The 72,089-nt window shown below is 47.2% G+C and overlaps 1 long non-coding RNA gene across 1 annotated transcript; it reads right to left on the reverse strand.

The window, feature by feature from the left end:
* Nucleotides 1–8,113: 8,113 nt before the first annotated feature.
* On the reverse strand, nucleotides 8,114–53,371 carry LOC143831144 (uncharacterized). The gene is made up of 4 exons (XR_013228750.1): nucleotides 53,259–53,371; nucleotides 8,592–8,678; nucleotides 8,353–8,472; nucleotides 8,114–8,221 (listed from the first exon to the last, which is right to left on the reverse strand). It is a non-coding gene; the product is annotated as an uncharacterized LOC143831144 (long non-coding RNA).
* Nucleotides 53,372–72,089: the final 18,718 nt, after the last annotated feature.

Genomic DNA, 72,089 nt, shown 5'->3' on the forward strand with positions numbered 1-72,089 from the left:
AGACCTGATTCTTGCCTAGCCAACTGTCCTTTTGTATCATAGTAGTCAAGAATTTGGCCACCAATTCCGTTATTTCTGGGGACCTATCAGCTAACAAATGTCTGGTTATTCTGTCCATAGGGCCAGAAAGGTCCATCGTGATAGGGACAACAAGTCGTTGTCTAAGCATAGAATGTGATGGGCAATAGAGTAGAATATGTGGCACTGAGTCAGGCTCTAATTGGCAAAATTTACAAAGTCTATTCCCAATTGGTACATTGCTGTATCTGCCTGCTAGGACAGCTGATGGGAAGATGTTTAATCCAGCAAGCATAAAAGCATGACGATGGAGTGGGTTAATAAGACTTTGCATATAAGTAGCTCCCTGACCTGTATTGGAAGCAAGGCCGAAGAAGCGGGGGGAACAAGTCCGATTGATTCCTGCTTCGATGGTCTGTCTTTCAATATCACAGATTCTCTGTCTAATAATACTGTATATTTGAAACTCCTCATAATTAGCCAGAGGCTCCAAGTTGATACCCAGAGTGTGAATTTTATGTTGGATCTGCCAGTACCATTTAGAAACAAAAGGATCACTTAGCAGATCGTACAAGAGACTATTAGGAGTGGAGCGATAATGTAATTTTATCCAGAATTTGATAGTGGATAACCATGCTCTAGATGACAACAGACCAAGACCCAACTCATTACAAAGGGTGGCAAGACTAATCATATTTGGAAGACCCAAAATACGATGAAAGAAAATGGTGGCTATACGATCCACTTCATCATTCAAAGACTCAATCCAGATTGGTATCCCATATAAGAGTTGATTAACAGCCTTCGCCTGAAAAATCTGGATCGCTGCTGGCACAAACTGGTTCCCACTACGAAAGTGAAAACATGAGACTGCACTTAACTGGTTCTTTGCCGCAGCAAGTGCTGCTTTCCGATGCAAGGACCAATTCATTTGGTGGTGAAAACTAACACCCAAGTATCTGAAACATTTTACTTGCTCCACAGGATTTCCATCTGCTTTCCATTGGCTGCATTTCCAGGTCTTAGAGAAGATCATTATCTTAGTTTTATCAAAATTGATAAACAGGCTGTTTTGGGAACAGAAGAATGAGAATGCTGAGAGTAAACTCATGAGCCCAATTTTAGAGATGGAAAGAAGAACTGCATCGTCCGCATACAACAAGAGAGGAATAGGGTGGGAATTTAACCTAGGTCCGTGACCTTCAGATTCAGCCAATTGATTAGGAAGATCTACTAAAAATAAGGTGAATAATGATGGAGCCAGAAGGCATCCTTGTTTCACTCCTTTAGTGACTGGGATCTTTTCAGTTACGGAACCGTTACTGTCAAACCTCACTTGACAGCTGTTTGAAGTGTGTAATTTACGAATTAGGAAAAGCAATCGCTTGTCCATTCCCAGAGCAGCTAATTTATTCCATAATAGGGATCTATTGATGGAATCAAATGCTCACCGTAAATCAATGAAAGCTGCATATAATTTGCCTTTTAGATGTAAGGAGTACTTTTCTGCTAGAAAGGATAATACAAGACAATGGTCAAGTGAGGTACATCCAGAGCGGAATCCTGCTTGTTCTTTGCCTGATAGATTATTAATAGTCATCCAGTCTAATAAACGTCCCAATAAGTGTTTTGAATATAGTTTCCCCAGTACAGATAATAGACTTATGGGGCGATAGTTGCTAGGAATGTTAGTGCTACCTTTTTTGAAAATTGGGAGTATAATGGAATTCAGCTATTCTAGACAGCAATTGTGAAGAAGTCTAGCATTGATCTAGCCTTGAATACGAAGAGTGCCTGTTGGAAAAAAATGTATATTCATGCTGTTTGGATGTCGCACTCTCCAGACATCCACCAGCAAGAGTTCTTGGAAGTTCTTCAGTGCAACTTTTGGGAAGTTTGAACCAGTTTTTTTCTCTGATTTATCTAAGTTAGGATTATGGGTTGCATTAAAATCTCCGATTATGACCAAATTATTATCTGTCACTTCTAAGTGTTGATCAAAAAATTCTTTGTAGAATTTGTCTTTTTTATTGTTAGGGGCGTATATGTTTACAAGAATCAGCTTTTGTCCATCTGGAAGAGAGAAAACGTCCTTCCGGATCTTGGCGAAAAATTTCGGCTTTTATATTTGGATTTACCAAGTATGTTGCAACACCTCTTTTCTTTACACGTGCTGAAGCAACAAAAGCTTGTCCTAGTTTCTTTGGCTTTAACAAATTCTGATGTTTGTTGTTGACATGCGTTTCTTGTAGACATATTATATCCAGTCTCAACTTGTAACGTTGATTTTAAAAATGTGTTTTTTATTAGGTATGTTCAGAACATTAACATTTACTGATATGATTTTTAGTGTTTTCATATCTATAAAAGAGAAATCCCTGAATCTAACCAAGTGCCCCTGAGAGCTCATGTTGCGATCTTGACTTTTGTTTCACCGGCGATTGTTGTGTTTGCTGTGGGTCTTTATCTTGTCTAAGGAGGTCTGCTAGTTCTTGTGCTTGTTGAAAAAAAAACTCTATAGTTTTTCTGCCTGATGGTAATAACACCTCCAGTGCAAACGGTATTTTACAAAAATATTTTTGTAAACTTCCTCTTCTGGCAGGTATTGTTGCAGTTCTTTTGTTAATTCCAGCCTCAGATTATGTTCGCCAAAAGATTCTTTGATTCCTTTGAATCTCAGATTTCTTGATCTGTTCTCCACCTCTAGTACCTCCAACTTGCCCTCTACTGATTTTTTCCAAGTCTGTAATTTCTCAATCTCTTTTTCCTGATCTTCTAGCTTTTTTGTATTACCTTCTACTACCACCTTCAACCCGTCAATCCTTCCTGAAAGCTCCAACTTACAATATTGTATTTCTTGAAGAATTTCTTTAGATTGCTGTTTTAGCAGATCTTCCATTGAAGCTTTTATATCCCTACTTTGTTTTTTCAGTAGTCTAATTAATTGTACCATACCCAGTGGTCTCTCTTCTTCAAAATCTTCCTCCTCTATATTGACTCCTATGTCTGTGTTCCTTTTTGTCTTTTCCTTTATTTTCTTAGTTTTAGCTGCTCCAGCTAAAACCCTCTTAAGTTTCCAAAAGGTTATTATGTCTGTTGTAAATTTTTTAACAGGAGATCTAATAGTTTTGGGAGTCTTCCTTTCCTTTCTATGCATAAACAAATCACTGTTGTAATAAAGCAATATAATCAACAATATAATTAACAAAGATTAAACAAAATAATAACTCAGCCGCAATAGAGCAATTAGCCTTGCAATCTGATATTTCAATATAGCCTTTACTATTTGTCACTTCTCTTATTTGTTGCTACTTGTTTACCTTAATACATATTTTACTATATTCTACTAACAATTGACTAACAATTATCTAAAGAAAATAATACAGAACAAAAAGTATCTATTAACCTTCTCCTCCAAATGATTTGGCCTTAGTATCTGGCCAAAGAGTTTATATACTATGATACTATACTATATTATAACCTCTTGAAAGGTATAGGGTATAAGGTATAAAGTAAAGGCAGAAAAATGCTCAAACAGTTGGGGGTAAAAGAGAGTAGAAGGGAAGGGGCTGGAAGAACAGAACAGAAAAGGATAAGGAGTACAGCTAGGAAAATAAAAAGTAGGGAGCAGAAATGATATAAAAGGAGAGATAAGAAAGAAGGAACGTGAGAAGCAAAAAGGAAAGAGAGCCTTCAATTCAAATGCCCTTATCCACCCAAGATTCACAGCATCCAGGTGTCTGGGTTCTTTGAGGGCCATTTCGCACGGCTTCAAAGTAGCAGAATGGTTGCCAATTGGAAACGCTACTAATTTGCCATAACCCACGACGTCGTAGACAATCTGCAACAGTCCTGCAACCGACCCGCAAAAAGCGCTTCGTTGTAGCGCTTTCAGGGGAATCCAGAAAAGTGGATTCACCCTCCGGATAGCGATACACTCCTGCAACCAATCTGCGACAATAGCGCCAAAGACTTGTGCATTACCATTGTTGCGGGTTCTTCGAAGTCCCTCCTCCCGAGACTTTCCCCCAAACTTCCGGCGAACTGTCCGCCATTTTTTTTCTCCGAGCGAGCGGGGATCTACGAGGCAACGGGACAGCGACTGGCTTTCAAGCACAATCACTTTCGGAAATTCTGCCCGGACACCACAAGAGTATTTCAAAAGCACAGTAGCACACACCGTCACGTTACAAACATTTGCCCAAAGCTTAAAACCCCGTCTACCTTCGGCCAGTACTAGCGGAGTCAACGTACAGGGAGCATTTTTAAAAACTTTCCTCTGAGCGTGCCAACGAACGTTCGCCGCTCGCGGTCTCCTGTTTAGATTAGTGGGGTTCAATAGATATGATTCGAGGTGATACCGTGAGGGGCGGTTTATGTGCAGTGGGTCTGTGTGGTTCCTGGTGCGTGGTTGTGCTTGGGTGCGGACAACCCCTTCCATCGGCGGCTAGACCTCCGGCAAGCGGAGTCGCCGTCCGCCGTTCATTTTAAAAAACTTTCCGCTGAGCGTGCCAACGAACGTTCGCCGCTCGCAGTCTCCTGTTTAGATTAGAGGGGTTCAATAGAAATGATTCGAGGTGATATCATGAGGGGCGGTTTATGTGTAGTGGGTCTTTGTGTGGTTCCGGGTGCGTGGTTGTGCTTGGGTGCGGACAACCCCTTCCATCAGCGGCTAGACCTCCGGCAAGCGGAGTCGCCGTCCGCCGTTCATTTTAAAAAACTTTCCGCTGAGCGTGCCAACGAACGTTCGCCGCTCGCAGTCTCCTGTTTAGATTAGAGGGGTTCAATAGAAATGATTCGAGGTGATATCATGAGGGGCGGTTTATGTGTAGTGGGTCTTTGTGTGGTTCCGGGTGCGTGGTTGTGCTTGGGTGCGGACAACCCCTTCCATCGGCGGCTAGACCTCCGGCAAGCGGAGTCGCCGTCCACCGTTCATTTTAAAAAACTTTCCGCTGAGCGTGCCAACGAACGTTCGCCAGTAACATGTCATTGATTTATGCTTTGGTTGGTGAATATTATTGGGGAACTGTCGCGTACCGCTGCACTTGCTCTCGGTTTTAGACCGGCATGCGTTTTTGTAATGGCGGACATTTCAGTAAAATGGCTCCCGCTGCATGTTCAAACTGCTCTTCTCGCGTGTGGATGAATCAGCGCATGCGAGAAGTCAAACAACAAGGGCGCTAATCTGGCCATTAGGAGCAGATCCTGTTCCCGCGCGAGGAGTTTTGAACGTGACATGTGACCTCATGTGGCCAATGTGCGTGTCCCCTACTGCCCTCCACCAATCAGGAGCCGGCTAGTCCCTTTGTCTTTGTGTGCGGGAAGGTATATGATCCGTTGCACCCTGCACCTCGCACCCCCATTTTGCTCAGCTACTCGCGAAGGCACCATGGAATCTTCTTCGCAAGCGTCGTCCGTCCCTGCGACCGGCCGTGGGCCAACATGGAGGGACGCGGAGATCAGGGACCTGATCGCGATTTTCTCGGAAGAGAAAATCCAGGACGCCTTCCAGTCCTCGCACAGGAATCGGGAGGTCTTTGAACAAGTGGCCATCAAGATGCGTGCCCTGGGCCACAACAGGACCGGCCTTGAATGCCGGTCAAAAACTAAAACAATGCGGGCGGAGTATATGCGTGCCGTGAACCATAATAAGGGTTCCGGCAACGAGAAGGTGACCTGCCCCTACTTTGAGGAGCAGCGCCTGCTGTACGGCGACGGGGAAGGAGCCGGCAGGCCGAAGCGCGTCGGGAGGAGCCTTAAGGTGGTTCGGAAGCCGGCTGCCCCGGTCGAGGAACCACCCGCTGAGGAGGATCCCGGCGAGGGCACCTCGTCCACCGTCCGGCCTCCACCCCCCGTCCAGCAACGAGCCGCGGACATGGTCACGCTGGACCTAATGGCCATCGCTCCTGGGGAGCCAGAGGAGGTTCCTCAGCAAACGCCCCTTGCCTCCGGTAAGCACTTTTATTTTAATTTTATATTTCATTTTTAGCAACTGTGTGTTCTGACGTTTGGGAACCGTTTTCTCGTGTGTTCGTTGCAACGCATAATATGCTAGGATGTTTGTGGATTGCTTTTGGTGGATTTTTAAAACGGTTGTGTTTAACCAACAACCCAAACAGTTTTGCAGCATGCCTCAGCCATAGGCCTTCTGCAGTGATTTAGCCACTACTTTGGGAGCATGCTGTGTGGTTCAGGTTGTATGCTTGCTCCTTTTTCACTATTGTATGCCTTGTGTTCGTTGCAAAGCATAATATGCCAGCCTGTTTGTGGCTTGCTTGCTATGGTGGCTTTTTAAAACGGTACTGTTTAACCAACAACCAAAAAAGTTTTGCAGCATGCCTCAGCCATAGGCCTTCTGCAGTGCTTTAGCCACTACTTTGGGAGCTTGCTGTGTGGTTCAGGTTGTATGCTTGCTCCTTTTTCACTATTTTCTGCTCTTGTCCACAGAGACACAGATGCCTGGAACGGTGGTCCTCGAGTCCCCAGCAGCGGTGGCCGAGGACAGTGATTCTGGGGCGTCAACAAATGTTGGTAAGTATCAGTTGCAATAAGGGGGGGGGGGGTTAACTGCTTTGTGCTTTTCTGTTTGTGCAGGGCAGCAGCACTGCTAGGAGAAAGAAGAGAGTCCATCAACGCTGCTGCTTTAGGGTTTGAAGCTTGCTTTGCCACACTTTGGTCAGAAATCATGTTTTTTTTTCCTTTTTGCAGATTTCATACCCGGGACGCAGGAGGAGGAGGAGCGTGGGGTGGCTGGACCTCCTGCCCTGCGCAGACGGATACAGATCCAAGATGGTGAGCGTGCATGAACTGTTCCTTTCGAGCCATGGCTGCAGGACAATGTCGCAAGCCACTAACCGTGTGCTTCCTTTTCATTTTTGTGCTCCCCTGGCATTGTTTTGAGTCTTGGTTTAACAATATGTAACCAAGAAAGGCCACCATGGGCAAACAAACAATAACTATGTGCTCCCCTGGCATTGTTTTGAGTCTTGGTTTAACAATATGTAACCAAGAAAGGCCACCATGGGCAAACAAACAATAACTATGTGCTCCCCTGGCATTGTTTTGAGTCTTGGTTTAACAATATGTAACCAAGAAAGGCCACCATGGGCAAACAAACAATAACTATGTGCTCCCCTGGCATTGTTTTGAGTCTTGGTTTAACAATATGTAACCAAGAAAGGCCACCATGTGCACCAGAGTGGGTTTTGACTGTCTCGATGGTACTAACAGTTCTGTTTCTCATTTTTTGCCAACAGCGGTCCTTTCAGAAGACGATGAGCCAGCCGGCTCACCACCTAGAGGTGCTCTCCAAGCAGAGGAGAGGCTGGCGAGGGAACGCGGCAGGCTGCGGCGCGTCTCCGTCTTAACTGGTGTGGGAGAAAGGATCCTCGAGCACTGCCAGGAGGAGTCCAGGCGTGCCGCTGCTGCAGACCAGGCGATGCTCTCCCTCGTGGCCCAGGAGGGAAAAAAATTGCGGGCAATCCTTAGGGAGTCGAACCAATCCCTACGCGAAGGCGTGGAGGAGGTGAGACTGATAAGGAGGCTGATGGAGAGGGCGGTCGCGGTTATGGAGACGGCCAACCCTCCTCAGATTACCGTGCACGTCCCCCCCCACCCACACCTACCCCACCACCTCCAGCACCCACCCCACCCACCCCGTCTCAGAATGCCTCGACCCAAACGAGAAGGAGGACTGTTCTTGGGAAGAGAATAGTTAAACCTGCGGACAAGTTCTCCCCCTCCTAGTTCGGGCCACTTTGTCTATTTAACGTTATCTGTGTTTGCTGTTGTCTGTTAAATAAAGTTTATATTTTTGACTCTGTCTCTGTGTACCCTCTCTAGTGATTGTGTCTATTCTGGTACCGTTGTGTGGGTTGGAGGTTGGAGGGTGTTTTAAAGGTTAAAGGTGTTTTAGGAGTTTGGGGTGAAAGGTGTGCGAGTCTAAGGAGTCACACTGGAGTCTTTTTCAGGAAATTTACAACAACATTTTATTTTAACAAACAGTTTAACAGGGATAGAAAAATGGGCAATGCAACTAGGAACCCCCCCAACACCCCCCACCCCACAACACAAACAGAAAACAAAACTCAGGTCCCACTGCTCCCCTCCCCAGCCCCTTCCATCTCCCTCACTCTCCTGCACAACCGTCCCATGGTCCCCCTGACTTTGCGGCGGAAGAGGTCTTCGTCCTCCTTCTTCTTAACTGTGTGGGGAGGGAGAAAAAGTACACATTAGTGCCAAACATATTTCCCAACCTGGAGTTTACATGGATACACTATTTAGTGGCCTTAGCCACAGTGTGAGAAGAGTTGGGCAGTGGGGAACATAACCTACGTTCTTCCGCCTCCCTCTGCTGCCTTTGCCGCTCCATCTCCTCTTTTAGGTCTGCCACTTCAGCCTCTAAGGAAGTCACCCTGGCCTCCATGGCACGCAGCCTTGCCTCCATAGTTTCTGCTATAGAAATCAAATAAAGAATTTAATCACAATTCAAATGGAAGCATCACAGCGGGCTCCCATATGGCTCCATGGGGGCACACACACATGGGTCTCCCTCAAAGACATAAAACTCTAACCTGCAGCCTGTCCTGAGGTGGAAGGTCCCTCTTCCTCCCCTTCCTCACGCTCAGGTGCTTTTGCCAGCTTGGATGGTGATTGTGTAGCTGGGCAAAGAAAAAGAGAAATCATAAGTAAAAGCAAACAAACCAGAGATGAAACACAGCTGATGGCCACACCACAATCAGACTCAAAGTGCATAACCAAAGTGGTTCTACAGTACTGGCGGGCTAAGTCAGAGGGGGTTGACAGCATCTTAATACTTTCTCGAATTTCATTGGGGACAGTAGGGGAAAGAGGCAGCTAGTCATTCCATGCATGTTTAAGGGTAAAACACAACGCAGCACTCACCCATATGCCTCCTCATTTCCAGGGGGGGCTTCCCGGCCTTCTCCCATATCTTGACCATCTGGTCGTGGAAGACCGTTCTCCCACTTGGCTGCGGGACCCCCCCCCCACTGTTCTAGACTGTTGAGGAAGTCCAGCTTCACCCTCTTAAATTTTGTCCGGACCTGCTCCCAGGTCCGGACGTAGCCCCTCTCCCTCAGCTTTGATGCCAACACCAGGTAAGCACCCTTGGTGTGGCAGTGGGTGCTGGCCATAAGGCGGCCAACACTTTTTGATTGGAGAACAAGCTCCAGAAGTGCCTCAGCCTCGGCGCGCTGCCAGAAGGAGCCCTTCCGTGGCTTCGGCATCTTCGGAATGACGGTTAGGGAATGAACATGCGTTGCTCCGATCGACCACCCCTATTTTAAATGTATCAAAGCTGCCCACCAATAAAATTATTCCTTGGAAAATAAGTGGATTGATCCTCCGGTTTGACAGGGGTCGCCAATACTTCCTGGCTACCCGCCTCCCCAAACTTTCCCCGTTCAGCGCTTCCGTATTGTGTTTGTAAATTTCAGCGTGGAGTTAGCATTTAGGGCTGTCAAAGTCCTTTTGGACCAGAGAATCCCCGTTTTTTTGCTGGCTAAGTAGACAAACCGCACAAGACAAGGTTAAACAAAGAACAGAAAACTTTATTCAACACCAGAGTAGAAAAAACAATCAAACACGCCTCCTGTTTCTGTAGATGTGGGTGGCTATAGCGTCCCGAACCTTGCACCCCTCCGCATAGATCCTTTTTTTCCTTGCTTCAGGGATGTCTTGTGTGTCCTCAAGGACTACAGGATCAGGTTCATCCACAGGGAAGGGGATGTTATGTCCCTTGTCCTCACAGATGTTGTGCAAAATGACACACGCGATGATCAGCGGAGTCACATTGTCTATATGCACATGGAGTCGTGACATCAAGCAACGGAACCGGGACTTCAAACGTCCAAAGGCACGCTCCACCACATTCCTTGCCCGGGAGTGACTGAGGTTGTAGTGGCTCTGCACGTCTGTCCTTGGCCGCTTATAGGGAGTCATGAGCCAGCGGCGTAATGGGTAGGCTCCGTCCCCGAGCACCAACGCCGGCACACGCACGCCCTCAATGGTGGCGGTGGGGTTTCCTGGAACAAAGACCCCTTCGTCCATGGCTTTCCTGAGGTTCGATTCCCTGAAAACAAGGGCATCATGCCTCCTGCCACTCCACCCCACCTCAGCATCGATAAACCGTCCGGAGAAGTCCACAGTTCCTTGCAGGAGAACAGAACAAAAGTCCTTCCTGTTCCCGTACTCCTTTATGCTTCCCCCGGGTGCACGGATAGGGATGTGGCTTCCATCGACGGCCGCAAAACAATGCGGGAATCCAAGCCTGGCAAACCCGTCCATACTCTGGAATAAGGGAAAGAAAAGAATATAAGCCATGGCATGTCAGCGTGGGGTGCCTCGCGTCTTCGTTGCTGACCTGTCAAACAAGAAAAAAAATTTAAAGGGCAAAGGGGATAGAATGACACTCACCGCTCCAAGCCGGTCTCCGAGGCACACGACTTTGCTGAACAATTCCGCCTCCATGGCGAGGCAGAACTCCTTAAGGATATCGCCAACCATTGTGACTCCGAGTCCGAATTGCTGGGCTACTGTCCGGAAGTACTGAGGGGTGGCCAAGTACCACAATGCGGCTGCCACCCTTTTCTCCACTGGCACGGGGCGCCGCATGCCAGTGACTTGCCTCTCCATGCGTCCACGTAGAGCCTCCACGAGTTCAAAAAATGTTCCCCTAGACATTCTAAAGTTGGCAATCCAGTGGTCATCATCCCAGCGAGCCCACACAAAATTTTCTCACTAGTCAGAGGATCTTTCGTCCACCCAGAACCGGGTGGGGAACCGGACCTCTGCCAGAGCTTGCCAGTGCTTCTTTGCCGCCATGGTTGCCCGTTGAGAACGTCTTGTACTGGTGTTCATCGCTGCGGCAATATGTTCTTGGTAGTCCTCGATAGCAGCCCTCCTATGCCGCACGGTGGTATGGACACGCTGGACCACCGCAAGCATCTGAGCCAACAATCGAAAAATAATCCTCTCCATTGCAACGTTAACCTGTGCTGCGGGCAGTAGGCTACGCAAACAAAGAGTGAGGCCGACCGCGTGTCTGCCCAGGTGCATATAAGCAGGTAACCTGTGGGCGTGTACTGTGGGCGGGGATTAACCAATCAAACATATCAATGCATCAACCTCTGGTTCATAGAAAACAATAGAAAACACGTTCCAAGGGCGCCAATGATCGGACGATAACGCGTTGCTACGGGGTTTCCTGGGTTTTTTTTAAAAAAAGGGAACCCCGACAAGTCCGGCTTTAGGGTCGAGGTCAAAGGTGTGCCTGCAGTTTGATTGACGGGCACGGGAGGCCAGAAGCGCTAAAAAGGGACCTCCTTTGTAGCGAAAAGACGGAGAACCGGAAGCCTGTGGGTTACGAAAGTGACGAGAAGTGAAAGTGCTAAATTCCGCAAAAACCGCAGCTGTGCGTTACGGGCACAGCTAGTTACATTTCGCTAGTTGAAGTAGCGATTTCGCTAACAGCAACCAAATAGCAACTTTGAGCTCTGTGCGAAATGGCCCTGAATCTTCCTCTCAATTAAAGTTGATACTTGAAGCTGTCGCCTAGGGCTGTCAGCTGTTCTGCTAGTTCTTCAAATCCACCAGAGCGAGAAAGTCACTTAGAGCAGCCAAATCCTGTAGCACATTTCAGCCATTCAACTCCTCTCCCTCACCCCCCCCCTGGACAAACGTTGATTAGAGCAGCTCTTCAATCTGCATACAAACTCTTGTCCCCTGTCTCACCAACTGAAGCAGGAACCAAGATGTGGAAAAGAAATAGCCCACTCCTCCGGTCCTCCTACCCAAGCGATTTTGTAGAGGAATAGAAAAATAAGGAAAAGAAACAGGAGGTCACAACCCGGACAATAAATTCCCAGAATTGTCCGCTTGCTGTCCACTACTGAATTCCAGCTGTTGAAAAATAATAAGACAGGAGAAAAAAGAAACGGCTTCTATTGTTTCTGGGATCAGGCAATGTCCTGGACAGCTTTCAGACTTTCTTCTGAATAGGTGCCCAATCAGTCACGAAGCTTCACTCTGCTTACTTTCGCCTCTGCAATCGCGCTCAGCCGATTTAAAGGGACCGGAGGGCTTGAATGTAAGTTTTTTTTTTTATGTTTAACGCAGTTCGTAATTCTATAGGAATGAGCCTTACCTTTGTGGCAGTACCGGCTCTTAAGTGCTCTTAAATGCTAAGTCCTGATGCTTTTATTTGCCTGCTTTTGTTTGCCCGGCTCACAATTCTCTGACAATTCTTTTAAAGCCCTTCTTTCCTGTCCTTCAACAAAAGCAAATCCTTTTTTTTTCCTCCAAGCCGTATCCGCGATGGTTAGTGAATGAATGGGTAAGCAAAGGAGTAGGAACAAGGAGAGAAAATAGGAAAAATAGGAAAAAAAACCTAAAATGGCAGCGGCGTCCTCTTTGTCCCTTTTCCCCGAGCAGTTTAAGACCTGGGGGCTTGCCCCCATGACCCGTCGAGGTCTCTACTCCCCTCTGGGTATTCCAGAGAGTCTTAGAGAAGACTTTTGGGTGAAGTTGCAGTTTTCACCCACGTCTAACCAGCAAAAAAAAGGTCTGGTCCCTCAACTCAGGACGGGAATTCACAACCGTGAACTGGTTAGGGCGCCATGTTCCCTCTTCCTTCTGGCGTGGAAAATCTCATCACAAGTCCAAGACCAGATGGACCCTTGCAGACTACTGAGCCTCAGCGATGGCAACAATTTGGGGCTCAAAACTCTGGACATTATGGGGGAAATAATGCAGCATGTACAGAACCAGCCAATTATTCATCGTAGCTTCAATCAGGGAACCTGATAATGGAAATTCAACTGATACGGGCACAATAGATGGTGCATGGAGGTAGTTGGCAGAACAATGCAGTTTTGACCAGCCTCAGCAGCATCGCAACCCATGGTTGGGGAAGCAAGCAAGTGCAAGGGGGAGCCCAACAGCAAGGTGGATCAGGGGAATCACAGCTCTTGCAGGTTCCAGGCATGGCTTCTGCTTCTGTGGCGAGTCCCGCAGAGATGCACAGAACAGAGAAGGAACAACAAGGGGCCAATAAAAACAACATACAAGGAGAGGGGGAACCTAAGTGGACACGAGTACGGAAAGAGTCCAACACGTCTGGTGAGTCTTCCTTGTTAGAGGATGAATCTGCAGTGACAAAACGGGACAGGAATTACTGGTTACATGGGACTTTGGTGCCAGGTATCCTAGCCTGGTGGCCATCGCGCCATGAAGCGACTGCGGAGTTTTATAAAAATAGAGGGGAGGGAACTCCCAGGAATCTCCCTACAGGATATGTTACTGATAAACATCCTCCGGGTACACACCTCACACAAAAAATTAGGGTAGAAACATTTCAGTAATACTGTGCCTATGAAGAAATAAAGGAGCAAGTGGAGTTTGTGCCCACTATGAACAGAGGTTTTGTTTTGGGAGGATAGCCATGTTGTTCTGAATAAAGGATCTAGATTAAGGTCCAATAATACTTTAAGTATCAGCAAGACTTCCAGGGTATAAGCTTTGACTCTGGGAAGTTTATACCCAGGATATCTTGTTGGTCTTTGACTGCAACTAGACCCAAATCAGGCAGAAGTTTATTTGTGATGTCTGCCTATAGGTAGGTATACAATTCAACTGCAAATTGCTTATTTTAGAATTCTTAGGGGAAACCTTCACAACTGCAGCAGGAGTAAATGTATACCCATGGGGAAACATACAATAATTATTACTGGGACAGTTGAGGACAGGATTAAGTTCAGTCCAGTTAAATGCAACATGAATGTTGGTCTAGACGAGTAAACCCATGAATTAATCATGAGTAAATACTTTCAGCCTGTACAAATTTCCCTTCAAAATTCCATAATTGCTCATACCTGATCCGTACTCCCCAGTGACAAGAGAAAAAGGTAGTCAACTCATGCAGTTGAAGAAAGGGGAGGGGGAGAACGAAATTGGTTTTAGGGGATCAGAAAATATGTTATCAGTTAGCTGCTTTTATGTCAAAAAGTCTGCTGTCTTTCCTGGTGATCACAAACTACATCAATAGAGAGCAGAGGGAAAGAAACCTGCTTATACCAGTGAGTCCCCGAACTGCCTCAGAGATGATTTAGTGATTGACTCCTGAAGACAGTTACATTATAAACTGCTGCAGGCTTTTCAAATATGGAAAATTCCAAAGAATGGTAGGCTACGCTCAGAATATCCAGTTGCCAAAAAACAGTCTAGATGGGCTTTCTCAGGCAGGCCCTTGATTAGGGTGGAAGAAGAGCAGCTGGGAAAGTAAATCTGTTCTCCCCTCTTTTACATAATTTCTTTTCTTCTTTACTGCTTCCCCTGGCACCATGAGATTGGCTTTTGGAGTCTGGGAAGGAATATGAACAGCAGATGCTATGTGTGTCTGCCTGTCACAGGGTATAGCAAAATGGAAATCGTGGGGCAGAATTCATCTGTGAAATATACACAACAAGTTAAGCAGTTCTGGAGAGCTGAGGTCACAGATCTTCCTGTTAAAGCTTTTCTTTTTATTGAGTGGAAATGATTCTGCAACACCAGCAGTTGTGTGTTTCCTTTCATATGCACACAGGCCTCTTTCTGTTTCTTTACTGAAATATCCGCCAATCTGTAGTATTATCTTGCTGACATGGACAAAGAGAGAAAAACACTTTAAAAAAGTAAAAACTCTCATCTTTAATCGGGCAATAGTCTGATATGAGCATAATTGAAATCACCTAATCTTGTTGAATCTGAAATCATCTAATCTTGTAGATTTAATTGATTATACAAAAAGAAAGGTTTTGTTCTAAGATATTTTACAATACCTTGTAGGAAATGCCAGGAAGCCTGAATAAGGAAGAAAGTCATCATATTACAACTAATGAATAATTGCAACCAACCTCGAGTTAAAAGTCAATTAAGATAGCCATTTTCATGCTGAGGCAAGAATGGGCGCGGGGGGGGGGGTGTTGAAGGGAGGTGAAGGGGGAACAATTGCCAATGTCCTAACATGCTGACATCACTTCCAGTGCAACCGGGAGCAATATGGTGGTGTAACGGTGTCGGTGGTGAGCCCACTGCCAGCAATTATCCAGGTTTGGGCTGGCTATTTTAAAGTGAACATGAGCAGGAGTACATGGTATGAAGATGAAAGCAGAAAGTCCAGTGTAAGACCTTAGATTTTAAAGTCAAAGCATTAAGAACAAAAAAAATTATTTCCAGAAATCTCCAGGCAGATTTCCAGAAATCTCTTACAGTTCGGCGTTGCACATCAGCAGGCTCCTTGAACATACATTTTCATGGACTGAGCTTCTCAGCTCAAATCAACTTGTCAACAGAAACCCACCTGTGTGGGTATCCTGTGTACCAGACTTCAGATTTAGTTAACTACAAATAGCCACCGCTGCCCCATCAGCACACAGCTGTCGTTGAGGGACGTGGCACAATAGCCATGTCCGTGTAGGCTGGGGGAATTCCCTGGGCAGCATGCGTGAACTGCGTGCCACCATGGGGGGGCACATGGACAGGCGGCAGCAGTGTTAAAAGGGGCCGCGTGACTCACATTGTCTTCTGCTGCACCACATCCTCTGTCGACCACAGTGGTTTCTCATCGCACTGTACTGTACCTTCGAGGGCCTGATTGAAGTGCACAGTGTTTGGCGTTTGGCCTCCAATGGGCCTTCTTCGCAGTGAGGGAACTTGCTGCATGCTGCTTCCAGCTGCGCAGCTCCTTTCCAGAATTATTTCTTTGATTTTTCTTTTGTGTTTGCTTCCACTCTCCATTTCTTGTGGGTGATGGGATGGCTCCAGCAGCTCAGCAAGGTACTGGGAAGGGTGGGGCCAAGCCTGCTTGTTTGCCAGTGGGATGGGCCTGCACTTCCTACAGTTCCTACAGTGTGTTCCCTGCCACACAGAGGCCAGACCAAGGCTCGTTGGGCTGCTATGGTGGCTGGAGTAGGATACGTTCTGGGGGTTGTGTCTGGCAGACCTCTTCTGGCCCTTCTCATGCTTGGGCCTGGGGGGGGTGGGTTACCCCTAGACCCAAAGCTTTGGCTTTGGGCGGATATACCAACTATCACCCTGGCTTCAATCATTCATTGGTTTGGGGACTCCCCACATGGGGCCTTTCATTCATTGGTGGGCCATCTAGTCCACAGGGGGCCCGCCCTTCCTACAGTGGTCCCACTTGGGGTTTGGGGCCAACATAATTTCCCCTCCTGGCAGGGCCTGGGATTCAAAGGTGTCATACCTTTGGTGGATTCCCAGGGTCTTGTCATGTGGATTCTGTTAAGTGGCCTGCTGGCCAACTTGTGGGCCAGGAATACAGCTTTGCCCCCCCCTTGGCAAGGGAAGGGGTGTGGTCCCTCTGCTTCATGGCAAGGGAGGTCTGGGGGGACGTGTCTCCTCAGGGGATCCATCAGGAGCTGCTTCACCCTGGGGTGATGCCCCTTCAGATCTGGCAGTGGCTGGGGAGTCTTCTCTGGTCACTGGGGAAGACACCAGGGATGGGGGGCATCATCAATCCAGCCACAGTCCAAGAAGAGGAGTGAGAAGAGGTCAAGGAAGTCAAGTTCTCACCACCATTCTGGCTCTTCAACCAGTGAGGCGTTTTCCTCGGAACAGGAAGACGGGGTTGGCCGGTGGGACCCTGGCATAAAAGAGGAATTTATGTCGGGGGTCCCATCCTGGCTATTCTAATGCCGGCGGGAGGTGAGGAAGCATCACAAAAAGGTACATGGCCCCCAGGGACTGATTGATCTACCAGAGGATTACAAAAACTGTGACGTGCCTCCAGGGACCCATTTACCAGCAAAACTTCGTGGCAAGGCATTAAGTGGTTGCTATGTGGACCTGTTTAAATTTATTTGTCTGGTGGAATGGGCTGCCAGAACTAGTGTTCAGGGTAAGTAAAAAGAGATGGGTGCCTATGATGGAGAGTGATATTTTTTAGCTTGGATTAGGGGTTTTGCAGAGTACCTCAGCTTGACCACCTTGGTGTTCCCCAAGCAGGGTCCACATTTGGCTCGCCACTTGTCCAATGTCATGGATGCTTGGGTTTTTGGGGGGAGGCCATGGCCCTCAGTTACGATGAATCTTTCCACAAGAGGGCATCCAGCAACCCTGTTGCTAGATGGGACAGGCTTGCTGCGGATGTCTGGCTCTTCACCTGTGGCCCCTGGCAAAAGCAGATGAGGCCCCCACTTCTGTTCATAAGGATTCCAGGAGTGTATTCTGGGAATACAATCAGGGCATCTGTTACTGGAAAAAGTGCAAGTATGCACATGTCTGTGAAGGTTGAGGGAGTTCTCACCCAAAAACTGACTGCAACCGGCAGCCCTTTCGGAATGGCCATACCACCCTTCAAAAAGGGGGCAGGTCTGGCTCCGCTGGGGGGAGTACAGGTGCCAGTGGGGATGGGAAGCCTTCGGCCCCATGATCCAGCGCTCTTACACCCTATAGCCCCTCCCCCAATTCGGCTTTCTGTCTTGCTCCCATTGCTTCCATCATACCACTATGTTGCTGCCTCCAGTTATCTCAGGGAGGGTTTCTCTTTAGGTTTCCGCATCCCCTTTACTGGCAACCAGGTGGCTACCACATGTTTGAATCTGAAGTCTGCACGGCAAATGCCGGAAGTGGTTGAAGCCAAGCAGCAAAAAGACCTGGCAGCTAGCCAGGTGGTTGGCCCTTATCCTGAGCCTCCATTGGACAACCTAAAGATGTCTTCTCTTGGAGTGGTGCCAAAGAGGACACCTAGGGAGTTTTGCCTCATCCATAATTTATCCTATCCCAAGGGTTCTTCCGTGAACAATTTCATTGACTCTGGCCTGTGCTCTGTTCAGTATGCGTCCTTTGACAATTCAGTGTCTTTACAGTGGAGTTGTGGGCCTCAGGCCCTTATGGCCAAGAGAGATATCAGGTCTGCTTTCCAGTTGTTGCCCATCCACCCTGGTGACTTTTCACTCCTAGGTTTCAGGTTTGGAGGCATGTGGTACGTCGACAGGGCCATGCCTATGAGATGTTCCATGGCCTATGTTGCATTCAAAGCTTTCAGCTCATTTTTAGAATGGGATTTCAAAGTCAGGGCATGGTCTCCCTTCAACTTGATGATTTTTGTTCATGGGCCCTGCCAGTGATTCTGCTTGCGCTGACCACCTGCGCATATTTCAGGACCTTGCGAGCGAGCTGGGAGTTCCGCTAGCTCTTGAAAAAATGAAAGGACCAGTGAATTGGATCACCTACCTGGACATCACAATTGATTTGGTGGCCGGGTGCTCCCGCCTTCCTGTAGACAAGGTCTCGGTCCTTTCAGCACATTTGGGTCAAATTTTGGCCAGAAAGAAATGCACGCTTTGGGAAATGCTGTCCTTGCTGGATCACCTTAATTTTGCCTGCAAGGCAATTGCACCTGGAACCTTCTGTAGGTAGCTGGCACACTCCACTGCAGGGGTGCCTTCTCCTCACCACCTCATACAGCTCCCCAAGCCCCTTAAAGCTGACCTCGCTGTTTGGCATTCATTTTTGGAAAACTTCAGTGGGGTGGCAATCTGGCAGTTACCGCTGCTCATGGACCAGGACTTTCAGTTGCACTCTGATGCCTCTGGAAGCCTAGGTTTTTTGGGGGGGGGTTGTTTTTTTTTACAACTGATGGTGCACTCAGTGCTGGCCAAAAGACTGGGAGGGAACAGGGCTGCTCAAGGACCTTACTTTCCAGGAACTCTTCCCAATCCTGGTGGTGGTTGTCTTGTGGCAGGATGTTTTCCATAACCGCAGGATGACTTTCTGGTGCGACAACCAGGCCATGGTTCAGGTGGTGAACAGGTAGGCTTCCTGCTCGGAATGAGTGAAGTGTTTCGTGCGCAGGCTGGTTTTAACCGGACTGGAGTATAACATTTCTTTCTTGGCTAAGCATGTTCCAGGCACAGATAACAGCATAATGAACTCATTATCCCATCTCCATATGCACCCTTGCTCCAGGTGTGGAGTCAACCCCGGAGGACTTTCCTGTGGATCTCTGGAGCCTTGGTGTCTTCTAGTATGTGATGGCCTGTGGGCATCTTTGGCACCTTCGTCACGTTGGGCCAACTTGGCAGCGGTGGCCTGCATGTTGGAATGGAGTTGCCAAGCTGACTTCCCCCCAAAAGAGGAGTCTGTGTTGCATTACTTGGCCCTCCTCTGACTCAATGGCTGCTCAGCCAGGACCCCAAACATTCATATGTCTGGTTTGGCCTTCTTTTGCAGATTGCAGGGTTGGTGGAGCTCACGTTCATCGTTTGCACCTGGTTCCTCAGACCCCCAGCATCCCATACCGGAGGCTCTACATGGCAGCTTGCTGACTCTGCTGCCCTTTGTGTGCTCCTCCGCCTTTGAGGCGTTGCTGTTCCGGGTGGCCTTTCTGGTGGCTTACTTTGGGGCATTTCAAGTCAGTTGTGGTGAGCTCCTGAGGGGGGGGGTGTCCTACTGAGCATGGATGTCATTATTCTTGATGATGATGTCCAGATCCAGCTTCACAAGTTGAGGACAGATCAGCAGGGAAAGGGGTGCATGGAGGTCCTCACATCCAAGGCGGACATGCCTTGCCTTGTCCATGGCATTCGCGAGTATCTGGGAATTCACCCTGCAACCCCTGGGAATTTTTTCATAGACCTGGAAGGCACATCTCTGTCCCAGTTCTTCTTACTATTATTATTATTATTATTATTATTATTATTATTATTATTATTAATTATTTGCTGTGCTACACCTCTGCTTGAAAGGATTGGGTCTACCCACTAAGGGCTTCAGCTCTCACTCATTCTGGATTGGGGCTGCTGGGGGTCTGAGGAACCAGGTGCAATGACCCAGGCATGGGCAGCGATGGTATTAAAACACTTGGCTGATGGAAGTCTAATGCCTATAAGTCTTATGTACGTACTGACACAGGATTCTGATCTCCTCTTTGTTCAGCAGGTTCACAGGGACAACAGAGTACCTGGGTCATCAGCCACAGTGTGGCCAAGGCATCTGGCTGGGGACTTGATTTAGGCTTGATCCGCTGCTAGGACATCCATTGGCATGGGATCCTGAGGATGCATTGGCAGGTCCTGCTCCCCTTCATCAAGCAGCTGCTGGAGGTTCACAAGTGTCCCGACGTGATCATCATACAGCTGGGGAGCAATGACCATATCAGGCCTGGACCATGAGGGATATCCTTATCATCCAACAGCTGTGTCCTGAGACCTTTGTCTGGTGGCATGATATCTTGGAGCGGCAGTCTTGGAGGGGCATGGTGGCTCCGCAGAAGGTCGAGTTGGCAAGACATAAAGTATGCAGGACTGTATGACGTTTCTCCCACCGTATTCTCCCACCGTTGCTCGATCTTGCCCCACCCATAGTTTTTGGCTTGGATGCTCTATACAAGAGTGATGGCATTCACCTGTCTGACTGGGGACTCGACCTGTGGCTTGGCAACATTAGGGCAACTTTCTGTGGGCTCATGTTGGCATGAGTGTTGGTGGGAATGAGGGTCTGTTTTTCAGCCCCTGCTCTGTGGCAGTAGTAGTAGTAGTAGTAGTAGTAGTAGTAGTAGTAGTAGTAGTAGTAGTAGTAGTAGTAGTAGAAGAAGAAGAAGAAGAAGACGAAGAAGAAGAAGAAGAAGAAGAAGAAATATTATTATGGTTTGCACCAGGCATTGTTGTTGTTAGGTGCAAAGTCATGTCCAACCCATCGCGACCCCATGGACAATGATCCTCCAGACCTTCCTGTCTTCTAAAATTCCCCAGGATCTATTTAAGTTCACACCGACTGCTTCAGTGGCACCAGCCAGCCATCTTATTCTCTGTCGTCCCCTTCTTCTTTTGCCCTCAATCACTCCCAGCATTAGGCTCTTCTCCCGGGAGTCCTTCCTTCTCATGAGGTGGCCAAAGTATTTGAGTTTCATCTTCAAGATATGGCCTTCTAAGGAGCAGTCAGGGCTGATCTCCTCTAGGACTGATCGGTTTGTTCGCCTTGCAATCCAAGGGAATCGCATGAGTCTTCTCCAGCACCAGAGTTCAGAAACCTCAATTCTTTGACACTCGGCCTTCCTTATGGTCCAACTTTCACAGCCAACTGGGAAGACTATAGCCTTGACTAGATGCACTTTTGTTGACAGGGTGATGTCTCTGCTTTTTAAGATGTTGTCTAGATTTGCCATAGCTTTCCTCCCCAGGAGTGAGCATCTTTTAATTTCTTTGCCGCAGACCCCATCTCACTGATCTTGGAGCCCAGGAAAATAAAATCTGTCACTACCTCCATTTCTTCCCCATCTATTTGTCAGGAACTGAGAGGGCCGGATGCCATGATCTTCGTTTTCTTTATGTTGAGTTTCAAGCCAACTTTTGCACTCTCCTCCTTCACCTGCATAAAAAGGCTCTTTAGTTCCTCTTCGCTTTCTGCCATTAGAGTGGTAACATCTACATATCTGAGGTTGTTGATATTTCTCCCTGCAATCTTGATCCCAATTTGTGACTCATCTAACCCCGCCTTTCTCATGCATACAAGTTAAATAGGCAGGGCTCTATACAGCCTTGCCAAACTCCTTTCTCAATTTTGAACCAATCAGTGATTCCATGCCCGGTTCTCACTGTTGCTTCTTGACCTGCATATAGGTTTCTCAAGAGACAGATAAGATGCTCGGGTATTCCCATCTCTTTAAGAACTTGCCACAATTTGTTGTGCTCCACACAATCAAAGGCTTTAGCATAGTCTAATCTAATCCAATCAGCCACTGGGAGCCTGGTCAACAGCACAAACTGTGACCCCTGGCCAGGGATGTGCAGCGTCTGGGCCCGACCTACAGAGCTCCCACTGTTCAACTAACAACTAGTTTTTAAACTACAACTAAAAGCCTCAAACAGGGTGGGGGGGGAGGTCACTTACTACCCAATATGTCACATTAGGAGTATTTTTTCATAAGGAAATCAGAGGCCCGTGATGTCTCCCAATTATAATGCACCATCTGTTGTTAACAAGCTGAGATCATGTGAATCTTCACCCAGCTTCCTGTATCCAGGTTCAAAAGGTTGAGATAAGCATGTTTACATATGAGCAATATTTGCTGCTTACAGCTGTGTTTCACCAGAAAAAGTAAAAGCAAGGCCTGCTTCTAGGCCCATAAAAAATGGAAAGAACAGAGCTATGTGATGTGAGAAAGCCTGTCACTAACTCGTCGTAACAATATCTTCCGCATTATTTTCCCACACCAGTTCTGATTATAAATTCAGGGAGAATAGTATCTACTCCAGGGGCCTTGCCTCTTTTTAGCTGACCAATGAGTGACAATTTCTGCACGAGAGACTGGGGGCCAGCTTGGCTTTATAATGTAAGGGGGCTCTATAATGTAGGGGGGCATAGTGATCCATGTGTTGTCTTTATACATATCTCTGAAAAAAGCTACCCATTTTTCTGGGGGAATAAATGTGCCCAGTTTTGATAAGCTTAAGGAATTCTGGCAAGATGTTAACCTCCAGAAACTGGATGAATCCTTATCTTTCACAGCCTGGAAGAGTTGTCTCCATTGTTCTTCAGTATATTCTTTTTTCTTCTGGGTTACTAGAAGTTTCAATGCTTTCTTCTGGGTAACCAAGTGGGCATAGGCATCCTGTCTATCAGAGCCTCCTGTGCTAATAAATACGTGGTATGCAGAGATAAGAGCTTTTTTGGCAGTTACACAAAATGTATCAAATCAGGGCTTGGAAGGCCTACAGGTTTCCCCCCTTCATTTTTTAGTCTCATCTGGTAACTCAGATTAAAATTTTAGAATAAAATGCTGATAAACTGATAATGGGTCCACTGAGGCGTCCAAACCAGCAAAAGCTTAACAATACGCTTGAAGATCTAGGGATGCTAGCATGGCTTTTAGGTTGCTGTCAATCTGGGGTGACCCTCTAATTCGACAGCCTATGCATTTGGTGGAATTAATTGAGGCAGAGTATAAGGATTTGAGAGAGAAATGGGAAGACTGTACAAAGGGAGTAACCTGGAGAAAGAGAGGGAAATGATCCCCCTCCAAAAATGGTAGAACCTGAAATTTCTTAATATCCTGTAAAGGTGAAGAGCACACCAGCATGTAGTCCACTGTACTAGATCTGTTACCAGACATAAAAGTGTCAGATAATCCCCAGGTACTGAGCCATTTAGACTATGCAGACTAAGTCTGTAGACCAATTTGGCTAGACAGGAGCCTGCTAGATTGCAGTGCTGGTCTTTGAAGGCTCTATGCAAGCAGGAGCTACCTGTGACCACGTCAAAGTCCTCAGGGAGGCTGGTTTACTTTGCCTCCAGTGCACAGTTGTCAAAGCCCATTCTGGTGTTGAAATCACCAAGTAACAGAATCGTAGCTTCAGGAAACTCCATGGCAAGGGAAGAGATATAACTCTCTAGCTCAGACCAGTAGCTAGTGGTCTGTGCATTACTTCGATGGGGCGGATGGTAGGCATTTATGATAAGTATTTTACCCCAGTCCCAACAGAGGACCACCGCCATGGCAGAGAGACCTAAACAAGTTTTCTCAATAGATTTATAGTTCAGGTAAGTTGCTATGAGAATGACCAACCCTCTTTTTAATATGTCAGGTCCCTTGCCTGGGGTGGCTTCCACTTTGAAAGTATGATAACTATTCAGTTCCATGTCAGCAGAGGTCCAGGCCTCCTCGACAGCTATGATGTCAAAGTCCCACCTGTAGAAAGGGATTTCACAATGTTCTGGTAACCTGTGGAAACCATTCTGCGATATTCCAGGAAAGAATTTCTAGCAAGTTTGTTTGTCTTTGGGGGTTCTCTGTCCTGGGCAGTCATTCTATTGTAATCAACTCCAGTTGGCCTGTTGAATCATTGAAGACACCCCCTTTCTATGCAACAAAGTCCAACTTGTGGGGCCTTTTCATCACCTGTTGGGAGTTCTTTTTCAGTTCCCTCTGTCAGTAAGGACAAACATCTTTAAACCGCTCCGCAGAGCGGTAAGAATAAAGCCCTAAGGGCTGTGTGGGCGGAGAAAGGGCGGGGCCAGTCCATGATAAAAACTCTAGAGGGGCCAATCAGGAGCCGCCAGGCTCCTGATTGGCCCCTTGGCCCTGGACTGACAGCGGAAGAGCCAATCGGGAGCCATAGGCTCCCGATTGGCTCCTCCGGCCCCTCTCTGCATTTTGAGACACAGCTGCCCCTTGCCCCATTTTGTTACACAGCTGCCCCTTGCCAGCTGCCACTGTGAAGGCACGGGAGCACAATCAAACACTCTCTTGAGGAGACTGCCCTTCTACTCGCTGGTAAGCTCCACTACACCCCCGAGGCCCCAAGCGAGCAAGAACCCCCCACAGGACACACATCCCTCCCCCCCATGCCAATCGCCCAACGCGTTCGTGGATCCCCCCCCCAAACCCACAGCGGGAGCCTGCGGCTGCAGGAGCCAACACCAGGCCCATGGGCCTCCACAGAGCTTCCCCCCCTCCTCCTCCCCCAGACAGACCGGCAGTTACGAAGCTCCGCTGCTTAGGGCTGCATGGGAGACAGTCAGGGAGAAGGGCCAGCCAAGCCTGGCTTCATGCCGAGATAGCCAGCTCCGGCAGACACACAGAAGCAGCGGCCTGGAAGACAGACAAACAAGCTTGCGATCCCGGGACAGCAAAGCAAACAAGAAGGGGAGGGGGGCGCAGGAGAAACGATGGGAGACACAAAGAGACAGCGGCCTGGAAGACAGAAGGTTGGAAGGGCTGCTTGGAGGGCTGCTCAGATCCCGGGCAGGACTGAGACTTCCGAGACCACAGGGCAGGAAGTGGAGGAATATACAGAGACACAGACACCCAGCATTACACAGAACGCACATGGACAGCCAGGCAAACAAGAAAGGATGGGGGACACATAGAAACCGCGGCTGGAAGGGCTCCTTGGAGGGCTGCTCAGATTGGGAGCAGGGCTGAGACTGCCGAGGCCACAGGGCAGGAGCTGGAGGGATACAGAGAGAGAGAGACACCGATTGAGACAGAGGGCACACAGACATCAAGGGACACAAGAGGAAGCAGGTGTGTGTGTGTGTGGGGGGGGAATCAGGAAGGAGGGAGGGAAAGGAGGAGGAACATCACAGACAGACAGAAGTGGCCACCGGTGGGCACAGACAGACAGGAAACAGAGAACACGCAAGGCAAGTGGAGGGGGGGTGAGGAGTCCAGGGAAAGGGAGCAAGGAGGGAGGGAGGGAAGGAAGGAGGAACATGAAGGGGAAAGTGGGACAGCCCCAGGACAGAATACCCACGGAGGAAGAGCCAAGGCCGGATGACACATAGAAAAAGTGGCCTGGAAGACAGCTGGATGGCGGGTACAGAGCGAGGTACTATCGGGATGGATGGGTTGATGGGTGTTAGCGCCAATGACACACAGACAGAGAGCCCATGCAATGGCCAGACTGAGCTCGCCACAGGCAGGAACAGTCTGAGACAGAGAACATGAAAGACAGGAGTGGGGGAAGGGAGGAGTCCAGGGGGGAGGGAGGGTGCAGGGAAGGCAGGAAGGACGGACAGGCGGATGCATGGACAGGCCCCAACAGCCATGGCCAACCCCCCCCTTTACTCTCCCCAGCACTGATCCCTCTGCTGCCACCAGAAGCCGAATTCCTGCTTGTGGGAACCATCACCACTCCTGTGAGTACTTACACCTGTCTTACACATCACAAACACCTGTGCTCCTACTCTGACCAGAACAGCACTCTACATGATGCTTTAGGATGCTTAGCGCTGATCTTGCGTGGAGCAGGGGGTTGGACTAGATGGCCTGAATGGCCCCTTCCAACTCTATGATTCTATGATTCTATGATTCTATGCCTCTCCCAAGACCCCTGGCCTGACAATGGCCTTCATACACAATGCCACACTACACCTGCTACAATATCCTCCCCAAGACAAACCCCCCACCCCACCAACTATGCCATGATGCCTGACCCATCTTACAGGTCTCTTTTGACCTACTACTTCTCTACATCGGTTACAAGAACATTTGTGAGACTTTCACCTAACATACAGCCTGTGGATCATGCACACCTGTCCTTGCATTGCTGCCCATGAGACGGCATCTGCTTCCTCTGGTCTGCAGATGCCTCCCCAGATCACATACTACGGCTGCCATCGCCTACAGTGACATAGAAGCATCACTCCTCAACAACACTGACACAGATGGCTATATTTCATTACCCTTTTCCTCCAAAATCTAATAAATGTGCGGAGCATACAGTTATATAGCCTGGATTACATCTCTCTGTGCCACAGACCTCCTCCTATCACGTCCCAGCCCACCTGCGCATTTACATCTCTCCCTTTCACCCATCCTTACATTCTGCCTTCTCCTTTCACAGACCCTTTCACAGACCCTATGCTGTCTGCCTGACAGGCCACTGTCACCTACACACTCTGCATGTTCACCTAATTCCTGGGACTGCTCACCTGACCTGACGTCTTCCATTTGCCCTACCCCTTGCAACTTACTCCCATTCCCCTCCCCTTCTCCAACCCTCTCCTATTAGCCGGTACCTACCAAACCCCATCAGAACACTAATCCATACACTGCCACGCTACACAAGTCACACTACTCCTGCTTTTTCCCCTTCTGCAGATTGACTCACCTGCACTCCTGCTTCACACCTCCTTCTGCTTTGCTGCCACAACCCACTCCACTGCGGTTTGCGCTCCCTCAAGACTGCACCCTTGGTGAGTTCGGATCCCCACCAATCCCTATCCTTTGACAATCCTTCCCTGACCTGTCCCAAACCATGCCTCCTCACCCAACTACCCTTTACCCTTGCACCTCTCCATACCTCCTGCCATGGTTTTCCCCAACCGCACCAAACTTGCCTCCTTTATGCACACCTTCCCCCCTCTCACCACAAGCACAATGCCTCATTCTGCCCCTTTCTCTATCCCCCCCCATAGCTGCATGCCTGCCTCCCAGCCTCTCCAGCTTCTACCCAGCCTCCAGACAATACACAACCTTTCAACACCACCAATTTAATCCCTCCTTTACAAAACAGGTGTCCGTTGAAAGGGCAGATTGTCAGCCACACATTTGTGTTCTGTAATAACAAAATCTGAAAGAGGTTTTTCATTCTGAGGGTGTCAGATTCCTGTTTAAGTTGTGTACAGGAAATGTTACAAAAGGAACTTCTTCCGGCCTTTCGCTCAGTTGATAGGCTCGTAACCTGGGCAATCCTCTCCAGCTGTTCTTCCATACTCTTCATAGAGTTGAAAACAAAACTGTTTTAGCAGTCACTTTCGCCATTTCTGCCAATACCCCATAGTAAAGTTATCACTTGAAACCTTTTCCATATTTGCCCCAAAGAGTTCATTCATAGCAGCTTCCCCTGCGGTCCTTTCAACTTTATGTTTATTCACCTTACTTAACTTCTCCACTATTCTCTCTTGAACTTTATCTGTGCTATAAGCCAGCGGAGCAAAAGAATTAGAATCATAGAATCATAGAGTCAGAAAGGGCCATACAGGCCATCTAGTCCAACCCCCTGCTCAATGCAGGATCAGCCCAAAGCATCCTAAAGCATCCAAGAAAAGTGTGTATCCAACCTTTGTTTGAAGACTGCCAGTGAATGGGAGCTCACCACCTCCTTAGGCAGCCTATTCCACTGCTGAACTACTCTGACTGTGAAAATTTGTTTCCTGATATCTAGCCTATATCGTTGTACTTGTAGTTTAAACCCATTACTGTGCGTCCTTTCCTCTGCAGCCAATGGGAACAGCATCCTGCCCTCCTCCAAATGACAACCTTTCAAATACTTAAAGACGGCTATCATGTCCCCTCTCAACCTCCTTTTCTCCAGGCTGAACATTCCCAAGTCTCTCAACGTATCTTCATAGGACTTACCCCCCCCCCCTTGGCCCCAGATCATCCTCGTCGCTCTCCTCTGTACCCTTTCAAATTTATCTACGTCCTTCTTGAAGTGAGTCCTCCAGAACTGCAAACAGTACTCCAGGTGTGGTCTGACCGCACCTGTATTCCAGGTGTGGTATACAATGAGACTATGTCATCTTGTGATTTTGATGTGATGCCCCTATAGATACAGCACAAAATGGCATTCACCTTTTTACTGCTGCATCACACTGCCTGCTCATGTTTAGGTTACAATCCATAAGTACCCCAAGGTCTCGTTCATACAGTATTACCTAGAAGTGTATCCCCCATCCAGTAGGCATGTTTTTCATTTTTCTAACCCAGATATCTTTATTAAATTGCATCTTGTTCTCATTTGCCCATTTTTCCATTGTGTTCAGATCTTGTTGACCTCTGTCTCTTCTGGAGTATTTGCCAGTCCTCCCAATTTGGTGTCATCTGCAGACTTGATGAGTAGTCCTTCCACCCCTCATCTAGATCATTAATAAATATGTTAAAAAGAACCGGACCGAGCCCCGAGCCCTGAGGTACCCCACTACTCACCTCCAGTCTGATGAAACACCATTGACAACAACTCTTTGAGTGCGGTTCTCTAACCAATTCCCTATCCACCTAACTATCTGAAAATCCAGATTGCAGTCCTTCAATTTATCCATCAGAACATCATGGGGAACCTTATCAAAAGCTTTACTAAAATCCAAGTAAACGACATCAACCGAATTTCCATGTTCCAGCAAACCTGTCACTTGGTCAAAAAAGGAAACCAGGTTGGTCTGACAGGACCTGTTGGAGACAAATCCATGCTGACTTCCTTCCTCGGGTGCATTTCATCTGGCCCAGGGGATTTGAACTCATCCAGTGCAATAGCTCTTGTTTGAGTAGCGCCCACTCTTCACATGCTCCCTTCCCTTCCAGCATTCTCGTCCATCATTTCTCTGAATTTATTAAAGTTTGCCCTACAAAAATCCAACATCTCTATCTTCCGGAGTATTTGCCAGTCTTCCCAATTTGGTGTCATCTGCAAACTTGATGGGTAGTCCCTCCACCCCCTCATTTAGATCATTAATAAATACGTTAAAAAGTACCGGGCCGAGCCCTGAGCCCTGAGGTACCCCGCTACTTACCTCTCTCCAGTCTGATGAAACACCATTGACAACAACTTTTTGAGTGCGGTTCTCTAACCAATTCCCTATCCACTTAACTATCTGAAAATCCAGATTGCAGTCCTTCAACTTATCCATCAGAACATTATGGGGAACCTTGTCAAAAGCTTTACTAAAATCCAAGTAAATGACATCAACCGAATTTTCCCGATCCAGCAAACCTGTTACTTGGTCAAAAAAGGAAACAAGGTTGGTCTGGCAGAACCTGTTGGAGAGAAATCCATGCTGACTTCCTTGGATCACCAAATTGTCCTCCAGATGTTTGCAGATCGCTCCCTTTAATATCTGCTCCCCCACAACAGAGGTCAGACTCTCTTGTCTGTAGTTTCCCGGGTCATCCTTCCTCCCTTTTTTGAAGATCGGAATAACGTTTGCTCTCTTCCAGTCGTCCGGGACATCTCCAGTCCTTAAAGAGGTTCCGAAGATGATGGACAAGGGCTGTGCAAGTTCTCTGGAAAGTTCTTTGTACTCTGGAAAGTACTCTCAAGTGCATTTCATTCGGACCAGGGGATTTGAACTCATCCAGTGCAGCTAAATGCCTCTCGACAACCTCTCTATCCATGTTAACCTGCCACCCAGACACTATCCTTTGGCTATGGCCATCTCTAGATGTGCCTAAACACTTTGACCTGTGGGGAAAAAAGATGTAAAATAGGCACTAAACCTTTCTGCTTGCCTGTTGGTCAGTATTAAGTCCAGTATGGCTGAACCTCTTGTGGGTTCATCTACCATTTGATAAATGAAATTGTCAGCCAGGTAGGTCAGGAAGTTGCATTACTGAGGACGCTTCGCAGAGTTTGTTTCCCAGCACACATCTGGGAAAGTGAAGTCACCCATGATGACAAGGTCCTGACGCTTGGATATTTTCTCAAGCTGCTCACAAAGTGCAGCATCCACATCCTCTCGTTGGTCAGGCGGTCGGTAGCAGACACCAACCACCACACTCTTTGTTTTCTCCTCACTTATTTTCACCCAGATGCTTTCCACTGCAGATATGCTCTCCTTCACTAGAATTTCCTGACAGGTAAGCCCTTTCCTCAAATACAGTGCCATTCCTCTTCGATCTATTCTGTTTTTTTCTGAACAGTTCATATCCATCCACCATTACATTCCAGTCATGAGAATCATTCCACCAAGTTTCTGTGATGCCTACTAGATCATACCTTTCCATCAGCATGAGAAGTTCCAGCTCTTCCTTTTTATTGCCCATGCTTCAGGCGTTAGTATGAAGACATCTGAATCCTTTTACTTTTGGTTCCCTATGAGCTGGCCTTGCCGGTTGGGCTGCCCCCAATCGTTCTCCTTCCATGCACTCCCTATGTTGATCATCTCCTTCCCCTTGTTGCTTTAGTTTAAAGCTCTCCTGATGAATCTTCCCAGGTTCCTGCCAAACACATTCTTCCCCAGTTTCGATAAGTGCAGTCCATCAGGTGCTAGTAGGCCTTCCTCAAGAAAGCCTATCCCATGGTCCCAGAAACCAAATCTCTCCTGCCGGCACCAACTACGCAGCCAGTGATTCACCTCCATTATCTTCCTCTCCTGACGCATTCCTCTTCCCTTTACAGGCAAGATTGAAGAGAATACCACTTCTGCCCCCATTTGCTTGAGCTTCCTCCCCCGATCTTGATAGTCTTTTTTAATAGGAGCGATGGTATTCAGGGACATGTCATTCGTTCCTACATGGACCATCACAAATGGGTAGTGATCCGTAGATTTGAGGAGTTTGGGCAGCCGTTCTGAAACATCTTTAATTTTCACCCCTGGCAAGCAACACACCTCTCAGGTTAGGGGATCGGGCCCAGCCACATGGCGATCCATTCCTCTTAGCAGGGAGTCTCCAATTACCAGTACTCTCCTTTTTTTTTCTTCTCAACTCCATTTCCTTCTGTCCCCGTGGCCTTTTCCCTTTGTCTTAGACTTTGTTTTGGGACCTCTTCCCTTGTTGACCCTTGCACCTCCTCTGCAAGGGCCTGAAATCTATTCTGGAGCTCCAAAGGCCCTGAGAACTGTCTCGTTCTTTGCCGTTGAGTCTTTTTCCGAACTGTCTGCAGAGGCTCCCTAGTGTGGTCAATCTCCTTATCCTCTTCAGGACTGGCTGTATTCTCTTTATTCAGAGTTGCAGGGCTCTGGTCTATGAACTCCTCCCCTTTCTTACTTTGGGTCAGAGTAATAATTCTGTTTTCTAATCCCCTAATCCTTTCCTCCCAAAGTCTTACCAGCTTACACTTGGGGCAACTGTAGTCCATCTTGTCTTCTGGGAGGAAGGCAATCATGTCACACTCACTGCAGATGATTGGATGAGTGTCCTGGAGGTCCATTGTAATGTCTAGGCAGTGCAAGTACTAGGGAAATATAATCTACTGATTCTAATTGCTCGGCCAAGAACCCCAGGTACATGCTCATTGTGGTACATTGTGGTACATGCTCATTGTGCATTGGAAATTTGCCCCCCCTTACCCAGCAATAAGTATACTTAAAAGATGCTGATAGGCAAAGAGGAACACTCGATGGGCTAATGGCCTGCCTCTAAAATTAGGTGGCTTTATATTTCATATGCCAATGGTGTCAAGTGCTGACAAAACTCACAACAAAACTTCTATAGAAAGAAAGCTTTAATGGAAGTTAGCTCTAGTCACTATAACTTTAGAAGTCAAATCTGCCCAACACAGGAACAACAAGCACTTATCAATGCAATTCTCCCGCCCAAAACTTGAGTGTTCCCCTCTCCCAGGTGCCATCGCAGGCTTCCTGCCAGAGGTGTTGAAATTCACGAGGCCTTGCTCAAGCCGGCGCCGGCTAGCTCATAAGCCTTTCGCAGTCACCGCAGGATTCGCAGGGAGGGGGGGAAATATGCGGAGTGAACAGCCAGGGATCAAAGCAGGCAAATCAAAGGAGGCAACTACAAAGCATGGTTACATGGGAACAGTAAAAAGACATGGGTCACAAGGACAAAGCAAAATATGCAACAAGCAAGATGGAGTCACACAGGTTCATTGGACAGAAATCATGGCAGAAAACAGGAGCTGATCCTGACATCCCTGCAGCCCGAAAACATCTTCCCCTCACCCATTGTCTCTAGGTCATGGGCACTGTGGGAATTCCCTGTGAAAAGCCCACAGGAGTCTGGGAGCCTTGATATCGGAGGCCTCAACCCATTCCCTGTCGCTCATAGGGAAATCCTTCCCATCAACCAGATATTGCAGTTTGCTTTTGCGCCAACGAGAGTCCAGAACTTTGTTGACCTCCTTATCGACGAAAACGGGGATGGTTGCTGCAGACGGAGGATGCCAAGCGTCCAGAGGTGGGGCACATTTCAGCAAGCTGGAATGAAAAATGGGGTGGACATTCCTATAAGTCTTAGGCAGGGCAAGTTCCACAGTCACTGCATTGATCAGACACGTCAACCGAAAGGGACCCACAAACTTTGCACCCAGTTTTCGGGAGGCCTGCTGGCACCGGAGGTTCTTAGTGGACAGGTAGGTAGACAGCCCACACAAGGCAAGCTGCCCGTTTCTTATCTGCCTGAGTCTTATAGGCACGTTTTGCCTCGTCCAGGCATCTGACAATGGCTGGACAAGCCTGGGAGATTCCACTTGCCCACCTCTGGACATCAGGGGCATCAGGGGAAGAGATTTCCCAGGTAGGCATCGCATTCAAATCCGCCCCATAGACGGCCTTGAAAGGGGAAACCCCTGTAGACGCATGCACCCCATTGTTGTAGGCAAATTCAGCCAATGGGAGTAAAGACACCCAATCATTTTGCTGGTGGTTGATGAAACAGCAGAGGTACTGTTCCAAAATCTGGTTCACCCTCTCAGTTTGCCATTAGTCTCGGGGTGGTAACCAGAAGTGAGAGTTTGCTCCACGCCCAGGAGCTTCAACAGCTCCCGCCAGAACTTGGCAATGAACTGCGGCCCCCAAGCCGTGAGCAGTCTACAAGGGATCCCGTGCAGTCGATATACGTGGGTGACAAACAGGGAGGCAAGCTTCACCGCCGAGGGCATCCCCGCACAAGGGACAAAATGAGCTTGCTTCGAGGAGACGTCCACCACCACCCAGATCACACTCTTCCCCTGGCTGAGGGGAAGATCAGTAATAAAATCCATAGTAACATCTGACCAGGGCCAGGAAGGGGTGGGCAGCGGCTGCAACAGTCCCTTCTTTTTTCCCCCCATGGGTTTCGAAGTCAGGCAAACTGGACACCCCTGAACGTAGGAACCCACATCCTTGCGTAGAGATGGCCACCAATAGTGGCGCCTGACCAGATGGAGAGTTTTCACAAACCCAAAGTGCCCTGCAGGTTTGGAATCATGGCACAACTTTAAAACCTCTTTCCGGGCGCCCTGAGGCACAAACAGGTGATTGTCCTTAAAGAATAGACCCCCCTTCTCCTCCAGGGAGGAGCAGAGCGTCCCGAATTCAGCGTCACTTTGGATGTCCTTTTGGACCCAGTCCCTTGGGTACGGCCCACCCCCTTTGGTTTTGCTGCACGTCATGACTGTCAGACCGAGCTGGGAAGGGGTGAACACCGTGTCGACCAATGGGTCGCGTTTGCTGTCATACTGGGGGAGGCGCGAGAGTGCATCAGCCAAAAAGTTCATTTTGCCCGGCAGATGCTTTAGAGTGAAGTTGAAGCGAGAGAAAAACTCCACCCACCGCATCTGTTTAGCGGACAGCGAGCGGGGTTGTTTGAGCGCCTGTAAGTTCTTGTGGTCCGTCCACACCACAAACGGACGGGCCGCCCCCTCTAGCCAGTGCCACCAAGTCGTCAGGGCCAGTTTTACTGCGGCAGCCTCTTTCTCCAAAATCACCCAGTTCTTCTCCGGACCAGAGAATTTCTTAGAGAGATAGGCGATTGGGTGCAATTTGCCATCCCCCCCCCTTCCTGGAGGATCACCGCCCCCATGGCTACATCCGAGGAGTCCACTTGCACCATGAACTGCTTCAGGAGGTCTGCGTGGGCAAGCACCGGCTTAGAGGTGAACAGTGCTTTTAGGAAGTCAAAAGCCGCTTGGCACTCCGGCGTCCACCCCAAGGGCGCGCCCGGGCCTGCCACCGATTTCCCCCCTCTTCAGTTTTCAAGAGGTCATTCAGGGGGAGTGCAACCTTAGCAAAGTTGGGGATGAAGGACCGGTAGAAGTTAGCGAATCCTAAGAAACTCTGGAGCTGCCTCTGTGTCCGAGGGGGTTCCCAAGCTAGGAAGTCCCGGATCTTGCCAGGTTCCATTTCGATTCCCCTACCGGACACCCGGAACCCCAAGAACTCCACCGCCTCCCAATGAAATTCACATTTAGACAGTTTGGCGCACTGGTGGTGCTTCCGGAGCCTGCGTAGCACCTCTCGCACCAAAGAAACGTATTCAGCCAGATCGTCAGAATACACCAAAATGTCATCTAGATAAACCAGGGCCCCCTTATACAACAGGTCATGCATGACTTCATTAATCATGTTCATGAACACACCCGGTGCGCATTACAGTGTATTCGAACTGCCCCAACGGAGTGTTAAAAGCAGTCAAGTACTCATGTCCTTTTTTTATGCGCACCCAGTAATAGGCTTCCCACAAATCCAGCTTTGTAAAAATACAGGCTTTCCCCAGGTGCCCCAACAAATCTTTTATCAACGACAGCGGGTAGGCATTACATGTGGAAAATGCATTCAGCCCTCTATAGTCGGTACAGAGATGCAGGGACCCGTCCTTTTTCAAAAAGAGGACGGGTGCTGCCAAAGGGGAAGTGGCTGGGTGGATAAATCCATGGGCTAGGTTTTTGTTCAAAAAAGCTCTCAACTCCTGCATTTCCCGGGGGCTCATGGAATAAAGTTTGGCTTTTGGTAGCGGCTCCCTGGGTTTGAGTTCAATTGCACGATCAGTTTTGCGGTGGGGGGGGGAGCTGGTCGCATTCCGTCCCTGCGAAAACATCTCAGAACTCAAAATAGTCCCTGGGCAAGCCCCCTTCCCCAAAATCAGCCACGGCCGCCAACACAGGGGAGGCGCTGGGCAGGGATTCACAAGGCTTGGGCTTGGCCCGCCGGTGTGTCCTACACCCTGGGTCTTGAAAACTGACCATGCCCTTCTTCCAGCTCACCGTAGGGTCGTGTTTGCGCAGCCAATCTAACCCCAGGACACAGGGGAAGGCAGAGCTGGGAGCCACCACGGGCTGTATTTTTTCCCAGTGCTCTGCCACGTCCATCTTTAAGGGAAGCATCTTGCTCGTTGCTTCTCCCCCATTTCCCATCTAACTGAGCAATGCGGAGGGGCTTTGCCAGAGGCACCTTCCCAATCCCCAGAGTCTTGGCAAGCGGGGGATTTATCAAAGTCTTAGTGCACCCGGAATCTACTATGCACTGTACTCCCAACTGATTCCCTGATTTGGGTTCAGTCAAAGTCACGGGAAGTAACACTAAGGGGGGAGCACTCACCAAATGTTTGCCCCTGCCTGGGACCTGCTGGCGGGGCGTCTTCACAGCAGGTCGCCTTCATATACCAACTGCTCGCTGGAGCTAGGTTCTTCACCCGTCCCACTGTCACTGGAACTGGGAACAGCCGCGGTGCCGCTCAATGGGGCCAGCAGAGAACGCACGGTCTTCTTGGTGGTCCCCTTCCATTTCACAGCGCCAGTGGCTGCCACCCCGGTAGAAGTGGTGGGTTCGCTGGTTGCCTTGCTCCCCGCTGTTGGAGGGGCACTGGGCGAGGAAGTGGCCCGACTGCCACAGCCCAGACACAGTCCCTTCTCTCGGCTTCTAGCCCGCTCCGCCGCGTCCACTCTCGAAGACTTGGCCGCCGGAGCTTTCTTGGGGGTGGAGGTCTTCTGGGGGGGGCCTATTTTTGCCTCCCTCTAATTCCGCCACTACTCTCAGACTCTGCACCACTTCCCAGGCCAGGCGGACCCAACCCATCACTGTTTTCGGATCATCTAGGTGCAGGCGCTTGCGAGCTAGACTTTCATTTAGCCCCTCACGATAGGCGTGCACCCGCTGGAGCTCGGTCCAGCTGGGCACCGAAGCGGCCAACTTCCGGAATTCTCTGGAGTACTGGGCCACCGACTTCGATCCCTGCTTGATTGACTTCAGCTGATTTTCGGCCGTCTCTTGCCGTCCACAAACATCTCTTGCATGGCTCGCATGAAACGGTCATAGCTTCGCACTGCTGTGGGGTTGTACCGGTACAAATCAATAAACCACTTGGCCGCCTCGCCATCCATGCAGTCGTCCACAAAACGGATGCGCTCCGCGTCGTCTTGGAACGTGAATCCCATGTCCATCATGTATGTGGAGGTGGACGAGGAATCCCGGGAAGGTTTCGGGGTCGCAGGTGAAGCGAGTCTTGAAACGGTAGAGTCGTCTGATCTCCACTCCCCTCAGCTGTGGAGGCAACCTGCCCCCCTGGGCATCCATCCAGTCACGATCAGGCACACGGGGTCGGGGGCGAGCAGCCCGTCGTCTTCTTGCCCATCCAGCGCCGTCCCTGGCTCCCGTTCCTTGGCCAGCTCCTTGGCCTTGGTCACCGTCCACGGCTCCTGTTCCTTGGCCGGCTCCCTGGCCTTGGTCACCATCCCCGGCTCCAGCTCCTTGCTCACCTGGGCGGGGACCCTGCTGTCCCCCTTCTGCGCCAGCCTTCGGGTCTTGCCGCTCCTCCTCTTCCAAGGACAAAGAATCCGTGGCTTCCCCAGCCTCTCCTGTCCCGGCTCCGGCTCCCGTCCCAGTTGCGCCCGATGCCTGGGCTTGCGCTCCGTGGGTCGGCGGTGCTGGAAGGGGAATAAGCGGTCTCACTCCCGGCCTGGCGGAAACTGCTGGTAACTCCTGGAGAAGATAGCATGCCGCTTTTCGGGACTCCGGTCCCAATTCACCGGCCACCGAATGCAGCCAGTCTCCCACTCGGCTCATCTGGTCCCTGAGATCCATGACTTTGAGCACCGCCATGGTCCTGCAATCCGGGACCCATTTTGGCAGTACTTCGGCCAATACATGTCCAGTTGGCCGGTCATATTTGGACAACCTGAGTCGTTCGGTGATGTGCTTCTCCAGGAAGAATTGGGGCACCGGGCTGAAGCTGCCCAGTGCTTTCACCATCCTGGACTGCATCAGCACTTGAGTGGTGGTCTTGGTCCGGGTACTCAAGTGGGTCAGGGTAGCACCCCCTTAGGTAAACGTGCCTCCAAGCTCGAGAGAGCCCAGCGCCCCGAGGTCGCCCTCGGTGTCGCTCGCAGCCAGGTCCTCCTCGTCCTCGTAGTTGCTTAAAAGGGTGCCATCATCTTGCACGGCCTTCGTGCAAAGAGAAAGGTGATGTGAGATTTGACTTAATGTCAAGTGCTGACAAAACTCACAACAAAACTTCTATGGAAAGAAAGCTTAATGTAAGTTAGCTCTAGTCACTATAACTTTAGAAGTCAAATCTGCCCAACACTGGAACAACAATTCTCCCACCCAAAACTTGAGTGTTCCCAGGGGAGGGGATGCCCCCTCTCCCAGATGCCGTCGCAGGCTTCCTGCCAGAGGTGTTGAAATTCACGTGGCCTTGGTCAAGCCGGCGCCGGCTAGCTGATAAGCCTTTTGCAGTCACCGCAGGATCCTTGTAACAATGTTTCATAGGGAGGGGGGAAATATGCGGAGTGAACAGCCAGGGATCAAAGCAGGCAAATCAAAGGAGGCAACTACAAAGCACGGTTACATGGGAACAGTAAAAAGACATGGGTCACAAGGACAAAGCAAAATATGCAACAGGCAAGATGGAGTCACACAGGAACTGATCCTGACAAATGGCAATCCTTTGTTCAGGAAACAGGTTGAATGATCCCCTGTCTCAGTGTCCACTGTCTCAGTGCCTCAAACAAACTATGTTTCTATCATCTTGTTGCATATGTATAGTGACCACGCGTCCTAGGTCTTGCGGGACAATCACATCATTTCAGGATTTATCCCTTGTCTCAGGGTGTCCTTCAAAAATTCCACTTTTGCAAAGTGTCTGCCAATGCGGCCGTTCCTGCCCATCGCTGCACTGCCAGCCACGCCTCTCCCCCCCCCCCACGACACGGTGCTGGCTACAATGGGCAGGAATGGCCGCATTGGTGGCCACTTCCCACACTCATCCTGAACATGCCCGCTTCCTCCTCGGCATGGTCTCCCGCAGCGCCATGCATGCTCAGAGCGAACCCCGCCCTCTTCCCACACTCATTTGGTGGTAGTTTCTGGCTTGTGAAGGGGCAGGAGCGGGTCTGGCTGGGCTGCTGAGGGGGCAGGGGCAGGAGCATGTCCGGCTGCAAGGGGGCAAGCATCACCAGAGGACCCTCCCCCTCCTCCTCCTTTTCATCCTGGGCTGAGTGCTGCATCCCACCGCCAGGGAAGGGAAGTTGCTCTCCTTCTTCGCAGTGGCGCCTAACAGGAAGCGGAGCCAGGCAAGAGCGCCCAACTAAGGTGGCAGGGAAAGGCAGCAGAGGACCCCCTGCCAGCAAAGCCATCTCCCCCCCCTGAACCTCCCCGCCACTCCCACTCCCTGTTTCCCACTTTCAGTTGGAAAATCTGGTCACCTTATGCATATGCAACTTCTACTAGGGGACTTTCTGTTTTAGGAAACATGTCAACAGTGCAACTGTGTTCATTTCTTCTTATAGCAGAATGTTAATTCTGTATGTGGCACTTGCTATATCAGGAAATAGTACTTTTGTAAGGAAAAATAGTGTTTTGAAATCCTCATTCCATCTATGTCATCCACAAGAATCCTGAGATGGAGGTCAATCTATCTCAAGAGAATGGATGGAGTCACTTACAGTTTATAGGTCCTGTATTGCCATATGCTGGGAGATTTGGGAGGCAATACCTGTACCTGAGGCAGTACCTGAGCCTCTTGTGGTGCAGAGTGGTAAGGCAGCAGACATGCAGTCTGAAAGCTTTGCCCATGAGGCTGGGAGTTCGATCCCTGCAACCGGCTCAAGGTTGACTCAGCCTTCCATCCTTCCGAGGTTGGTAAAATGAGTACCCAGCTTGCTGGGGAGTAAACGGTAATGACTGGGGAAGGCACTGGCAAACCACCCCATATTGAGTCTGCTATGGAAACACTAGAGGGCATCACCCCAAGGGTCAGACATGACCCGGTGCTTGCACAGGGGATACCTTTACCTTTACCTGAGGATGGGATAATGGGAAACACCACACAAACTGAGGGGATATCCTTGGGCATTCTCACAGCTTCTTGTGTTTTTTAAATTATTGCAGAGGGCTGCCACTTGGAACAGAGCAAGCCTAGAGGCAATAAGTGAAAATGAATGCAGTGAAGGTTACCCCAATACAGAGATACAGTCAGGGAGATTCAGGAGAGCTGATCTTGCCCACCTTTTCAAAAGTTTCACAGCCCCCCATGCTTCCCATGCCATATCTCTAAATTATACATATAATAATTTATAATTTTTTAAAAATGTTATATACAGTGCCTGAAAGAAGTAAAGTGTTGTCTGAAAAACACCATTGCACACATTATCTAGACTAAGTCCTAGTTAACTGAACAAGGATTTAAAATTCTACCCCTTACCCCACTCACACACACAAATATATCCACATACATTTTTACTTCAGTATGACATTTCTCAAATATAATTCAATTCCTCCAGTCTCTTCTTAAGCATGAGGGATATCCAAGCTGCTGGAGCCTAATAATACTGATTTCCTTTAAGCAGTCATAGGACTTGGGCACAATAAAGGAAGCTACATACATTCACTGCCCTGCTGCTGCATTTCTGACCTCAGAGGGCCATGGCTTGTGTGAAAGATAATTAATCATCCATGCTGGCTCAGGCCTATTCTTTTCCCCTGAGTAGCCTCCACCATTGGTGCCAAATTGGGCCTAGCAGAATAGATGATAAACAGAATCTGACATTCACTCCCATGGACCAGCTGCCTACAGTGGATCACTAGCCACAGACTGCAAACTAATTACCACGATCTTACTGCTTCTAAGCAGGCAGTCACTCCGTTGGTGACAATTTTTCATGCAGAAGCCGAAGAAAAACAGTTTAGCTTCTAAAACAAATATTTCCAGTTCAAATATTGATTGTAGGAAAGAAAAGTGTAAAATGTTGACGTGGAATCCTCTCTTTCCTTTTATTTCAATTTATATATATATTTCCAGATCACATTGGCAACCCCAAAAGCCATTAAAACATAGAGCACTAATACAGGACCAGTGTCTTGCAGTGTCCAGGGTTACATGGCAGGTTTCTGATGTTCAGAGTATGTATTGAAATGTTCATAAATGGATTATGACCAGTGAGGCAAAGGCAAATTGGTAGAGGTTTACCAGCGGAATCCTCTTGCATTACTGCTGCAACGCTGCAGCAATGACACAAAATATACTTTATGCCACATCTGCAGAAGTGACTGAGACCAAGATTGTCCATAGGACTTGTATGTGAACATTATCCACAAACACAAAGAGGGGGGGGAAGAAAACTGATTTTGAGGTATGGAATGTACATCATGTTTGGAATAAAACTCTGCTGGATGCTACAGAAATATTTAAGCAAATTACTATAGAATTCCTTTTAATTTCATCCCTTTATTCCCATCCCACAAAGTATTTTATTAACTTAAGAGTGTTTAAAAAAAATTTTTAAATAAATCTGCAACTTGAAGATCACACTTGATTGCATGAGACAAACCATTTTAAGTGGTGAGAGCTAGGGATGGAAAAAATGAAAATGATGTAATTTAATCAAGGCCCACAACAATGGGGCAAGAAATCTTCCAGGAGCATTGCTGACAATGATCATTTCTGCATTCCAACCCCCTTGACTGAGAGGATCCAAGATTTTCCCACTCCTACCCCTCCTACTCCTACCCCTTCTTCAGATGTAGGCTTTCTTTATTCCATATTTCCAAGTAGAAAACAGAATGTCAGCTGTTTTGCATTATGTTGCTACATACCCAATTAATTTCTGCAAAGCTGGCAGATTGAATATTGGATACATATGAATTTCATATACATCTAGAATAGCAGTTATCAGCCAAGAAATTCCAATTGTTTCTGAAGGAAACAAGCACTGCTGTCCCTGTACTAACGATTGATACAAAGTGGAGTAACTTAGCCAAAGTACAATGAACACTAATGCATAAACAAGAATAGTGCTGATGATAGACTGGACTTCCAGTGAAAGAAAAGAGAATGTGCCAAGACTCGCAAAAGTAACAAAGATTCCCAGGCCAGCCAGATGGCCCGGCATTTGATCTAAATTAACAGCTCCAGTGAGACAAGCAAGGTCATTCTAAGCGGAATAGATAAGAGCACCCTGTTGAGGGCAGCTTTGGTATGCAAAGGCAGACAGGAAACAATCCAAGGATTTACGATCCCAGCCTGGAGCCCGGGAGAAATGTGAGCAGAGGAGGAGGCATGAATTGGGATTCGTGACAATTAGGCAGTTTCAAAAGATCTAGTATTCCAGTCCCAGCTGATTCACGCTGCATCACAACCAGTTCATTCTCTCCACTGGTTCTCCCAAAAAGAGCAGGGAGATTGCTAAGAAAAAGATTACATAAATGAGGTGCAAGAATACATCCCTGATTTACTCCCATATTTTTTTCAGTAAGATTCTCCTCCTTTGAATACTTTACATGGCAGAAATTATTACAATGTAGTTGTTTTAATAAAAGTAATTGGTGGTCCTCGATGTTTAAATCCACCAATTTCCGCCACTATTTTTCTCTTGTGATCTAATCAAAGGCTGACTTAAAGCCAATAAATGCTCTAAATAATTTTCCTCTCTTAGGACTTAAGTTTTCTCAATTAGAGTGGATGAGACAGAGATCAAGTGTGGCGCTGTCTTTCCTAAATCCTATTTGTTCGGGCCCTAGTATGTTATTGTCATGGATCCAATTAGAAAGAATGTTGGCTAGGTATTGCGCATAGGTAAAGGTATCCCCTGTGCAAGCACCGAGTCATGTCTGACCCTTGGGGTGATGCCCTCTAGTGTTTTCATGGCAGACTCCATACGGGGTAGTTTGCCAGTGCCTTCCCCAGTCATTACCGTTTACCCCCCAGCAAGCTGGGTACTCATTTTACCAACCTCGGAAGGATGGAAGGCTGAGTCGACCTTGAGCCGGCTGCTGGTATTGAACTCCCAACCTCATGGGCAAAGCTTTCAGATGGCTGCCTTACCACTCTGCGCCACAAGAGGCTCTTAGGTATTGCGCATACAGCTTGCTTATAACTGATAATAAGCTAATAGGGCGGTAGTTACCTGGCAGATTGATATTACCCTTTTTTAAAATGGGCCCAATAATAGAGCTTAGCCAAGCTTTGGGGATTTGACTAGTAGCATTAATTAGAGTGAATAAGTTTGCCAATGGATCTGCCCACCACTCAGAAAAATGAATAAACATTTCTGTAGGGATACCATCTGGGCCCGGTGATTTACGGGATGACAGGGACTTAATCAGATTACTGATATCACCTGGATGAACTTTTATCCAGTGGGACAAAGGGGACTGTATCAATCAATCAATCAAACTTTATTACAGTCATTCAGGCCAAGTTATATGAAGTCGTTACATAAGAGACCAAAAGAATATGTTCAGTTTGGTGTAGTGATTAGGAGTGCAGACTTCTAATCTGGTATGCCGGGTTCAATTCTGCGCTCCCCCGCATGCAACCAGCTGGGTGACCTTGGGCTCACCACAGCACTGATAAAACTGTTCTGACTGAGCAGTGATATCAGCGCTCTCTCAGCCTCACCCACCCCACAGGGTGTCTGTTGTGGGGAGAGGAATGGGAAGGCGACTGTAAGCCGCTTTGAGCCTCCTTCGGGAAGGGAAAAGTGGCATATAAGAAACAACACTTCTTCTTCTTCTTCATTTAATGTAAGACAATTTAAAACAGATCATAAAATAGAACTTAAAACTATGCTACTTTAGAGCACTGGATTTTTATGGCAGCAGCACAAAACTTAGCCAGCTGAGTTGTCACCTGGGGGGGGACTCATTATTTAGCAGGCTCTTTGCTCAATCTACATCATGATGTTCTGACAACTTTTTAAGAAGTGGTTCAATCAAGTTGCTACGAATGGCCAGGGAACCCCACGGTAACAAGAAAAGATTTTTCAGTTATGTGAGGAGCAAACGTAAAGTAAAGGAGGCAATAGGCCCACTGTTGGGTGCAGATGGACAAACTCTAACGGAAGATGCAGAGAAAGCAGAAAGGCTCAGCACCTATTTTACATCTGTTTTTCCTCACAGGTCAAAGGGTTCAGGCACATCTAGAGATGGCAGTAGCCAAGGGATAGTGTCTGGGTGGCAGGTTGACATGGACAGAGAGGTTGTGGAGAGGCATTTAGCTGCACTGGATGAGGTCAAATCCCCTGGGCCAGATGAAATGCACCCGAGAGTGCTCAAAGAACTTTCTGGAGAACTTACACAACAATTGTCCATCATCTTCAGGACCTATTTAAGGACTGGAGATGTCCCGGAGGACTGGAAGAGAGCAAACGTTATTCTGATCTTCAAAAAAGGGAGGAAGCATGACCCGGGAAACTATAGACCAGTGAGTCTGACGTCTGTTGTGGGTAAGATAATCATAGAATCATAGAATCATAGAGCTGGAAGGGGCCATACAGGCCATCTAGTCCAACCCCCTGCTCAACGCAGGATTAGCCGTAAGCATCCTAAAGCATCCAAGAAAAGTGTGTATCCAACCTTTGCTTGAAGACTTCCAGTGAGGGGGAGCTCACCACCTCCTTAGGCAGCCTATTCCACTGCTGAACTACTCTGACTGTGAAAAACTTTTTCCTGATATCTAGCCTATATCGTTGTACTTGAAGTTTAAACCCATTACTGCGTGTCCTCTCCTCTGCAGCCAGCAGAAACAGCATCCTGCCCTCCTCCAAGTGACAACCTTTCAAATACTTAAAGAGGGCTATCATGTCCCCTCTCAACCTCCTTTTCTCCAGGCTGAACAGTCCCAAGTCCCTCAACCTATCTTCATAGGGCTTCGTCCCTTGGCCCCAGATCATCTTCGTCGCTCTCCTCTGTACCCTTTCAACTTTATCTACGTCCTTCTTGAAGTGAGGCCTCCAGAACTGCACACAGTACTCCAGGTGTGGTCTGACCAGTGCCGTATACAATGGGACTATGACATCTTGTGATTTTGATGTGATGCCTCTGTTGATACAGCCCAAAATGGCATTTGCCTTTTTTACCGCTGCATCACACTGCCTGCTCATGTTTAGTTTACAATCCACAAGTACCCCAAGGTCTCGTTCACACACAGTGCTACCTAGAAGCGTATCCCCCATCCAGTAGGCATGCTTTTCATTTTTCTGACCCAGATGCAGAACTTTACACTTATCTTTATTAAATTGCATCTTGTTCTCATTTGCCCATTTTTCCATTGTGTTCAGATCTCGTTGAACTCTGTCTCTATCTTCCGGAGTATTTGCCAGTCCTCCCAATTTGGTGTCATCTGCAAACTTGATGAGTAGTCCCTCTACCCCCTCATCTAGATCATTAATAAATATGTTAAAAAGTACCGGGCCGAGCACCGAGCCCTGAGGTACCCCGCTACTCACCTCTCTCCAGTCCGATGAAACACCATTGACAACAACTCTTTGAGTGCGGTTCTCTAACCAATTCCCTATCCACCTAACTATCTGAAAAACCAGATTGCAGTCCTTCAACTTATCCATCAGAACATCATGGGGAACCTTGTCAAAAGCTTTACTAAAATCCAAGTAAATGACATCAACCGAATTTCCCTGATCCAGCAAACCTGTTACTTGGTCAAAAAAGGAAACTAGGTTGGTCTGGCAGGACCTGTTGGAGACAAATCCATGCTGACTTCCTTGGATCACCAAATTGTCCTCCAGATGTTTGCAGATCGCTCCCTTTAATATCTGCTCCATTATCTTCCCCACAACAAAGGTCAGACTCACTGGTCTGTAGTTTCCTGGGTCATCCTTTCTCCCTTTTTTGAAGATCGGAATAACGTTTGCTCTTTTCCAGTCCTCCGGGACATCTCCAGTCCTTAAAGAGGTTCCGAAGATGATGGACAAGGGCTGTGCAAGTTCTCTGGAAAGTTCTTTGAGCACTCTCGGGTGCATTTCATCTGGACCAGGGGATTTGAACTCATCCAGTGCAGCTAAATGCCTCTCGACAACCTCTCTATCCATGTTAACCTGCCACCCAGACACTATCCTTTGGCTACAGCCATCTCTAGATGTGCCTAAACACTTTGACCTGTGGGAAAAAACTGATGTAAAATAGGCACTAAGCCTTTCTGCTTTCTCTGCATCTTTCGTTAGAGTTTGTCCATCTGCACCCAACAGTGTGCCTATTGCCTCCTTGACTTTACGTTTGCTCCTCACATAACTGAAAAATCTTTTCTTGTTACAATGGGCTTCCCTGGCCAATCGTAGCTCACTCTCAGCTTTGGCCTTTCTGATGATTGATCTACAGTGCCTAGTAACCTGTAGGTACTCTTCTTTAGAGCTCTGTCCTTCCCTCCATTTCCTGAACATTTTCCGTTTCTTTCTTAATTCCTCTTGAAGTTCTCTGTTCATCCAAATAGGCTTCTTAGAGCTCCTGCAGTGTTTTCGTCTTTCTGGAATACTCATTGATTGAGCATGCAATAGCTCTTCTTTGAGTAGCGCCCACCCTTCACATGCTCCCTTCCCTTCCAGCATTCTCGTCCATGGTATGACACTCATCATGTCTCTGAGTTTATTAAAGTTTGCCCTACGGAAATCCAACATCCGCGTCTGGCTACAAGCTTCCTTGGCTCCCCATCTCAAAAGAAATTCTATGAGGACATGGTCACTTCCCCCTAGGGTCCCCACCTCCTTCACCTCATCCACCAACTCTTGCCTGTTGGTCAGTATGGAGCAGATATTAAAGGGAGTGATCTGCAAACATCTGGAGGACAATTTGGTGACCCAAGGAAGTCAGCATGGATTTGTTTGCAACAGGTTTGTGACAGGTTTGCTGGATCGGTTGATGTCGTTTACTTGGATTTTAGTAAAGCTTTTGATAAGGTTCCCCATGATGTTCTGATGGATAAATTGAAGGACTGCACTCTGGATTTTATGATAGTTAGATGGATAGGGAATTGCTTAGAGAACTACACTCAAAGAGTTGTTGTCAGTGGTGTTTCATCAGACTGGAGGGAGGTGAGTAGCGGGGTACCTCAGGGCTCGGTGCTCGGTCCGGTACTTTTTAACATATTTATTAATGATCTAGATGAGGGGGTAGAGGGACTACTCATCAGGTTTGCAGATGACACCAAATTGGGAGGACTGGCAAATACTCTGGCAGATAGAGACAGAGTTCAACGAGATCTGAACACAATGGAGAAATGGGCAAATCAGAACAAGATGCAATTTAATAAAGATAAGTGTAAAGTTCTACATCTGGGTCAGAAAAATGAAAAGCATGCTTACTGGAGGTACTTGTGGATTGTAAGCTAAACATGATCAGGCAGTGTGATGCAGCGGTAAAAAAGGCAAATGCCATTTTGGGCTGTATCAACAAGGGCACCACATCATAATCACAAGATGTCCTAGTCCCATTGTATACGGCACTGGTCAGACCACACCGGGAGTACTGTGTGCAATTCTGGAGGCCTTACTTCAAGAAGGACGTGGATAAAATTGAAAGGGTACAGAGGATAGCGACGAGGATAATCTGGGGCCAAGGGACCAAGCCCTATGAAGATAGGTTGAGGGGAATGTTCAGCCTGGAGAAAAGGAGGTTGAGAGGGAACATGATAGCCCTCTTTAAGTATTTTAAAGGTTGTCTCTTGGAGGAGGGCAGGATGCTGTTTCCATTGGCTGCAGAGGAAAGGTATGATCTAGTGGGCATCACAGAAACTTGGTGGAATGATTCTCATGACTGGAATGTAATAGTGGATGGATATGAAAAAAGAATAGATCGAAGAGGTGGAGGAGTGGCACTGTATGTAAGGAAAGGGCTTACCTGTCAGGAAATTCTAGTGAAGGACAGTATATCTACAGTGGAAAGCATCTGGGTGAAAATAAGTGAGGGGAAAACAAACAGTGTGGTGGTTGGTGTCTGCTACCGACCGTCTGACCAACGAAAGGATGTGAATGCTGCACTTCGTGAGCAGCTTGAGAAAATATCCAAGTGTCAGGACCTTGTCATCATGGGTGACATCACTTTCCCAGATGTGTCCTGGGAAACAAACTCTGCAAAGCGTCCTCAGTCATGCACGTTTCTAACCTGCCTGGCTGACGATTGCATTTATCAAATGGTAGATGAACCCACAAGAGGTTCAGCCATACTGGACTTACTACTGACCAACAGGCAACAGTTGGTGGATGAGGTGAAGGAGGTGGGGACCCTAGGGGGAAGTGACCATGTCCTCATAAAATGCCTTTTGAGATGGGGATTCAAGGAAGCTTGTAGCCAGATGCGGATGTTGGATTTCCGTAGGGCAAACTTTAATAAACTCAGAGACATGATAAGTGTCATACCATGGATGAGAATGCTGGAAGGGAAGGGAGCATGTGAAGGGTGGGCGCTACTCAAACAAGAGCTATTGCATGCTCAATCAATGACTATCCCAGAAAGAAGAAAACACTGAAGCCTATTTGGATGAACAGAGAACTTCAAGAGGAACTAAGAAAGAAAAGGGAGATGTTCAGGAAATGGAGGGAAGGACATAGGAAGGATGACCCGGGAAACTATAGACCAGTGTGTCTGACCTCTGTTGTGGGTAAGATAATGGAGCAGATATTAAAGGGAGCAATCTGCAAACATACGGAGGAAAATTTGGTAAACCAAGGAAGTCAGCATGGATTTGTCTCCAACAGGTCCTGTCAGACCAACCTGGTTTCCTTTTTTGACCAAGTGACAGTTTTGCTGGATCGTGGAAATTCGGTTGATGTCGTTTACTTGCATTTTAGTAAAGCTTTTGATAAGGTTCCCCATGATGTTCTGATGGATTAATTGAAGGACTGCAATCTGGATTTTCAGATAGTTAGGTGGATAGGAAATTGGTTAGAGAACCGCACTCAAAGAGTTGTTGTCAATGGTGTTTCATCAGACTGGAGGGAGGTGAGTAGCGGGGTACCTCAGGGCTCGGGGCTCGGTCCGGTACTTTTTAAAATATTTATTAATAATCTAGATGAGGGGGTGGAAGGACTACTCATCAAGTTTGCAGATGACACCAAATTGGGAGGACTGGCAAATACTCCAGAAGATAAAGACAGAGTTCAACGAGATCTGAACACAATGGAAAAATGGGCAAATGAGAACAAGATGCAATTCAATAAAGATAAGTGCATCTGGGTCAGAAAAATGAAAAGCATGCCTACTGGATGGGGGATACACTTCTAGGTAACACTGTGTATGAACGAGACCTTGGGGTACTTGTGGATTGTAAACTAAACATGAGCAGGCAGTGTGATGCAGCGATAAAAAAGGCAAATGCCATTTTGGGCTGTATCAACAGGGGCATCACATCAAAATCACAAGATGTCATAGTCCCATTGTTTACGGCACTGGGCAGACCACACGTGGAATACTGTGTGCAGTTCTGGAGGCCTCACTTCAAGAAGGACATAGATAAAATTGAAAGGGTACAGAGGAGAGCGACAAGGATGATCTGGGGACAAGGGAACAATCCCTATGAAGATAGGTTGAGGGACTTGGGAATGTTCAGCCTGGAGAAGAGGAGGTTGAGAGGGGACATGATAGCCCTCTTTAAGTATTTGAAAGGTTGTCATTTTAAGGAGGGCAGGATGCTGTTCCCTTTGGCTGCAGAGGAAAGGACACGCAGTAATGGATTTAAACTACAAGTACAATGATATAGGCTAGATATCAGGAAAAAAAAATTTCACAGTCAGAATAGTTCAGCAGTGGAATAGGCTGCCTAAGGAGGTGGTGAGCTCCTCCTCACTGGCATTCTTCAAGCAAAGGTTGGATACACACTTTTCTTGGATGTTTTAGGATGCTTAGGGCTGATCCTGCATTGAGCAGGGGGTTGGACTAGATGGCCTGTATGGCCCCTTCCAACTCTATGATTATATGATTCTATGATTCTATGAAGAGGAGCAACAATTTGAGTGGCTTGCAATGTCAAAAAAGTTACACACAATGCAATCCTATGCAGTTACTCTGGTCGATGCCACGAGCACCCGCATGGCCGCCGCGGAGGAGCTTCCCCACACGCCACTGGGCTGAGGGAAACCTCCTTTCCCTCCGCCCAGCGATACCCCTTACATGCCCTCCGAGCTCGGCCCTACCCCCCCCGGCGCCTCCCCAAACGCTTCTCCGCCCCCCACCGATGAGCCCTTCCCACCCCAGCCCACATGTCGTTTCCCGGACCCCCCACGCCTTCTCCCGGACCCAACTTACCATTTGCCCCTTCAGCCGCTCCCTCCCGCTTTCCTCACCGCTTTCCTTGCCGCCACGCCACCAGGGTCACCTGCCCACGCGGCGCTCCTATTCTCTCCACAGCCTCACTGCCGCCACGCCGATGGCCACGAGCCGGGGCCGCTGGCCTTCGCTTTGCTCCTGTCGCCCCTGGGCCCGGGCTGCACCGATGGCTACAGGCCAGGGCTGTGCCCGTGAACAACGCTGAGCCGCCACGCTGCCTCCGCCACGCCTCGATCCAGTCTCCCTGGGCTCTGGCCGTGCCGATGGCTACAGGCCGGGGCCGGGGCCGCGCCCGCGAAAGCCACAGACCCGGACCTCTGCCGCTGCCACACCTCACTGACGTCACCTTCTTCCCGCAGCCTTCGTCCCGCCGCACTCCCCGATCCTCCGTCCTGCGCCCGCACCCCTGCCCTACAGGTGCTAGCGCCCGCTGTATTCTAAGGACAGAGGACTTTATTTCTAGTCAATTCATAAACCACTGACTTCCATGTTCAGTGTTTGCTCAAAGTATTTATAAGTCCAGTTTTCTTCTGCCTGAGTCGGGACCTATGGTGAATAACAATAAAATAAAATAATAAAACCATATAAAATCGATCTATTTCCAGTGACACAGTAAGGGGAATGTTAGCCATCAGGCACAAATGACAGCTGTCTTGAGATCTGGGCTGGTTGGGCCTCCAACAACCAATGGATAGAAGGAAAAGAAGAAAAATCTCCATGGCTTGAGCAGGCATGCAGCAGCTCAGTGGTCACTCACATGAGTCTGACCCCTTTGACTAGGATCAAATGCTCTGTAGAATTGTTCTGTTTTGCAGCCATCTCCTAGGGTTGTGTAAGGTGGGCCCAATTCGGACCATTTTGGGTTTCGATGAACCATATTCAGACCATTTTGATTTTGTAATTGATTCAGATTGATTCAGGTTTGGCCAAAACGCTGAAACAGCCAAATTGCCAATGCAAGTCAATGGCGCCATTGACTTGCATTGGAAATCCCCACTTCCCTGCATTTCCCAGGGGCTGGGGGGAGGGGTGCAGGTTTACACCCCTCAAACTTCCAGGGAAGCTCAGGGAGGGTCTTACCTGACTCCTCTCCAATTTTCAAGAAGATTACACCAAGGGGTCCAATCCTAGGGGCTTCCCACCCGCCCCATTATATCCTATGGCAGTGGTCCCCAACTCCTCCTCATGCTCCTCCTCATCCTCCTCCCCAGCTGCTGCCTTGGAGGCTGCTCTGCTCTCCAGCGGCCTCCATGGTCGGGGCTCATCCTTGGCGTGGCACTGCGCAGCTGCTGCTGGCAGCGCCCTCCAGTGGGCGGCAGGAAGTCAGGGGCGCCGGCGGGAAAGCAAGTGGAGCAGGGGCTCAGGCGGCGACGTCCCTCGTCAAAAGACTATCCGCCCCGGGCCTCAGTAAAATTGTTAAGCGCTGACCGGTCCCCGGTGATAAAAAGGTTGGGGACCACTGTCCCATGGGACAACCTCTTTAGTCTGATGTTGGTTTCCATCCCCATCATCCTTATCCATGGTTCCTCTCTATATTTGTGAAACAGCCCTGTAGGAGGAGTGTGTCCAGGGTGTCCAAGTTGACTACAGGCCAATCAGTGTGCTTGAACCTGACATGGATCAGGACTGTGGACACAAAACCCACACTTAACATGAGCTAGTCCCCGTTGCATTACAGCACATAACAGGCTTTACTACTAGATTTATAAAGAGAGATTTATAAAGAGAGATTAAAAAGAGAATTTTTTCTCACTCTCCCAAAATACTAGAACTCAAAGGGATCCAATAAAGCTGGTGGTTCAGGAAATGCTACTTTACTAAAGAGAATGGTTAAAATGTGAAATTTACTCCCAGAGGATGTAGTGATGACCACAAGAATAAACAGCTTTAAAAGGGGATCAGATAGATTCATGGAAGACATTTAGTAGCTATAGTAACTGAAGGGAGCCTTTACATTGAGAGGCACTAAACCTCTGAATCCCAGAGCCAGGAGGCAAAACCAGGCCTCTATGCCCTGTTGTTTCTCTGGTTGGCCATTGTATAAAATAGGATGCTGGACTAGATGAGCCATTGATCTGATCTTGTAGGGTAGTTCTTATGTTCCAGATTTTGATGGTCCATATAAAGAACTTACGGACTAGAAAATTTCCACGAATACTGCTATTGAAACTGGTAAGATAAAATGAAGCTTCTAGCAGAAAGGCCCAGTCGGAGTTTCTGATATAGTAAAAGGTTTGCAGGAGGGGAGTAGAAAAGGCTCAGTGGGTGATAATGAAGGAAGTGGCAGGGAAGCAGCAGTGCATTCTCTCATTCTTGGACCATAATGCTCACTTTGAATTTAGGTGCAATAGGATCTTGAGACATTTTCAAGGGACAATTTCAACATTAGAGTCACAGACAGAAAATTTCAAATTTCAAATTAGATATAGCAACATCTTTTAAAGAGCTGTTATCTATAAACATATTCTTTAATATTAAATCATAGAATCATAGAATCATAGAATCATAGAGTTGGAAGGGGCCATACAGGCCATCTAGTTCAACCCCCTGCTCAATGCAGGATCAGCCCTAAGCATCCTAAAGCATCCAAGAAAAGTGTGTATCCAACCTTTGCTTGAAAACTGCCAGTGAGGGGGAGCTCACCACCTCCTTAGGCAGCCTATTCCACTGCTGAACTACTCTGTGAAAAAAAATTTCCTGATATCTAGCCTATATCGTTGTACTTGTAGTTTAAACACATTACTGCGTAGTTTAAACCCATTACTTCCTCTGCAGCCAATGGGAACATCATCCTGTCCTCCTCCAAATGACAACCTTTCAAATACTTAAAGAGGGCTATCATGTCCCCTCTCAACCTCTTTTTCTCCAGGCTGAACATTCCCAAGTCCCTCAACCTATCTTCATAGGGCTTGTTCCCTTGTCCCCAGATCATTTAATAAAGATTTGATAAACCTTCACATTTTGTGATTTTGATGTGATACCCCTGTTGATACAGCCCAAAATGGCATTTGCCTTTTTTACCGCTGCATCACACTGCCTGCTCATGTTTAGTTTACAATCCACAAGTACCCCAAGGTCTCGTTCACACACAGTGTTACCTAGAAGCATCTCCCCCATCCAGTAGGCATGCTTTTCATTTTCCTGACCCAGTTGCAGAACTTTACACTTATCTTTATTAAGTTGCATCTTGTTCTCATTTGCCCATTTTTCTATTGTGTTCAGATCTCGTTGAACTCTGTCTCTATCTTCTGGATCAGCTTTGTCATTTTACAATATTCTTGTCTAAAACTTTTAAATACATCAGTACCCACAATGATCTTTTAAAGCAGAAAATTGTAAAATAAATGCCTAAATGCAAATGTGAGGTATAAGATTTTCATATTTGTTTCATGTCTAGTTTTTTAATATAAAAATTAATACATTAATGACCTTTGAATGCATATAGAATGCTTCCACTTTGACCTGCTGCCTGCTGCTATGATATTGCTACACTTCTACCCAGAAAAGTTCAGTGATTTTAAACGCATAAGGAATTTCAGGCAGTGAATTCCCCCCACCCACCCACCCCCCCCCCCCCACACACACACACACACACACACACCAACAATACAAAATGTATTTTGGACAAACCACTTGACTGCTAATGAACCACAAATACAAACATGACTCCTTAATTTGCATTCAGTACCAGAAAAACTGGCTTCTAATGAGCACTGCTGGTCACCCTTCCCCAGCTATTGAAAGGAGCCTGCTATTCCTCCAGGGCTTTGGATGGGAAATCACGTTGTGTTACATACCTCTGGCTCACATTTCCATTGGTGATGCTGTTGCATTCTGCCTGCCATCTCCATAGGAATCAAAAGGGCAGCAGGGGGCTTCAGATCCCTTGCTGTATATACACACATCAAGATTTTAATCCAATTATGTAACTCCTGCTCAGCAAGAGATGCTCTCTCCATGCCCTTCCCCCCCCCCTTCATTTGTTTTCAATAAAGAAGCTTAATTTGTTTGGGAGCTTTCCAGAGATATGGAATCAGTCTATTGAAGGAAGTTCTTTACAACCACAAAGTCACAAACTATGGTATGTAGTCACGTAGTGGAGTAGAAATAGCAATGATATTTAGTTTGTTAAAAGATGAATATTTTTAAAGCCATATTAAGTGGCATCTCTTCATGTTTCTTAGTACTTCTCACCCTATTCTTTTTTCTTTTAAAAAATGCCATAGTAAATTAGGCAACCGTAGAATAAACTAGGCACCAGCAGAGTCTGTCACGTAACAAAATTAGAAATGTCAAAATTAGAAATGTCATATCTCTCCTACCTTGGATTCAACAGAGCAGTATAACTATCATAACCTCATTAAGATACTCTTATCACACAGATCTGTGGCAAAACTATTTATGTATGCCCACCTCACTCTTTCTCTCTCACACACAAACCAATTCAGAAACCTAACTCACTCCAGTTGCCAAACAGCGCAACAAAATGATTTGCTGCATCTCAGCTGTGGGCCTTGTAAAGCTCCTGGGCTCTACAAAGCCCTCTCATATAAATCATATAGTCCATAGACTTTTTTTTAAGGAAATAGGGGGATGATAAACTGATATGGGGCAACTTCCATTGCTTTTTCAAGTTTATGGCCAAATGTTTGACCCTTTGACCCTGTTTGTATGTATCATGCATACGTCCATAAATTAAATTTAAGTTTTTAATAGTGAGGGTGACATTTCTTGAAACCTATATTAATTTAATTATTCTGAATCTGACATGTTAGCATGATTAGTGATGGGCATGCATAGGAAAAATACAGTTCATGTCAGTTTGTGGTTCATGGCCAAACTGAACCATGAACTGAACTGTTTTTGGGGGGGAGGGAGGCTTTCTTGTGTAGTCCCTTGAAAGGGACTGGAGACCAACGTCTTATTTATTTTGGAGCTTTTGTGGGTTTCTGCTCTATCCACAAACTTCCACAAATCACCATGAACTGCTTCAAAAGTTTGTGGAAGTTCATGACCGTAGAGCCATCTTGAAGTTTGGTTCACAAACCATGAACCATGAATTTGGTTTGGTTTGTTCCCATCCCTAAGCCTGACCGAATCCTCTAGAGACCAAGAGAAACAAGGAATCTTCAATTAACAGAATCTGTTCATATGACAACACTGACAATCACCCAGATTAGCTCTCTTTTCTTCCCATTGGCACTAGAACATCATGTAATCATTATCCAAGTACCCAAACATCTGGATCTCAATTTATTTGAATAGCTTTCCCTCCCTAATCCTTTGCTAGAATTTTAATGTTTCCATTGAATGCAACAATATGAATATAATGTGATCTAATATTTAGCTTTATGAAATATCAGAAAGAAATCACAAAGGAGATTTTTTCCTCTGCATTTCTTATTGTACAGTTTATCTTTATTTATTAAATATATAACCCCAAAATAAATTTCAGAACAACTGCTCAGTATACCAAAACTGAGTATTACTGCGTTTTTTTAAAAATAAATGTTTATTCACATGTTGCTAATGATTTAAATAAATAAATAAATTTTAATATCTTCATGACTGGGGTCAATGGGAAGGATGGCCATTTGGCCTGCACCTCAGTTTTAGACACTTGTTATTATTTTAGCATTGGTAAGATCTACAGCTCGTATATATACATAAAATGTCAGAGCATTTAAAAATTTTTATTATGGCAATGGGTCTCAGGAGTTAGAAGTGACTTGGACCTTTTTGGGCTTCAAAGAAGGCCTGTTCATGACTGATACAGTGCTTAGATGTTTGGAGCTTGTCAATCTTTTCTTTACAAAACATTTTTGTTCTGTTTTATTCTTTTACATGTCTTTCCATTTGTTTCATTCACCTTCACATTGATTTGCCTTGTTTTGCCTATCTTCCTCATCATGTTTATTTAATTGTTCTTAACCACACAATAAGAACATAAGAACACCACTGTTTTCAACTAACCACAATGTCCATGTTGTAAAGTATAATTTGCCTCATTAGTTGACCTTTTCACTTATTTTATTGATCCACTGGCAATTTCTCCAAACTAAAGCAAAATCAACATTTGAATAAGTTTGATTTGAATATGCTAAATACGATGACGAGAACCACAAAAAGATTTTGAGGCCCTGATGCAGATGTTCTCTGTCTGTATGCCAGCATGGGAAGCCTGTTTCCAGCAGGCCTTCCTTGGAGTCAGTTATTATATAGTCCACAGGCCTTTATTTATTTGTTTGTTTGTTTACCACCCTCCCTGACAGCTCAGGGCAGTTTACATGGAACTGAGAACTATACAAGAAACTATACATATAAATAACTATAACATTAATATTACTAACTGATAATAACGGTAACAGTACAACATTAAACAATAATAATACAAACAGCTCCAGGAGCAGAATGCCTTGATGGTTTCCTGGGGGGCAGGGCGGTTAGGGGCTTTGCAGATGATGTTGGTTGTGGTCTCAACCAAATGACTGGCCGAAGAGCTCCCTTTTGCAGGCCCTGCAGAACTGTTTTAGCTCCGTCAGGGCCCTAGTCTCCTCTGGGAACTCATTACACCAGGTGGAGGCCAGAACAGAGAAGGCTCTGGCCCTGGTTAAGGGCCATGCATCCATCTAATTGTTTCTGTTGTGGGTTTACCACTGTTTCTATTAACTGAATTTTTTTCCAGCCAAGGATGAGACACTGGTGCCAATGTTGGTATGTGAGCAAGGAAGGGTTATCTCCCATGTATGCTTCCATTTTGCTGGGGCTCAGGTGTTTGTTAGGCTTGTCATTGTCCTACCAGGTTACCTCCCACCCTTGACTTCAATTCCACACCCACAAGCAATTCAGTAGCAGAAGATATGGCTAGAAAAAGACCTCTATGGTGACACTATAGGAATTTCCCCTACTCTTTATAGAAATTAAAGTCAATTCCTGGAGGTTTTACTTAGAAGTAACATCTCCACCTTCTCCTGGAATCACCGAAAATCTTCTGGCATTTTCTGAGGTTCTGCAGCATTGCAGGGGCATGGGAATAATAAATCAACAACTGTTGAGTATTTCATAGAATCATAAAATCATAGAATCATAGAGTTGGAAGGGGTCATATAGGCCATCTAGTCCAACCCCCTGCTCAACGCAGGATTAGCCCTAAGCATCCTAAAGCATCCAAGAAAAATGTGTATCCAACCTTTGCTTGAAGACTGCCAGTGAGGGGGAGCTCACCACCTACTTAGGCAGCCTATTCCACTGCTGAACTACTCTGACTGTGAACATTTTTTTCCTGATGTCTAGCCTATATCCTTGTACTTGAAGTTTAAACCCATTATTGCGTGTCCTCTCCTCTGCAGCCAACAGAAACAGCATCCTGCCCTCCTCCAACCTTTCAAATACTTAAAGAGAGCTATCATGTCCCCTCTCAACCTCCTTTTCTCCAGGCTGAACATTCCCAAGTCCCTCAACCTATCTTCATAGGGCTTGGTCCCTTGGCCCCAGATCATCTTCGTGGGTCTCCTCTGTATCCTTTCAATTTTATCTACGTCCTTCTTGAAGTGAGGCCTCCAGAACTGCACACAGTACTCCAGGTGTGGTCTGCCCAGTGCCGTATACAATGGGACTATGACATCTTGTGATTTTGATGTGATGCCTCTGTTGATACAGCCCAAAATGGCATTTGCCTTTTTTACCCCTGCATCACACTGCCTGCTCATGTTTAGTTTACAATCCACAAGTACCCCAAGGTCTCGTTCATACACAGTGTTACCTAGAAGCGTATCACCCATCCAGTAGGCATGCTTTTCATTTTTCTGACCCAGATGCAGAACTTTACACTTATCTTTATTAAATTGCATCTTGTTCTCATTTGCCCATTTTTCCATTGTGTTCAGATCTGTCTCTATCTTCCGGAGTATTTGCCAGTCCTCCCAATTTGGTGTCATCTGTAAACTTGATGAGTAGTCCCTCCACCCCCTCATCTAGATCATTAATAAATATGTTAAAAAGTACCGGGCCGAGCACCGAGCCCTGAGGTACCCCGCTACTCCCCTCTCTCCAGTCTGATGAAACACCATTGACAACAACTCTGAGTGCGGTTCTCTAACCAATTCCCTATCCACCTAACTATCTGAAAATCCAGATTGCAGTCCTTCAACTTATCCATCTGAACATCATGGGGAACCATGTCAAAAGCTTTACTAAAAATCCAAGTAAATGACATCAACCGAATTTCCCCGATCCAGCAAACCTGTCATTTGGTTAAAAAAAGAAACTAGGTTGGTCTGGCAGGACCTGTTGGAGACAAATCCATGCTGACTTCCTTGGATCACCAAATTGTCCTCCAGATGTGTGCAGATCTGGAGATCCCTTTAATATCTGCTCCATTATCTTCCCCACAACAGAGGTCCATTATCTTCCCCACAACAGAGGTCAGACTCACTGGTCTGTAGTTTCCCGGGTCATCCTTCCTCCCTTTTTTGAAGATCGGAATAACGTTTGCTCTCTTCCAGTCCTCCGGGACATCTCCAGTCCTTAAAGAGGTTCCGAAGATGATGGACAAGGGCTGTGCAAGTTCTTTGGAAAGTTCTTTGAGTAATCTCGGGTGCAGTTCATCTGGACCAGGGGATTTGAACTCATCCAGTGCAGCTAAATGCCTCTCGACAACTTCTCTATCCATGTTAACCTGCCACCCAGACACTGTCCTTTGGCTACGGCCATCTCTAGATGTGCCTAAACACTTTGACATGTGGGAAAAAACAGATGTAAAATAGGCACTAAGCCTTTCTGCTTTCTCTGCATCTTCTGTTAGAGTTTGTCCATCCGCACCCAACAGTGGGCCTATTGCCTCCTTTACTTTACGTTTGCTCCTCACATAATGCAATCGAAGATGGCGGCGGAGTGAGAGCAACTAATTAACGCTCCTCCGATAAGTTCCTACAAAGCCTCTAAAAATCTTTTTGCAGCTGTTTGAAAGCAGCAAAATATCTTTTTGACCTTGGCTGCTACCACACAGTGAATTTTGCTAATTGCAGTTATCTGCAGCTGCTGGTTATGGCCTTATTGCTCTGCGGTCTGCGACACAGAGAACTTTCTCTGTTTGTTGAAACATCAGGACACTGTTTTACTTGAGCCTACCTTGGTCATTGTGGAGGAGTCGTCGTTTCTTCTTTCTGTTCCTCCTGCCGGTATTGCTTCTTCCTTCTGTTACTGCTACCGGTATTTACTACCTTGGGCTACAGGTTGATGCTTGGAGCTGCAGACCAGGCAGGCCTCGCCCACTGAGGTAGCGGGCACTGGGATTGCTGTGATTGGCTTGTTGCCAGCTCTCCGTGAGCCTGGCCCTCTCTTGCACCTGCCGCTGCTGTTGCTGCTGTCGACTGTGCTGGGAGAGTTGGAGCTGTGGTCCGGAGGCCAAATCCCCACCGCCAGATAAATGGAGGAGAACGAAGGCGAGGACGCTTCCACTTTAAGATCTGAACTGGGAGTGAAGAGTTGGCTCCTTTGGACACCACCTAGTGGCGGCCGGAAGAACTACAAGGACTTGGTCCAGCTGAGAACCGCCTCTGCACCATCTGGTGGCCAAGCGAAGAACACCTGCCAACTGTATTTTTTTGTGGTTGCCTGGACTGGCCATTCTTCGATATTTGGGGGGGGGGGTTAGTGGATAGGGATTTTTACCCAGAGAGAAATAGAAGTTAGGGCAAGACCAGTGGTGTTAAAGGAGCGAACTGGAAGGGCTAGAGAGAACCCCTTATAGGCGGGATCTCGCCCCTAGAGTGTAGCTCCTGCCTCGCCAGCTGCTACTTAGATTAGGGTGGACGGGAGGGGAGGGCTGGGTGGGAGTAGTACTAGGGAAGGGCGGGCTAGGGTGGGTTAGTGCAGCTAAGCGGGGGGAAGAAGTATGCAGGAGGTTAGTGGTTTGTTCTCTCTGGGGTGCGGGAACATGGAGAGAGAGGTCCAAATAAGGGGGGGTCTCGCACTGGGGTCGGGATTCCAACGATCACTGTCCAGGGGCGCTATGGCTGCGGGAGGAGGTTGGACAAAAGAAGAGGTGGAAGCACTGGTGTCCCGTATAGGGCCCAGTCGTGGAGACACGGCCGGCGCCCTGGGTGTGCTCGATCCCCTTCTAACCTCCGTCCCATCCCCAGGAATGTGAGGGTGGAGGCTAGGGTAAAGGGTCCAACATTGGTCTTGTGCAACGCAAGGTCGATTAAGAACAAGGCCTCGACTCTGCAACACTTCATCGCGGAGTCGAAGGCGGACCTTGCTTGCGTGACCGAGACCTGGGTGAGGGAAGGCGAGTCAGCGGCCCTGAAAGAACTAGCCCCACCAGGATACTCGGTCCTTCACCAATCTCGGACCCACAAGAGGGGAGGGGGGGTGGCAATTGTGGTCCGGGAGGTCCTCACCTGCAGGGCTCTCCCAGCGCCGGAAATCAGTGGAGTGGAGTGTGTCGGTATTGGATGGGACTCGGTCGAGAGTGTGGCTATCTGGTTGGTATACCGTCCGCCCAACGCGCCGCCAGATGTCCTGCCCCGCCTGCTAGAGGTGGCGGCCGCCTGGGCGTTGCAGTACCCCAGGCTTCTGATCCTGGGTGACTTCAATGTCCACGCGGACGCGCCTCCTTCAGTCCATGGTGGAGACCTGGTGTCATCCATGGCGACACTAGGGCTTTCGCAATTTGTTGCCGGGCCCACCCATCACGCCGGCCACACACTCGACTTGATTTTCGGCGCTGGGATAGAGGTGGATCTGGATACAGCTTTAGCTGTGCCGTGGTCAGACCACTATGCCCTGCGGGCCCGGCTCAGGATACCACCACCCCCAGTTGGGCGGCGGGCGCATTTTAGCCCGCCCGTGGAGACTTATGGATCCAATTGGCTTCCGGAATGCTCTGCGGGACCCGATGCCTCCTGGCGACTCACTAGCGGCTTTGGTGGCGGACTGGCAGTCCCGCCTGACAGCTGCTATAGATGAGATCGCCCCTAAACGTCCTCTCTGCCCTCGACTCAAACGGGCTCCCTGGTACACCGGGGAGCTACGGGAGAAGAAAAGGGAAGTGAGATGACTGGAGCGAGTGTGGCGGAAGACTCACGACGAAGCTACGAGAACATCTTATCGCACGCTTATGAGGGCGTATGAGATGGCGGTGAAAGTGGCAAAACGTGAATTTTTTGCCACGGAAATCGCGTCCGCAAGCTCTCGCCCGGCCCAATTATTTAGGGTAGTTAGATCCCTTACCGCCCTTGAGGGGCGCCAAAATAATAGCAAATTGGAACTCGGCCATGAGGCATTTGCGAGATATTTTGCAGACAAAATCTCGTCTCTCCGCCACGATCTTCCCACCACAGTTAAAACAGTAAATGAACTGGAGGCCTGTTGGCCGCCTTTGGAGGTGACGTTTGATGGCTTCAGACGGCTCTCTTTATCTGAAGTGGACAAGTTGCTAGGCTCAGTTAGGGCGACCACTTGCCCCCTTGACCCCTGTCCATCATGGCTCCTCAAAGGAGGCGGCCAGAAGATAGGAGGCCAGCTCAGGGATATTATCAACCTCTCCCTGGAGTCCGGGGAGTTCCCTGAGCAGCTGAAGGGGGCAGTGGTTCACCCTCTCCTGAAGAAATCTACGCTGGATCCGCGGGACCCCGCCAGCTATCGCCCAGTGTCGCACTTGGCGTTCCTGGGCTAGATGGTTGAAAGGGCCGCGGCAGACCAGCTCCTGGCATTCTTGGAAGAAACTTCGGCATTCGATCCATATCAGTCTGGCTTTCGACCTGGCCACGGGGTGGAGACGGTGCTGGTCGCCCTGTTGGATGACCTCCGTCGCCAGCTGGATAAGGGCGGGTTGGCAGTGCTGGTTCTTCTGGACCTGTCGGCCGCTTTTGACATCGTGGACCACGAGCTGTTGGTCCACCGCCTTGCCGGCACGGGGATAAGGGACACAGCATTACGCTAGATATGCTCCTTTCTCCAGGACCGGACCCAGAGGGTTGCAGTGGGAGATGAGTTCTCGCGTTCCTATAGACTCCCTTGTGGGGTCCCTCAGGGTGCGGTCCTCTCCCCCACATTATTCAACATCTTTATGCACCCTCTGGCCCAGCTGGCACGGAGTTTTGGACTGGGTTGCCACCAGTACGCTGATGACACCCAGCTCTATCTCCTCATGGACGGCCGCCCGGACTCCCCCCCGGAACCATTCGCCAGATGTTTGGAAGCAGTGACAGAATGGTTCGAGCAGAGTCGCCTGAAACTCAACCCCTCCAAGACGGAGGTCCTGTGGCTGGGACGTAGGGGGCAGGACCAGGAAGCGTGCTTACCCACCCTGGAAGGGACGCAAATCACCATCACGTCCCAGGCCAGGAACTTGGGTGTGGCCATTGGTGCCTCCCTGACTTTGGAGGTGCAGGTCAAAAAAGTAGCAGGCCAGGCATTTTTCCACCTTCGCCAGGCCCGACTATTAGCGCCCTACCTGTCCCCCGAACACTTAGCCACAGTGATCCATGCAACGGTCACCTCCAGAATAGATTTCTGTAACTCGCTCTACGTGGGCCTTCCCTTGTCCTTGATCCGGAAACTTCAGCTAGTGCAAAACGCAGCTGCTAGGGTCCTTACTGGCACATCTTGGAGGGCCCACATCCAGCCAGTGCTGAGGCAGCTGCACTGGTTGCCAATTGCTGCCCGGATCCGGTTCAAGGTTCTGGTTCTAACCTTCAAGGCTTTACGCGAGTTGGGACCCATATACCTGAGGGACCGCCTATCACCCTATGCCCCTCGCAGGGCCTTGCGCTCTGCGGGTGAAAACCTGTTGGTCGTTCCCGGCCCTAGGGAAGCACGCCTGGCCTCGACCAGGGCCAGGGCCTTTTCGGTCCTGGCCCCGACCTGGTGGAATGAGCTCCCGGGAGAGCTGCGGGCCCTGCGGGATCTTTCAGCATTCCGCAGGGCCTGCAAGACGGAGCTCTTCTGCCAGGTTTATGGTTGAGGCCGGGGCTGATAATAGATCTATGCCTCCCCTGGGGACTCGGGTTCTGGACCCGAAGCAAAACATCATCAGGACCTCCTCTCCACCCGCTAGTAGTGGGAGGGAGGGGGGGGAGTTGAGCTGCCATTCTTGCCATGCCGGCAATATTGGCAATGTTATTATTGTTTTATGGGGTTTTAATGGGGAATTGCGATATTGTTACCCGCCACGAGCCGCAAGGGAGTGGCGGGCTATAAATCTAATAATAATAATAATAATAATAATAATAATAATAATAATAATAATAATAATAATAATAATAATAATAATAATAATAATAATAATAATAATAACTGAAAAATCTTTTCTTGTTACAATGGGCTTCCCTGGCCAATCTTAGCTCACTCTCAGCTTTGGCCTTTCTGATGATTGATCTACAGTGTCTAGTAACCTGTAGGTACTCTTCTTTAGAGCTCTGTCCTTCCCTCCATTTCCTGAACATTTTCCTTTTCTTTCTTAGTTCCTCTTGAAGTTCTCTGTTCATCCAAATAGGCTTCTTAGAGCTCCTGCAGTGTTTTCTTCTGGGATAGTCATTGATTGAGCATGCAATAGCTCTTGTTTGAGAAGCACCCACCCTTCACATGCTCCCTTCCCTTCCAGCATTCTCGTCCATGGTATGACACTCATCATGTCTCTGAGTTTATTAAAGTTTGCCCTACGAAAATCCAACATCCGCGTCTGGCTACAAGCTTCCTTGGCTCCCCATCTCAAAAGGAATTCTATGAGGACATGGTCACTTCCCCCTAGGGTCCCCACCTCCTTCACTTCATCCACCAACTCTTGCCTGTTGGTCAGTATTAAGTCCAGTATGGCTGAACCTCTTGTGGGTTCATCTACCATTTGATAAATGAAATTGTCAGCCAGGCAGGTCAGAAAGTTGCATGACTGAGGACGCTTCGCACAGTTTGTTTCCCAGCACACATCTGGGAAATTGAAGTCACCCATGATGACAAGGTCCTGCCGCTTGGATATTTTCTCAAGCTGCTCACAAAGTGCAGCATTCACATCCTCTCGTTGGTCAGCAGACACCAACCACCACACTGTTTGTTTTCCCCTCGCTTATTTTCACCCAAATGCTTTCCACTGTAGATATGCTCTCCTTCACTAGAATTTCCTGACAGGTAAGCCCTTTCCTCACATACAGTTTCCTAACAGGTAAGCCCTTTCCTCACATACAGGTAAGCCCTTTCCTCACATACAGTAAGCCCTTTCCTCACATACAGATTCTTTGAATTGTACTCTTAATTGGCATGAGTTTCCCTACTTGTGAATTGGCTGTTTTGTTCTTCACATATCTTTCAGTTTGTTTCATTCACCTTCACATTGATTTGCCTTGTTTTGCCGACCTATATACTGGCTGGTGGGTGGAAATGAAATAGTTACTTTAAAAATGTATTAGCCACATTTTACAGCTCGCTCAGTTTTAATTGCTTATTGTGCAAAGGGACTGGGCATTAGTTGTTTGGAGCAATTTTGCTATACAACTTCTCAAAGTACAGACAATTTTTGCAAGTATACTACCATTAGAGCAATAAATGCTTTCAGTGCCTTCAACTCAGTAAATCCCTAAACATCACAAAAAGCTATATGAGTTCTCCAGCAAAAGATTAGCGATGGGACTTCTGTGGGTCACAAGTGGGAACGCTAAGAAGAAGTTTTCTATCATTTACTTACATCTCCCTCTCTCTTTAATAAGAGCTGTTTTTGCAGAACGGACATTTGAAAAGGAAAGAGGAAACACACTAAAAATGAAAACAATTTTCACTGTAAAAGCATGTTTTAGATAGAGGATTTTCTTGAAGAAAACCTCTTGGTTTTCATTATACTTTTTTAGTTTGCTCCCACAGCTATGCAACAATAAGTACTGCACAATAGTTCCTTGACATGGGTTTTGTTTTAAATGGTTATCTGTATTTGCTATGTGAACTACAAAACAGCAATGAAGCACTCATTTCAAAATACACAGATAAGGGAACTTAAACCATACTGAAATAAATGAAACATATATAAATACAAAACTTTCAGATAGATTATCTAATTTTGAGCAGGGAAAATAGAAGCTTAAATAAAGGGTGAAAATTTATGACTGTGTCTATGTCACAGTCTCTGTGTTAGGGCAGACTCAGCATGGCCACATCTTCCGTACATTGTGTCCCCCTTTCTCTTCATAATATTGCTTCTGCCCGCAGGGGAGTGGATGTTGTAGTGGGATTTGCTGAATGACCCGTGGAGGTTTAAACCCCCTCTGTGTGGCCCTATGTAAAGAGGCTGATAGAAAGAAGGCTAGAAAAACTATTAAAAGCTCCAGCTTCCCTTGGAATGTGGCACCTCCTTCCTAATTTGTAGTGCTGGTTGCCTTTCAAGATGAATCAGTAATTTTTACCTCATTAATTTTATCAGCCTTAATTGAGGGTTATTGTTTTGCCTACTTCACTGAGAAGGGGATTTGCTAGGGCCCTGGTACAGTTGTGGTCACAAATAGTGGATGTAATGTGTGTATAACCAGTTGATTTGCAGGCTGGCACTGATACCAAATAAGACACGACTCTCAGGAATGGCATTAACATGGCCCCACCCATAACAGGGTTGACCCATAACAGCGAGACAGTGTCATACCATGGACAAGATAATGCTGGAAGGGAAGGGAGCATGTGAAGGGTGGGTGCTACTCAAACAAGAGCTATTGCATGCTCAATCAATGACTATCCCAGAAAGAAGAAAACACTGCAGGAGCTCTAAGAAGCCTATTTGGATGAACAGAGAACTTCAAGAGGAACTAAGAAAGAAAAGGGAGATGTTCAAGAAATAGAGGGAAGGACAGAGCTCTAAAGAAGAGTACCTACAGGTTACTAGGCACTGTAGATCAATCATCAGAAAGGCCAAAGCTGAGAGTGAGCTAAGATTGGCCAGGGAAGCCCACTGTAACAAGAAAAGATTTTTCAGTTATGTGAGGAGCAAACGTAAAGTAAAGGAGGCAATAGGCACACTGTTGGGTGCAGATGGACAAACTCTAACGGAGGATGCAGAGAAAGCAGAAAGGCTCAGCGCCTATTTTACATCTGTTTTTTCCCACAGGTCAAAGGGTTTAGGCACATCTAGAGATGGCGGTAGCCAAGGGATAGCATCTGGGTGGCAGGTTGACATGGATAGAGAGGTTGTCGAGAGGCATTTAGCTGCACTGGATGAGTTCAAATCCCCTGGGCCAGATGAAATGCACCCAAGAGTGCTCAAATAACTTTCCGGAGAACTTGCACAACCCTTGTCCATTATCTTCGGGACCTCTTTAAGGACTGGAGATGTTCCGGAGGACTGGAAGAGAGCAAACGTTATTCCGATCTTCAAAAAAGAGAGGAAGGATGACCCGGGAAACTACAGACCAGTGAGTCTGACCTCTATTGTGGGGAATACAATGGAGCAGATATTAAAGGGAGCGATCTGCAAACATCTGGAGGACAATTTGGTGATCAAGGGAAGTCAGCATGGATTTGTCTCCAACAGGTCCTGTCAGACCAACCTGGTTTCCTTCTTTGACCAAGTGACAGTTTTGCTGGATCGTGGAAATTCGGCTTATGTCGTTTACTTGGATTTTAGTAAAGCTTTTGATAAGGTTCCTCATGATGTTCTGATGGATAAATTGAAGGACTGCAATCTGGATTTTCAGATAGGTGGATAGGGAATTGGTTAGAGAACAAGATGCAATTTAATAAAGATAAGTGTAAAGTTCTACATCTGGGTCAGAAAAATGAAAAGCATGCCTACTGGATGGGGGATACACTTCTAGATAACACTGTGTGTGAACGAGACCTTGGGGTACTTGTGGATGTCATAGTCCCATTGTATACAGCACTGGTCAGACCAAATCTGGAGTACTGTGTACAGTTCTGGAGGCCTCACTTCAAGAAGGATGTGGATAAAATTGAAAGGGTACAGAGGATAGCGACAAGGATGATCTGGGGCCAAGGGACCAAGCCCTATAAAGATGTTGAGGGACTTGGGAATGTTCAACCTGGAGAAAAGGAGGTTGAGAGGGCACATGATAGCCCTCTTTAAGTATTTGAAAGGTTGTCACTTAGAGGAGGGCAGGATGCTGTTTCTGTTGGCTGCAAGGGACGCGTAGTAATGGGTTTAAACTACAACGATATAGGCTAGATATCAGGGGAAAAATTCACAGTCAGGGTAGTTCAGCAGTGTAATAGGCTGCCTAAGGAGGTGGTGAGCTCCCCCTCACAGGCAGTCTTCAAACTAAGGTTGGATACACATTTTTCTTGGATGCTTTAGGATGCTTTGGGCTGATCCTGCGTTGAACAGGGGGTTGGACTAGATGGCCTGTGTGGCTCCTTCCAACTCTATCATTCTATGATTCTATGATAATTTGGGGCACCTGGGTGGAGACCCACACCCCACAGCCATCCAGCTGCACTCAAGGTGGAGCCCAGAGGTGCCCTGGGACAGCCTTTTCCCAGCCGGGAAGGCCGGTCCCTTACCTCTGGGGCTGTCCACATGGGAAACAACCTTACCAGGAGCCAACGGATTCCGTTTCCCTTGGTTACTTGGCTTCGAGCCCTTGGCCACCCAGTAGGATCAGCCATCCTCTTACCAGCCCGTCCCTTAATGAGACCCCCAACAACTGCCAAACGGGCTTCTCCTTGTGCTCCCTAATCCACAGCTATAAGGAATTTTGAAACGTTAAAATAACAACCCAACATTAACACCACCCAAGGAACATGTAAACTGGGAGGGAGGGTGGGAAGCTGTCCCAGCGGCAATCTGGGTGGAGAGATCGGGCTGGCTCCACGTGACAACTTATAAAGGCACCTTCCAGCCCTGTTCTTCCCGTGCTGGCACACAAGCACCCAGAGCCGTTGTTCCTTGCTTTGGCGGCCCGTCCACATCATCAATTGGAGGCCACCCTTTAATCTGAAAGCATTATTTGGAGGGCATATCGTGACAACCTGAGGCATCAATTAAAAGGTGAAGAGGGATGTTATTCAGCATCCCTGTGGCTATAAGGATTTAAAACAGGAACATATCTTGACCCAAAGACTTAGTGGCTAGGGAGAGGCATGCTTCCCTCAGACATTGTATGTTTGGCAAGAAGACTCAAAGTTAGTTCACAGATTCAGAACCGGGATAGACTTTCCCAGATGTTGAGGGACAGATGCTTATATAGAAGATGACTGAAACCTCTACATCTTCTTCAGTTATAATCCCACTGTATTAGAGTTGTTTGGCTAATTATTCTTCATGTTGCAGATCGCTTGTACTTAATTATGTTGTGGACTGTTTTTTATATCAAATGAATTTGTGTTAACTTGCAACATCATCTGTCTATGATGTAACATTATTATGCCATGCATTCAAAAAATGGCCACTTGGTGTATCCTTTCTCTTGTTTATGTATATTGAATGAACAATCTGTATCCCATCCTTTGGCCCCCAAATTCTCAGGGCAGCTAACAACATGATAATATTCAACAACTGCCACAAAAATCAGATAGATAGATAGATAGATAGATAGATAGATAGATAGATAGATAGATAGATAGATAGATAGATAGATAGATAGATAGATAGATAGATAGATAGATAGATAGATAGATAGATAGATAGATAGATAGATAGATAGATAGATAGATAGATAGATAGATAGATAGATAGATAGATAGATAGATAGATAGATAGATAGATAGATAGATAGATAATCCACTTGCATTATAAAGGAAAACATGCAATAAAATACCAAAATACCAATTCTCCTCCTAACAAACAGACTAAAATATAGGCTGGCACTGTTCTCTGTGTGATTCTCTTTGGCTGCTGCAAAGGCTGTCTTTCACTGTGGTGACTACTTTGTCTCATGCAAACCACTTCCAAGATTAGGGGCCCGTTGAGAACCAATAGACTGCCTAAGGAAGTAGTGAGCTCCCCCTCACTGGCAGTCTTCAAACGAATGTTGGATACACACTTTTCTTGGATGCTTTAGGATGCTTTGGGCTGATCCTGCGTTGAGCAGGGGGTTGGACTAGATGGCCTGTATGGCCCCTTCCAACTCTATAATTCTATGATTCTATGATTCATTGCTAATGTGCAAGTGGGAGTACCTAGAGTGTCAAGCAGTAGGCCCCTCAGCAAAGGAAAGTCTACAATGGGCAAAGAAAAGTACCATGTCATGAGATCCAAGCAACATTTATTAAAAATTAAATTAACATAAAAATATTGACACGTCTTAGTATCTAAACATCTGTAGAGAACATAGAATAAAGGCAGAAACAACAGCCCAAACTCATTTCATAACTACAACTGCAAATTTTGGAGGCCACCCTTTAATCTGAAAGCATTATTTGGGTTGAGGAAATGTAAGTCTCAACGCAAGCTTTCCTAACTATCGAGCGGGGCAGCCGTTTGCCATGCATGAGCTGTTTTCTTTGCAGCAGCTCTGCTTTTGTCCCTGGCTCTCATAGGCCTGTTGGCACAGCTGTCCTCTGGCCCCAGGCTCTCATCTTGGCCACCAGTCACGGGGCTCAGGTCCAGACACTCTTCCCCCCTTGATCTGGAGTCGTTCAGATCCTCCCAATCATCCTAGAACAATCGAACAGAAAATCAGTATTACGGTTCAACTGCCCCTGTCGATGCACCATCTGAAATGAAAAGGGAGAGAGAGCATCATGCATTGGTATCTTTGGCTTTACTTATCCATTGGAGGGGGGCATGACCCCAAATGGGTTGTCGTCCAAGTAAAATCGCAGAGAGCTGATAGCCCGATAGGGCTTCACTTTCAGTGGTGGAATATCGTGTCTCAGCCGGGTTTAACTTCCTGCTTAGAAACCAGATAGGGCACTTGGGCTAACACCGCCCCTATCCCTGATTGGGAAGCATCAGTCTGCACTATAAAGGGCTTGTCAAAATCTGGGTTGTGTAGCACTGTTCCATGGGATAAACTCTTTCATAGGTCCTCAAATGCTTAGTTCTTTTTCTCGTCCCATTGAAGTTTGGCTGGTTGGGTTTTCGCTAGGGCATTAGTCAAAGAGCTATAAGGAATGTGGTAAGAACCTTTGATAATATCCCACAAACCCAAGGAATTGTCTTAACTGTTTTTGTTATTTGGGGCTTCTTGTACACTTCTAATTTCACTACTTTGTCTGGGACTGGGGCGAACTGCCCATTTCCTACCACGAAACCCAGGTACTGTAGTCTTTGAAAGCCTAGCTGATTCTTCTTGGGGTTTATTACCAACCCGGCATTTTTCAGAGTCTGGAAAACCTTACTCAGATGATCTAGATGGAAAGTCCAGTTAGGACTGCATATGATGATATCATCGATATAGGCAAAAGCAAACTCAGCGCAACTCTGGAGGGCTCTATCAACCAGATGCTGAAAAGTGGCAGCTGCCCCATGCAACCTTGAACTGATACAGTCCTCTGGGGGTGGCAAAAGCTGTCTTCTCTCGGTCTTCTTCCTGCAGGAGAATTTGCCAATACCCTTTCATCCGGTCTAAGGCGGATATGAATTGAGCAGTGCCTAATTGGTTTACCAGATATTCGGCCCGGGGCATGGGGTAAGCATCAAATTTGGCCTTTAGATTCACAGCTCTAAAATCAATGCAGAAACGGACCAACCCATCCGGTTTTGCCACCATGACAATGTGGCTGCGCCAGCCACTTGTGGAAGGTTCAATGACCCCCAATGATAGCATGTCTTCAACTTCTTTTTCACAAACCAAAATTGGCCTGAAATGCGCTCTGCTTATTTTAAGCCAACAATGCAAAGAAGAGCATCTAAATATTAACTATGAGAAAACTATAATAATGCACTATAACAGGTTCCAGAAACATTGCTGGTATATTGTCGGGCACATAATTGATCAGGTTAAGTGTTTTAGATATTTAGGAGTCAACTTCCAATATAACTGTGGCCATTAGGCCCATATACATTCGGTAACAGATTCTGCAAAAAAAAAGTCCTCTAGCCATTATTAGATTCTTTCATACCAAAGGTGGTAAATTTATTCCAGCAGTTCTGAAGCTATATTCTGCGAAGGTATTAGTGAAAATCCTATATGGAACCCAATTGGGTCCTTATAGGAGCTATGTCCTGCTTGAAAGAGTGCAATCAACATTGTTAAGAAATCTTTATAAAACAACTGCACACCAAATGTTGTTCTACGACAAGAATCGGCCCTTCTCAAGGTAGAAACCGTGGCTAGCTGACAATCATCAATTATTGGTTAAAAATTTACCTCCATCCGAAGGGACTAATCCCGAAATCTTTAGCAGTCTGCTCGCAATTCCCATGAAATAGTAAAACCATTGAAAAAATCCAAACTCTGGGCCTCGATCCGAACCATCTAATAGAACTTGGCCTTAAAACAGCCAAAGCTGTCGTATGGCAACATCTTTTTGATATCGATTCTCAAGAGGAATTCTCAATTCTTCCTAGAATCTATAGCACTCTGAAAGGATGGTCAGGAAATACTCCAGCTCCATATCTCACAAATATCTCAATAGTAAAATACCGTTGGGCCTTCTCAAGAGCATGTTTTAACTCATTCCCCTCAGCCTCCCTTGAGGGCAGGTTTCTCAATCATCCGCTGAAGCTAAGTTTATGCCCCTGTGATAGTGCCTGACCTGAGACAATTTCATACTGACCTGAGACAATTTCACATATCTTACTATATTGTCGTTTTTATGAAAGCATCCAAAAATATTTAATCCTACCTATCCCACTACACTAGACTTTCATCTTTATCATCCCATAATAGTGACACTCTAGTTAAAATTTTGCTAAGGAATAAAGACCCACTTATTTATAACATGGTAGCAAAATTCCTTTACCATCTCTACTAGAATTAGATTGAAAAGAATATAATGGATAGGTAATGGACAGGCCATCTTATAACTTGGGTTAATGGACTGTTCAAGAAGATGTATTGATTCTTTGTCCCTGCAGTTAACTTCCTTGAGATTTCTTCCCCCTTCTTCTTTACATGTTATAACCCTCCCCCCTCCACCTACAATAACATATTATTTGTTTCCAACAATGCATTTTTAAACATTTTTTTATTATCTTAATATTTTTATGTAGTATTTTTTCACGACACATATAAATTAACTTTTATACTTGATTGCAGTTTCTATAGTATTACTTATATGGGTCAATTGACCCAATAAACATACTGTCTGTCTGTCTGTCTGTTACAATACAGAGACAATAATATTGACCTACAGAAGCCAGCCTACTCTTATTCTCTTATTACTCTTATTACTCTTATTACTCTTATTACTCTTCAACTCTCTAGGCATTATATTTGTATAGCATTTTGGTATCCTGTCCTCCCTCCAAAATGCTCAGGGAGGTGCACATAGATTTCCTATTTTATCCCAATAAACTCCCCGTGGAGAGCAACTTGCTCAGGGGCCACCCAATGAATTTCTTCATTTGGCTGAGCATGGATTTGAAATCAGGGCTCCTCAAGCCAAGCCTAACAACTTGCCCATTAACCCACACTATCCTTTTATTTATTTTTTATTTTATTATTCGATTTCTATACCGCCGCTTGCCGTAGCCTCGCAGTGGTTTACACATAGAATTCTAAAACAACAAAACCCCAATAAAATCCCCA

Source organism: Paroedura picta, chromosome 3 (genome assembly GCF_049243985.1).
Source record: "Paroedura picta isolate Pp20150507F chromosome 3, Ppicta_v3.0, whole genome shotgun sequence".
Lineage (NCBI taxonomy): Eukaryota > Metazoa > Chordata > Lepidosauria > Squamata > Gekkonidae > Paroedura > Paroedura picta.